The following is a 72089-nucleotide window of genomic DNA, read 5'->3' on the forward strand; positions in this document are numbered from 1 at the left end:
AACAACACATGGACATCGTATGCTACCAGTCTTCCCACTATCTAAGATTGTCTGTAAACTGAAGCAAAGAGAAACAGGAGAAAATTCATTCTACTGGTTTGGTGTTTTACCATCTGTGGTCTATTAAATTATCAAAATATTTTTGGCTGTTTTTTTCTGATTTTTTGTTTGTTTTCTTTATTGCATTGTAAATTGCTATATAAAGATATTTAGAAGCTGTTTCAAATCACTATCTAAATTTCACAATCCCTCACACTTCCTCTCTAGACTTAACATGTTACAAGTTGAATATAGTCTGCTCATTGTGTCCTCCTATTAAATGCATTCAAATTCTACTCTCTTGCTCCTAGAAAGCTAACTCCAAATGGCGCTAAAAAATGTTATTGCTTTTTAAAAATATCTTTCAAGTCAGCTGCAAGTATTTTTCAATGTGCCTGATATCTTAAGTCTGTTTCCCCTAATTTCCCTGTCATTAGGAGTCATTTCATCATCAAACCTCACAGTTTTACTGCTAGACTTTCTGCGCGCGTAAAATATTTTACTTTTGAAATTGATACTATGCTTCATTCAGTACTCATTACATAAGGAGAAATTTAATTCTTATCACATGCCTGTAGTTTTTTAGAATTTGTGTAGTCCCTTCTATGGATAAGACAGAAAATAAAAATATAAATTTCAAACACAGAACCAAAGGTTTAGGATACAAGATCATTTTGGCTAGTTCTGCTGTGTTATCTAACCTCAGCTAAAAATATTGTTAAAATGCTTTTGAAAATTGCTGCTATGTTCCAAGAAAACCACATGCAGAATTTTTTCTGACTGGTTTCCTCTCCCAAGAGGGTAAGTGCATTGGCTGCATCCATCCTTCAGAAAATCAACTCACTTGGAAATATTTGGGTGCCCCTTGTTCTGTTCTGCCTGAAGAAAACGAGCAATGAAGAAGACAGAGAGAGCTGGGCTTTTCTGAGGGAAGGGGTATCTTTTTAGGGTACACAGTATACAGGAAATGGAGACAACCGTGTAAGTTAGAAAGCAATCACACCCCACCCCTCATCCTCATACAGTCATACAGGAGGACTCTTACCAATGCTCAGGCAAATCAACACAGTGATCCTACTGCATGTAAAATCTCTTTCCTCTTTGTTAGACCCAGACAGCAATCCTAACACTGCCAGGCCGGGTGTTCAGAGCTCTGTCTGCTGACACTACACTTTCTGTTTCATATTGCTCTAAGGGTAAGTAGGACATTATATTAATTCCACACATATAATAATAACAATGGTATGATTCTGAAGACAATAAAAAATTTGAAACAGTTTAGTCACAATTGTCAGCAGAAGCCTGGATCTGCAAACCTGTTGTAGTATACATTTGTGACAACATTGTTGAACCATAAATGAGAAATGTTAATTCAAATATCACTAGAAACAAGTCCTGTTCTTCTACTGTTGACTCATACAAATACATTGCCTCCTTGAACCACAGTATGCCTGTGTCTAGCCTTCTGCTTTTTGACAAGATCACACTGCTAAGTTGACTGTAATCAGAAGCTAACAGTGAGGCTTTCAAAGTCCCTTCATATAAGTAGAAAGCTCCTTCAACAGTCTGCAATAAAAATTCACATTCTTTGTTCCTATGTGTGTGTCTGTGCACATCTTTATAGATGTTCCTACATGTAATCTTCATGATAAGCAATGGTTTTAAACAGATTTGTTCAAGAGGTTGATCAACATCATCTTTCCAGTAGATCTTTCTGGAGAGGCATGCTGTAGACACACTACGTAAAGTACAGGCAGACAGCAGAATGAGGAAATACTCACAGAGTCATGCCATGTGCAAATCTTACTGCCACTAAAGTACATAATAAGAACCATTACTGAACTAGAGGAAGTAGTATGGCTCTCAACATTCTCAACACAACAATATTTTTTTTTCTTATATATAGTCTAGTTTCCTCATACTTAGACTTCACATGAACTCTGAAAACGGAGTATACAGAACGTTTCAGCAAAAGAACAGTTTATCATATAACAGTCATGAAAGAGCACTGAGATTTCAATACAGAATAATTCAGAAAAATCTTGAATTATTTTTTTTAAACAGAGTGAAAACACACTTTGCCATCAAAAAAGAGTTGACAATGCTCAGGTCAAAATGAATTTCCAAGATAGACTTGGAGGGAAATTAAGGAGAAAGTGTTAGAGAGAAATTAGAGGGAAAAATGTTCTCTTCAGAGATTTACAGGTTGAGAATTTCAAAAAATAATTTGTTCAATATGTAAATGAAAATAAAATGTAGTTGACGTCCTCAATAAAAGTGGTACTTGGCCTGGCTTCAGTTGAGGGTATGTTTGGTATTTCAAGTTCATTCAACACGTGAATATATACACACAACATTCACTTATGGTGCTCTTTATTTCCAATAGACAAAAAACTTGACTCTTTGAATAACCTTGAAATGATCAGTGGAAAGAAAATCTGACTCTGTACTAAATATTTTTTTGAACTGAATTTGAAATTCCCTGATGCATTTTCCTTCACCAAACAGAAACAAAGATACATTTTTACAGATAATTCCAAGCAGTCCATTTGGCTCAGGTGTAAGTACTGAGTTGCAAAAAGCACTACACAGTACTTGTGAAATTTGATATAAAATGTCTAGTAGCAACACATAAAATGTTCTAGTAGTTGGATAAAATACAGCTAAGAGCATGAATATACTCTTCTTCTGCATCGCAGTGCAGCTTAGAGTAGTAAAATACATCAGATATATATCTCATCCAAACTATGTTGTAGAAAAAATGGGATACAATTAAAACATATTTATAATTTCCAAATGAGTTTATGAGATAAAAAAATGGTCCTTCCAGCTTTTAAATATATGTGTTCTTTTTAATATAAACCTTTATGCTTGACAGTATGTGGGCTTTCCTACTCTAAGGTTCCTGTTTCACAGCATCTCTTTATAGTGAAGACAAAATACATTTTTCTGTACTTAAACAACATGCACAATAGGCATGTCAACAAAACTTATAAGACAATGAAAGAATGCTTTCTTTTAGCTATCCGTCTCTTCAGATCACTTTATTTATTGTTATAATCTGGTTTCAGTGATTCATAAGAAATAGTATTAGGGAACATTAATAACAACTTTTAATTACACAGTTTAAGATCCAGTTCAAAGTTGGATTACAATTAGCTTAAAACAAGTGAAGGTATGCATATGTAAGAGAAGAGTGGGAGCAAATGCAGAAAAGGTTATTTATTTTGCTTTGCTTGACTGGCTACTAAGGGAGAGGATGATGTGCTCCCCAGCTCTGTTATTTACAGCCTCTACTCTTTCTTCTGACTTCCTCATTTCTCCACCCCCCTCCCGAGCCCGAATGCTACAGCCAATTGAAATTTAGATAACATCTAAAGCCTTGCCTGATAAGGTAAATTCAAATTATGAAGCAATCCCTTCACACAGAAAGACCTTGTTTGTTAGATTAGTTGTGGATTGGCTCTGTATGACAGCTTGTTTGCTAAAGGTGAGCTATCTGCATTTCCAATGCAGGCAACCATCATTTAAAGGAAAAATAAAGATGTCATTTCTTTTATTTGTCACAGAGTTAATGTAATGTTCCTTCTTAGTTTTCTTTATTGTTGACTTCTTAGGGAAATAGTAGCAACTGCATACCTTCGAACAAGACACCTAATTTTGTTATGGATGAACATAGTGTTGTGACAAAACAGTGGCACAGCTGTCATAACAGCTGTCACACATTAATCATGACAGTGACAAATAGCATAATTACTTTATCTAGAATGTCTAGCATGCAACTCAGTATGCACCACTGTAGCATAAACATATCAAACATGGTTTAATTAAAAGACATCAATATAGGTTAGTCAGACATGGTCTTGGAGACACTGATACAAAATGAAAATGAAATTATTTATTCACCCCTTTTTAGGAACACTCAAACACCAACTGCTTAGTCAACAAGGCAATTTGAAAATCTTTTTCTAATCAGTCCCTTTGATGCAAGTTCTGCATGGTGAATTGAGCTACTGGCATGCATTTCTAAACCTCAGCTATGCACTGTGGTCAATGGTTATCGTTTCTTCCAAGATGGCTTAAATGTTCACATCTGTTTCACATCCTTTGATTCAACAAAATCTAGCAAAAAAACAAGCTTCATTGTATGCTGCTGTGTAAAACTCTTCTTTCCCACAGACTTCCCAATGGAGACAGAATAGTGAAGTTTGTGTCACAATGTGTGCGTTGGGTTCTGCAATTACACCTGCCAAGGCTTAAGTATTATGTAGCAAGAGTCCATTATAAAGATAACTACCATTGAAAAACACAATTCCAGCTCAGGCTCGAATTTCAAACAACCCAAAGCAGTAAGAAGAAATTTTTTCCTTTCAGGACCCAATCCAGTTCAGAGATTCTTTACTTTAATATCACTTTCATGGGTCCACATCTGTATGTACATTTGCAGCTGTTTTGTTTAGGTTTTTCTGAAGATAAAATATACCCATAAGATACTGTTGCCAGGGTGCACTTCATACAGTAAATTCCACTGGTAATTATCAACTCATAGTATTTTTACTTTTTGCTCCAGATTTGTTAAGCTCTGCAAGTCATTGAATTCACTTATTGAATTTCTAGGGGCAGTTCATGAATTGTACTGAAGCTGACTCAATGAAATATTAATGAACCAATTTCCATAGACATGGATTCATTATCTCACTGAATGGCATCAGAAAACACAGTACTGCAGACAGTATCCTTCCACCTGCCTGCCAGAGGATTTAATTTTATTATGCAGTTTTTAAAGCCCACAATCAGACTTTTGGTACATTTACATCAGGAGCTTTCCAGTCCCTTACTCCAAGACAAAATTAAGAGGGAAACATTGTAATATTATTTAGTTGAACCTCAGTAATCCATTAAATGTGATCTCCTATTAACCAGTAAAGCAAGATTTTCAGTGATTTGTTCTGGATCACAGGAAGCAAAGATTTTTCAAACACAATAAATTCTTTCAAAATATGAAAGCTTTTATTTCCCTTCTTCAATAAGAGCTATAAGGAGGATAATGGCAAAATATTTTAGTAATTGGTTTCTGGGATTAGAAAATTTTCATTAATGAATCCAGGATTTAATGCTTGGATTTAAGATTTCTACATTTCTGCACTTCAGCAGTACAGAAATGCATCTTGTAATTATTTTAGCCATATATATTTTTAAGACATCCCATGGTTAGCCTGGGGTGGCTTCCATAATTACTCATCTGTTCTTTAATAATCACACATCTACCAAATGAACTGCTTGCACCTGATTCTTCTCTCACATACTTCAAGTTTTAATTAATTCATTGCACTGACTTTCTCTAGGTTAAGCATGGAGGAAAGACAAATGGCTCATCTCCTTTGGTATCCTGGATTTTGTGGACTAGTGCATGAGATTCTACCAGCCTCATAAAGCAGAAATCATGATGTCAGGATAAGCAGTTTTCTTTAAGTTTGTGTTAAAGAAACTGTGTTAAACTGTGAACTTCTATCTAAATTCCCTGTACAATCATGTTTTAGGGTATTCTTTGGCATAACCAATTGCAAGACAGAAGATGAAATTCCAGAATCTTTCCTCACTTACCTAAGTTAAGACAGTTAATAAGAGAGGTCTTCCTTGTTCCTCTATTTGTGTTCATCAGATACCTAAAAGAAGTATTCTCTTTCCCTAACAATGGGAAATAGCAGGCTTTTGGTGCGAAAATTAGCAGCTGCCAATTGTATTTATCTCTTAGACTAAGAGGTTTGTTATTTATCTTCCCTGTTGCAGTGCCCATGTGGCAGCACTGATATTGAGCAGCTGGACAGATTGCACCCTGGAGCCACATCTGCAGCTATATAGATCAACACCACTTTCATTGCCTCAGCACTAGAGAAGTTTATCTTCTGCCAGCTAGATTTACTACCTACTTCATGAATTTTTAAGGGTTTTCCCCTCCCCTCCTCCAACCTGATTTTTAAAGCCTGTTACTATGATCTGGCACTGATTGCTAACAGCTGATTAGTTAAGTATTTGCTTACTTTTTTTTTTTTCCTAATTAAGAGGGATTTCCAGTTGGGTTTGCAAAGATAAATCTTGAATGGTCAAGAGAATAAACAGTGACTGCTCAGTGAAACTGGGAAATGTCTGTAAAGGACTACAAAATACAAAACAGTATGAATTATCTAAACACATGAGTGCAACATGGAACATAGCTGGTTTTGTCATTTCTAAGTATTTGAACTGACTACTTGGTAATTACTTACATTAGGCTTTTTTCCCTGAGAAAGTCGAGTCCTAAATTATCTGCTTTCCATAAAGAATAACAAAAAATAATTTCTGATGCCAATAGCAATCATATCCTAGTGATAATCTATATGTTTTTCTAATAATTTATTAAAGGAAATACAGCTTTATGTACACCCAGGCACCTACACAGTATTATCAAATTTTTATCCAGATAACTGTCATAGTAGCAAGGCAGAATCCAACAAACTATTTGAATTAGTTCATGGGGCTAGTAATGGCTGAAAGATCCTAAGTTTTCTTCTCCTCCAAGTATTTTAGAACCTTTTAACTCAGACCCAGCTATATTCAGTAGGCAGAACATTGAACCAAATTAGCATAGTACGTACACGCTCAACTTGTCTTTGGAACATGGCTTTCTCTGTTTTTCTCATTAGCATCAATGTCTACAACTGTATCACAGCAGAAGTATTCTGCAATTATATCACAGCAGAAATACTCTCTCTGGTTTTTTTTCATTTCACTTCTTATAAGATGACAAAAACATTATATGGCTTTCCTGCCTAGGAAGACTATAAAATAATGTATTAGAATTTCAAGAATTCTCAAATAATTTGAGTTCAACTCAAGAGGTAAAAGCAGTCCTTTTGCATATGCCAGTTGAGATCAGTTTTCACGTCTGTTTAGACAAGAAGTGTTTTGTGTAATTCCTGTGGTTTTTATGTAAATCTCCAACATCATCTGCTGTCAAGTGGTATCTCATCCATTGTTGATTACATTTGTATCAAGTTAAAATCACGTGTATTGGATTCCTCCAGCCTGCTTCTCCAGCTATTAGCTTTATGAACTTAAAACTAGAAGTCATGGGTTCCATGTCCCACCATTTAAGCCAGCTACATAATGTCAGAGTTCATCAATAGCACGATCTCTGGATTTCTATGAGATCAGAACTCCACTGCAACATGACATGTTAGTCCAAAGGAGAACTCACAGCAAAACTTGACTATCTGTACATAGTACAGAAGAGTGCTGCAGTGGAGTCAAAAATCAGAAGCAGTTTTAAAAGGAATGGAAAGAACCAGAGTATAATTTGATGTGTAGTGAACGTATCCAAAACTTTTTTGCACTTGGTATAGGCTTATATGAAAAGTTCTGGGCAGAATTCCTTTAGTAATAGTGTTTCCAAAACAGAGCTCAGAAGGAAGACGGATAGAAGAAAGAAGTCAAGCAATCTTCATGCTTAAATGATGAACTAACCAATAATGTGGAATGTTCTTTCTTTCCTTCTAAGTAATTTCTAAATATTCAAATAACTAAGTTTTGTCAGTTCTTTGAAAAAGATACTCATATTCCAAATGATCATTTGCAGCAGGTTAAGACTTGATGGTTTGTTCTTCATGTTTGTAACTGCAGTTTTCACTGCATTTCTTTATCAAAGCTCACAAATGAGTCACTAAAGCAAAATTCAAAAAAATATTTTATGACAACAAAATAGACATAGTCCTTGTTTAAACTTTTTTGTTTTCAATGATGTCTTATTTTTCCTCATGGCTTGTTAAGATTTCATTCTAGCTATCTGGAATATATATTTCCAATGTTTAAATTAAGCCCTGTAAAATCCCAAATTAAAGTAGTGTTGTGTTTTCATACTATAATATCCAGTTAAGCCTAGCCTTATGCATAAACATATAGCATGAATTAAGCAACTTTATATTTATTCATCTATATAAATACAGTGCAGGGAATATTTATAATGAAGTGGATATCAGGGTACTTAAACACCTTAGGAAGAGGTTAACACTTTAAGTATCCCATCAATCTTTATGAATTACAGTTGTGTTCTGTGTAAAATGACAGATTTTAATTCACATGATATTCATGAATATGTCAAAGGTATACCCAAAGAGATATCTATGTAAGGAGAAAACCTTAACTCTGACCTATTCTCACTTCTGTGAAGGATGCCGGTTTTAAGGCCATGGGTGTACAGGTATGTTTTTGTTACATTTCACACTGCACAAAAGGACTGGGCAACAAAGGCTGTTGAGACAGTCACCTTTTAACAATCTTCAGTTAGACTCATCAAACCTTATGTTTGGTAGATTGCGACCATATGGATCTGTAGACATGATTTCCTGTTCAGCCTTATATATCATGTACCTTGTAGGCTGACATGAGAGATCTAAGCCCTGTGCAGGACTCCATATTACTTACTGAGATTTCTACCACCTGGTCTGGTCTGCAAGAGCTACAGCGAAAAAAATCTACAACTTTTTCGGGCAACAGTACACTAAGATTGTCTTTGCACAATAAATGTTGCTATTCTGAGAAGCATAGAAGCTACCTTTGATCAGATATTCTCCAGCATCTTGTACTCATGTCTAGGTATGTTTTTCTTCTCTGATTATGCGAAGTGGTATATGTGAACTTGCAATCTTCTCTAAATATGCCAGAGACGATGAACATGCAAATACTATTTTGTTGTGTGTGCACATCTACAGTAGTACATTAACAGTGTCTATCTGCAGTGGCATATATTTTTGTTAGAATTAGGAATTATATTTTGAATTGAGGGCAGAAGTAAAGAAAAGGAAAGCAACAACACCGATGTTATTGTGATGTGGTAGCAAAGTTCCTCTAAAAAAATATTCACATGGGTAGGCCCAAACAACCACTATAGTACTTGTAGGTCATTATTACAGCACAAACAAACAGAGGAGTATTAAAAAAGTGGGCCTGTTTAGTTTGCCTCATAGAGTATGAATCATAATTTGAATGTTTCTGGGAAAAGAAAGATAAATTCTTGAGGCATTATTCTCATACATCTTTTCATTAGCGTTATCAAATACAAACCTGACCAAATTAATGAGTTTTAAAAAAATTCTTCATAACTCTTCATATAAATGCATAAAGATGCATTTATATTTTTTAGATTAATTCTGTAAATGCTCTCCTGGAAGCACAAACTCAGTTCTGGAAATGTTTACAAATGTTTAATGATTAACTCAGAGGCTAGTAAGTATGTACCAGCTAGAGACTTCTGACATGATGGCTTTCTGGGTAGGTTTCGTTGTGTTTTCAGGAGGAGTTGTTTGGTTGGTTTTTTGTTTGTTTGGGTGTTTTTGTTTTGGGTTTGTGGGGGGTTTTTTGTGGTTGGTTTGTTTGCATGGAGGGTTTTTGTTTCTTTTCTTTGTTTTTTTAATTATTGCTTAGTCATAAGGCAATGTAAATACACCATGTTGGTTCCAGACCTGAGTAAGTGTGTATTCTTCACCAACCTGGATCACTCAGAGTTTTATTAGCTCAGAGATTTCTGCTGTGGTATTGTTTGAGTGCTGCAATCATGCTCTTAGAGTGAGCAGCAAGCACTCTGATTATGAAGTTGCATTCAAAATCTACAGGCCAGAGAGTTTTAGGTGCTTTGAAAAATTAGACTATTATATTCTATTTTGTGAGTTAAGCTTGATGCAGATATCACTAATGCACCATGAACAAAAAGCAAAGCATATGTTATGATTAGTCATTATCATGGAGAGGAACTATTTGGATACAAGTTTTAAACTTTGGGCAGTTTGGAAACCACCATGCCCTATATATATATTTCCATACTATACAAAATTAGTCACAACTCTAATCTCATTATGGAATTAGCTATCCAGGTGTCCACAATCACATCCTGAATGTTCTGTTTTTTCTATGAGGAGTGACATAAGAATACTTAATATTTGAGATAACAATCAAACATTCTCTAGCTTAATGCCTAGGTACATGGTTTAAATGGATACATTCCTATGACACTATAACAGATGTCCTTTCTCATATTGCTATATAATTGCTATATTATTGTAAACCATATTTAATAATGATGTAATAATAATAATAATAATAATAATCCAATGGTTCACTGACAATAGCATCCTTAGCACAGTAAACGTTTTACTGTCTACTAGCAGAAGAACATAAACCTCCAGAAACATAGAATAAGAAATTTTCAGCAGAGCAGATCACTGACCTCCTTATTATCTATCTCCCAACAGCAAAAAGAAATATTAAGTAAAATTTACTTTGGTTTAGGAAAGCAAACTGTTTGACTTTGTAGGATAAGATTATGCCAAGAAGTTAATCTGTGAGTCACTATACTGGGACGTACTTTTGTTGAGCTTACTCCTTGTAAAATCTATCCCACAGTAAAACCTTCTTTTTTTCTAGAGAATTATCTGTCCTCCAAACATGTTAACTAGTCAAAAAAATATATCAGAAGAGATCAGATCCAATCTGCACATAGAATGTTAGGTCAACACACACCTGTAGTATTGTGTTGGTTTACAATTTATGCCGATATTTTTCCTTTTTTTTTTTTTATTTCCTTTTAAAATTACAAGCATCCACAGTACCTAAAACACTTACTACAGTGAAAAAAGTTCCCTTCAACTCTAATTAAAACTGTCTCAATGTTTACCTGACACTTACACTATGCTGAGAAGGGAATATGTTACAGAAGTGATAATTCATTCAACAGAAGCAGAAGATTTAAATTGGAGAAACTGGGTTAAAATTTTCAAGCACCACATACCCCTGAAACAAATCCCTAAATTGTGGATGTAGTGTCAAAAGCTAGTTAGATACCTGTACCACAGCAGAGAGAGAAGGATAGAGTAAATGATGCACAATGGAGAACACCTCTGGAAGACCTGCTAAATTAGGATCATGTGGCTTGGCATTCTTGGTATGCAAAGTAGAAAGTCAGCTGCTATGGTTTTCAAACCACCACATCAGCCAAGGTCCAGAACCAACTGAGAAGCAAACACGCATTCTGAAGAGTGTTACAAGTGAGTTTTGGAAAGCCAAACACATAGAGAGGGAAGTTTATTTATAGCTAAAATAACCATAACAGATGCCTATAAAAGAGCTGCCATCACTACTAGAATACAGCCTGCCTAGCAGGGAAAAACATTTAAGTGACATTCCCCACGGGGTTAAGTAATTTAATAACTTATCTGAAGATGGAACATAATAAGATCTATGTCTGAGAAAGCTCTAGCTATTACCAACCATACTGACACTGTGCCATGGATAAATCTCTCTCCTCAATGCACAGGTCTAAAAAGACAGTTCTCACCCAGTCCATGTCTAACTGGCTTGGGAGGTTAACCATTGCCCCAGATAAAAGCATGGCTAGAACAGCACACTTCATGAACCTTCACGTAACTGCCACAACTTCTTTTCCTTCATTTCTCTGCACAAAGCTGAGGCCATTAAACAACAGCTTATAAAAATACCAAGCTATTTATAGACGTCAATACTCACTCATTATGAATCTGGTAAATTATACTGAAAAATGAAGGGGTTTAGCTTGTATGAAAATTAAATGAAAGCTCAAAAAAACCCCAAGAGTTTGGCTGGACCAACTTCTTTAGACTTGAACTCAAGGAGTTTCAAAGTATCTAGGAAAGAAAATAACCATTACAACAGTAAGAACTATGGAGTTTTCAGAGGACTACCATGTACTCACATTAGTCTTACAAAAAGACACTAAATGATGAAACAAGTCCATTTCATTGGGGATCTGCTATAATTCACGTGTTAATAAAAAATGTGCAACTTCTACCTGTAGTACCTGAAAAGGATGAGGAATCCATGCAACTCTTTTTTGTATGCACTGCATAAGACAACTGAAGAGAAGAAACAGCCAGAACATGTATTATGAATATCTTTAAATGTATGAATGAAAAGTTTGTGCTGGGCAGCACTTAATATCCATTATTGATTATGCATAATTGTTCAGGAGTAATATGTAGTACATTAAAGGAAGAAATTGAAAATTATATTTTGAAACCATGAATTCAAATAAGACCTACCAACCCATTACAAACATATTGAACAAAAAAAAAAAAACAAAAAAAAAGGAAAAAAGGAAAGAAAAAAGAATCGGAAAGAAAAAAGACCTGGGAAATAAATTGAAAGGGAAGGAAATTACTACATGTTACTATAACTGGTACAGATTATATCAAAGGATTATTAGAATTTGAAGGAAAACATTATTATTTTCTAAATTGAATTGGATTATTTATTACAGTTCTAAAAAATATTGAACATAAGGAAGATTCCAAGCAAATATTAGATTAGACTGGGAAATAATATAAATGAAAGTAGTGGCTCTGAGATAAATCTCTATACAAACATTACAAATATTAAATTCTCCTTCACATAGCTCTGATCTGATAAGAAAAGCTTTATGTTTTCTAAATGCCTAGTCCTCTAGTTTGAGTCACTATCTATGTAGAAAAACTATTAGCCACATTTGGATTGTAGGAAATACCAACTTCAGCAGAGGGACTATAGTAGAGGAATAATTTTCAGTCCTAATCAGGTCCCATATCACACTTCATTCATACTTCACAGGCCTTCTGTGCGACCAGATCCTTTATATTCCATAGATGAGAAAATGGCATACAATGGTACCTTCTTCCTTACATTATTCATTTTCCCAGTGTAGACATTACCTTTCCAAAGCTGGAAAACTGAAAACATTGAAATGCTGACTTTCATTGTCTGCTGCCAAGGTCAAATAGAATCTCTTTAGGCCTTTTCTTCTATTAATGCTTTTTAAAAAAGCTTGGAAGAAATTTATAATGAATGTTAGAACTGCACATTCACATTGATCAGTAAACATATGTCTGCAGAATGAAAGATCATAGTCATCTGTGAATGTAATTTTCAAAGACAGAAAATGTAGTTTACATCCAGCTTCCAGCTTTTGTTGCTCAAGAGCACTCCAAGCTGACCCTTCTTATGCTTGCTGGACACTTTTACCATAAATACAAGGAATCAGGGAATTTGAAATCTGAATAAATACTATGGATTGTTTGTAATAATTAGAAGGTGAATCTTTTCCTTTTCCATATTTTGTGTCACATTTCAACTCTTTATCCAAGTAACATATAATCATTTGGATTTTGTAAATATTTCCATACTCATCTGATGAGTATGTAGATGTGATTTTTGCTATCATTCTTACACCATGGAAGTGTTTTGCTATTCTTCCGAGGCCTTTAAATTAACACTTTGGCTAAAATTATCATAACCAGAGGCAGCATCTTCGCGGGATGACACCATATGCCAGTTTAAAGCAAAGAGTCCGTGCTACATCTGGCTACAGTTTCAGACACCAGGCCAAGAGTATGAACTGATGCCACAAGCAAAGAAGCAAAGACAGAATTATACACAATAAAACCAGAGAAGGCTGTGTTCACTATTTTCTCTTGTTTACAAATTCTACCCCGTCCCTCTTTATCATGAAGATAAGAGAGAACTGATCACTTGGAAGCAAGAAAGGGAATTTAATTTCGGTCACAGCCAAATTACTTTATGCAACTCTTGATATTATAGCAAGTCAAGAGCTTCAGGATTTGAGGGTTGTAGTATTGTGGAGGGGAGTTGTGGGATTTTTTTTTAGTTCTTGTTGTTTTACAGTGAGTCTTTAAATCTCCGATTGGAATTATTCCCAGGTTTTTCGACAGAGAAGAAACCCAAAACAATGTTGGGCATGCATTGATTTTGGTTATTTTTTTAAATGCATTCTTCTCCAGGTAAAATACTTCCTAATAAGGCAATTATGAAACCAAATCTATTTAACTCATAATATTTGTATTAAACTTCAATTCTATGCAGATCAAGCCAAGTCCTTTCTCCCCAGGAAGGACCACTGAACTGTAGGGACAGAGCAGGCTAGTTTCCTCAGCCACAATCTTCAAGACCTGTGGTCAAGAAGGGCAGCTCTAGGTAATCCATGATCCCTGAGACTTTAGGGTGAAGAAGTAGGCACGGTATCACTGCACAAGCCCTTCAGACATTGCTGCTAATTACGAAGAGGCCCCCGCAGGTGTGCACACTGACAGCCCACTCTGCATCGCAACCTGTCTCTGTCCTCAGCAGCACTGTCAGAATTGAGCACTTCATTAACATCTGTGAATTAATCTCCTTTCTGAGCTAAAAAAAACAACCTTCCCCACTGCGCAGACAAGACTGCCACTACTCAGAGCATAAACAAGCATTAATTTCATACATACAACCAGTCTTCTAGTTAATGCAGACTCTAAATTTCTGAAGAAAAATATGCTTTCTAGACAAGGACTTGTGTCCTTACTGACCTTCCTTGGAGGACATCTCTTTATAGGCTGGAACAAAGCCTATGGAATTGTCCATGTGATACAGCTGGACTGTACATTTTGGTTCTGCCCTGATAACAATTTTAACTGTCATCACCTCTCAGAGAGCATAGAAGTTGATTAACTAACATGCATAAAGCATGTGGATTCCTTAGAAGGACCTAGGGAATAGTATCCTGACAGAAGATCAAATCGTGTAGTTTTCTTCTTCTGAGGGACCATCATTAGATAAACATCTACATATAATTGTTTGGTTGAAGATATACTGATGATCCAATGCTTTTACTATGCAAGTTTCTTATGTACTGACACAGTACTGACTTATTCATTTATGACCTACATTACTGGTATTTTATCTGAAGCACTCTGTGGCAATTGACATGTGAATAAAGGTTAGAAAAATGGATTAAAGGGTGGAGAGTTATGACAGAGGAAATATTTATAAATTGCATTTTTAATACTATTTACAAATATGTAATGCTTATTTGCATTTTCATTGAGAAAGTCTTATTTCACTTTTCTGAGATACCTACCAACACATTTAATGAATATTTAATTGCTTAATGCTTCATCCTCACAGCTGCACCTTTTCCCTGTATGTACCACATTGATCTTTATTGTCCCATCTGAAACACAGATGCACAGTGAAATTTCCAAGAACCTAAATGACATAAATCACACAGAAATCCCAGAAGCTTTTAGCTACTAAGTGCTTCTGAAAATTGTATTGAAGCTCTGCAGTACAAATATAAATCTTACACCATTTTACATGATTTTGATGCTGTAATTGCAAATTGTAACTATTTTTGAAAATGTAGCTATTGCAAGCATATACAAAATACCATCTTCTTAGCAATCTATTGTTGTTCAGCACCAACCAGGATCTTGTCTATTGAGAAAATAATGGTTCATCATATTGTCACATTTTTACTGTGATCAATACCAGACAAGAATATCCTCACAGATCACGAGTCTCAACTTTCAAAGTTGATTTTTAATTTATTGAGAAACAAGGAAAACTGTGTCCTATTTTGCCAAATTACTTCTGTATGAAGTTGTATCAATCAACCAAGTATCACTTGCCACCTAGGAGTGTTATTTCCAGTGTTAAATCCAGGTGCTTCTGATTTGCAGAAACTGACATAAAAGCATTTGCGGAAGATGGGGAAAAATGATGGAGAAGATGCTAATCAGTATTTATTTTATCTAGGTAAGTACATCTTGTTGCAGAGTGCATGTGGGGCTGAACTGTAGCATAGAAAGTTCTCAAAGAGGCTACAAGTATACAGAGTGAGTCTAGTGATGGTGAAAGGAAGCCTTGCTATTCTTTAAAGGCATGAAACATACAGGATTAGAGGGATGAAACACCTTTCCTATGAGGAAAGGCTAAAAAAGTTGGGGTTGTTCAGCCTGGAGAAGAGAAGGTTTTGGGAAGATGTCACTGTGGTCATTCAGTACTGAAATGGGGTCTATAGCTTTTATCAGGGTCTGTTGTGATAGAACAGGTGGTGATGGCTTTACACTGAAAGAGGGTAGTTTCTGACTAGATATAAGGAAGAAATATTTTATGTAGAGAGTGGTGAAACACTGGCACAGGTTGCCCTGAGACGTGGTAGATATCCCATCACTGGGATCATTCCCAGTGGGAACGAGTCCCATCACTGGGAGTCTGAACAACCTTTTCTAGTTGCAGGTGTCCCCTCCCATGAGGGAGGACTACATGACCTCAAAAAGTCACTTCCAAACCAAACTATTCTATAAGTCTCTGAAATTTTTCCTGGATCATACTGGAAGTGACTCTTCCTCTGTAATCTCTTACCTCTGCAGAGGGACTTCTGGACTGTGTTTCACTACTTAGTTACACTTCAGTTTGTTCTTATGTGGTCAAACAGAGGGAGGGTGCTTTCCGTACCTTTTCTAAAACATGCCAAAAGACTAGAGAAAATGCACTTTGCAGATGGTTAAACCTGGAAAACTGCTACTCATTTGGAAACGATTACCAAGAACATATTTCTCAAACAAAAGACGTTTCATACAGAGCTTAGTATTAAGAACGTTACCAGGGCGCTACAGTTTAGCTACAGTTTATAGTAGTGTATTGGGTCTGGCTGAGGCGGAGTTCATTTCCCATAGTAAACCACTTAGTGCTGTGCTTTGCATTGGTAGCTGGATTGGGTGTTGATAACACACTGGTGTTTTGGCTACTGCTGAGCAGGGCAGGTACAATATCAGCACTCTAACATTCTCTCCTCAATCAAGGGCAAGATTCTAGGAGGGGACCCAAGTGGGCCATCTAACCCAAATTAACAAAAAGGGATATTCCATACCATGTGATGTTAGCTCAGACATAAAAGCAAAGGCAAGGAGCAGGAAGACAGGCATTCTTTGTGTCCAGTGGCTGCCCGCTGAGCAACTGTTGCACATGCTGAAGCCCTGCTGCTAAGAAGTGGCTGACCATCGCTGCTCACAGGAGGCAGAGAATGAACTGTGTTATCTTTTGCTTTGCTTTGCTTTTGTGCGCGCAAGCTTCCACTTTGCTTCTGCTTTAATAAACTGCCTTATCCGTATTCACAAGTTGTTTTCCATCTTACTCTCTCCCTGGTCTGGCTGTGAAGGGGAGTGACAGAGTGGCTGGGTTTGGCACATGGTGTCCAGTCAAGGTCAACCCACTACAAGTAATTAAGAAAATCAAGAGAAAACTCAAGCCACAGGAATAACCTACCAGAGTGAATGATCGTTCTCTGTCAGCAGAGAGGAGCTGGCTAGTTAGGTCCTTTTCTGTTAACTCACACTTTGCTCAGATGAACACAAATGCTTCTACTTCAGTCTAAAGTTGACAATTTCTGGAAAGGTTAAACAACAGACCTCTCTACAGGACCAGAAAAAGGGATATGGTCACTATTATACTACCAGTAACCTAAGCCTTATGGGAAACTGCACCTTTCCAGTTTACTGTCTGCTTCTGCAAAACTCTTGTGCTAGACTTTAGAGGTTACTAAACACCAATTTATTTAGATCAATGACCTCATCAAGAGTCATTAAGAATAATGGTAATAATGTCAACGTACACTGATTTATTTAAGCTGAGAATACAGCATGTCAAAAGAATTTGCAAACCATAAACATAAAATATTGTATCGTCATATAGATTTCCATAATGTTTGAATCAGATAATATTTGAAGTTTCAGTTCCATGAAGCACAGAATCTAGAGAGTTTATATCACACCTTGCATGCATGAAGAATCATGTATCTGACAATAGTGTAAGAAACAAAAATATTATATTGCTTGAGAAAGGCCAGAGAAGAGGATTAAAGAGGTTACGAATCAGCAGGGTTGTCCATTTCAGGTTCTCTGTTCTGAAGCAGTCTTCAGATTTGATGTAGAAAGGCAGTTTCAACTTACTTTGAGGACTTGTACAATGATAAAAGCTACAAATATATTTACAGCTATAAATTATAGAATTTGAGGTTCTGTTCTCAAGGAATCCAGAGTTCTTTGGCATTACTTATGGACCACTAATGCATATCTTAATCCTTAAAAAGGAGGGAATAATATGTTGCCTTTGTAACTGAATCCGTAATAAGAATCTCAGGGCACTTTACAAACATTAATCCTCCCCATTGTTCAGAAAGTCGTTACTGTTAATGTAATCATCAGCAAACTGAGACACAGCAAGATAAAGGCCTAAATTTTGCAATGGGCTAAGAGAAATGTGGGAAATCTTCACTGGTCTCTTTAAAAGACGTCTCAAAGGTCTTGCGGGAACTCTTCTAACCATGTGACATGGAGCATTCTCATATTACAAGAGGAAATGGTGGGATAAGATATTCTCGAAGCTAGTTTTCCCTGATGGGAGAAGAAATATAAAAATTGAAATGAATTATTTACTATCCTCACAATTTCAGACAATTTTGTGAGCATTTTGAGAGACTTTCCTAAACAGTAATCTCTTGGCTGAAAAATAATGTACCCTACAAAATAGAATTTTCTCACTTCTGTAAGTAAAATGCACTTGTTTCATTGTAGGTTTAGTTGCATTGAATATATTCCCCCACAATATAATAAGTAAATTCAGTTACTAAGCAAAATGCGTATAATATTTTTTATTGCATTAAGAGGCAAAAGTGTAGAATTGAGCTGTGCAAATTAAAGGATCTAAACCCTTTTGAACAATAAGTGATTTATTTTATCTGTTTATTTTTATAATATATCCATTTTGCAGAATTTTAGCCACTTAATGCTACTATTCTAGTAATTTTGACTAGAAAAACTCATACAGCCAATGTTCAAAAAGCTTAGAAAGCTCACTGCCATTACTCTGCTGTTCTCCAGATGAAACCCAAGACATAATGCTGCTGTGAAACATACCAACCTCTGCAGATCCATCTATTATCAGCATAGAAACTAGCATACTGAATCTCATCACTGAAATGAGGTAACATAGCATTTGCAGTGAGACCAAAATTCATGTCAGAATTTCATTCTGCCTATGATTTCCTTGGTATGTTCACATATGATCAGAAGGCAGCTACAACAACAGTTCTCATTCAAGTTGCTTTCTAATCATGAAAACATTAGAAGATATTATACTTCTTTTAGTTTTTACTATACAAGACAAATAATAAAAAAATTAATCCTAAGATCCAAATTTAAGAAGTAAAGGACAAAGTGAACAAAGAAAAGGATATTAGCATTTTCTTCCATCTCTCTCTCTCTCAATATCCAAATTTCACAGCAGAATTACAGTTGTGGAACTGAGGGAGAAGGCAGGGTTAAGGGTTGGGTGCAGAAGAAACAACAGAGCACAAATCTTTTGCTTTTAACTCAAACCATTTAGAAGGAAGAAAAGTGCCAGTTTTTTATCTTAATACAGATAAGTCAGCTTGAAGAAGTATCTCTGTGATCTCACAAGAAAAACAAATCAACATGTTTGAGCACTTAATTTTCTCCTGAACCAGACCTATTTTCCCTCATATGCCAATGATTATGTCTCTCGCAACATACAACAGTTTTTTCTTTCTTGGGAACATTGCCAGAATTCATCCTTGCCTTCATCCTACCTATGCTGACACTTCATTAATCACTTAATGGTTTTAACATTTTACTTCTTCCTACTGGATCTATATTCTGTGAAATGAACCATTGGCAAAAAATTCTTTTTTTTTTTACCTTGTGGAAAAACAAAGAAAGAAAGAAAGAAAAAGCTAAATAAGGGGAGTGGGTCGGTGAGGGTGGTGTGTTTGTTCAACTACCCCTCAAAAGAGCTGCAGAGTGTCTATGTAATGCACAAATGTACCCATAGCTTCCCCTTAATTCATTCTTCTTTTCTTCTTGTCTGTTCAATTTTCCAACCTGGGCTCTGCAGAATTATCAACCTTCCATTTTTCTACATGATAATGAAGAATGTTAAGGGTCTTCTCCATTTCTTGTCAAGTTAAGTGCAAACATCTACATTGTTCTGCTTTTAACGGCTTCCATGACTGATGATGAACAGATGGCAAGATTTGGTTAAGTCTTAGAGAACCAGAATGTTGATTAATAATAGAACAAATCTGGCACAAACCTAACATCCAATTTCTCTTCGCTTTTTTCTTACAATGCCTTATCTTATTTTAGATCTACCTTCTGAACTTCTTTTTAGCTTGCCCCTTTTTAATTCTGAGTGATCAATTCTGTCCTGAACACTTCCCTGTCCTGGATTTTTCTTGCCATGATGTGTTACAACATCAGGGTCCAGGTCTTGGACTAGATGATCCTGATGGAACACAAGTAGTTAAGTAAAATGTAAAAGCATGCAGTGTGACTATTAAGTGCTTTTCTGATTTTTTTTTCATTGCTGTTGGCCTGTTTTTGAAGAGAGGTACAATTAAAAGTCATTTTATTATAGATGCGTAACAAAAAATTCTTCCCAACTGCAAGCAATGGTTCTCTCTGGTGAAATACACCTGGCTAATAAGATATAATCTAGTAGCATGGAGGAGAAAATACAGCCAGTTCTCTTTCTTCTCCCTTTCCCAGGAGTACTTGTTCGTTAGAATTATGTGCAAAACATTTGTTTGACCTGAGGTTCCACGTCTCAATGCAATCTCTAAACATGTAGTGTTCCCGCCTGGATAAAAATGAGAGCAGTTTAATTGCCCTTGATGTTCTTCTCTTGTCAGCCCAAATTCAATTACATCTTTCTAATCTGAGACTTATGCAAAGTAAACTAATGTTTACTCAGAACTGAGCAGATAAACCCATAACTCAATGTTTCCTAGAAGGCGTAAAGAAAATGTTTTCACTCCTCTTCACACTGTCTTAAAAGCTCGTAGATGATTCTGTGTATGAACCACAGAATGTATAATGTGAAGAATTCTCTTCCAAATTTTAGCCATGCTCTACATTACAAACCCTGGGCCATGCTTTTAGCAGAAACTCTTGAAGGCATTCCAGAAATGTTTCTGCCAGTGTGAGTATCAACTTCGCCACTCTTTGACACGGAGAGAATGTACTTTTCCAAGAAGACAGATATTTTGACCAATGCAGAGCTATGAATTGAAGACCTTGGATTTTATTTCATCAGTCCCTCTGCAGAAGCTTTTCACAGCCTGATACTGTCAGTTGGGCTAGCCAAGAGTGCTCTCCATACACTCAGGTGGACTGTTGCCAGGCTCCCAAAGTGGAAAACAAGGTAGGATTTCTTTTCAATTTTCATGTACCTCCATGAAATAAGAAATTTCAGTCTCTGCTTAGGCTTGATACAATTCCAGTTGGATATAAGGAAAAGGCATGGTTTAGCTGAACTATCCATCCACCTTTAACAAAGTCTTTTAAATTATCATCACTATAATTAAATATATGGAATGAACTTTAAATAAATTTAAAACAAAGGCAGAGATGCAAAAGAACAACATTATTTTCTGTGGGTGTTGACTGTAACAGAGCACCTTCGAGTTTCATACCTGCATGTACTGGATATATAGGGTTGTCCTACACGTGTATCCCAGGATTAAACTCTGAAAACATTTCCATTTTGCATAAAGCAGTGTTTATGAGAATACTTAGGGAATCCTTGGGTAATTCAGTTATTGCACGAGAGCCCACTCTGCAACAAAACTTTGACATTACAACAGTGAGCCTTATACTACCTTCAAGTTTCTCCTGTCATCTAACAGAAGTCCGAACTACATTTTCAGGTTCCTCTTGAAGGACACAGCAATTTATTGATATGTACCAACAACGTTCACAGCAGCCAGTAACCTGGCATGCAGCTGCCTAAGGTAACCAGTTCTGTGTCAACGCTGGAGTCCTTATTTCTTACAGACAGACCTAGATACCAACTCCATTAGCCCTCAGCTATAGGGAACTAGTCGTCTTTCCTTTCACCCACAGGTGATGAATCTTCTCTGTAATTCCCAACTTCGGAAAAAAATAAGGTGGAGATGGTAGCAGTGGTTCTGTGTCCTCTAAAGCACTTTACTGTATAAGTAAAAAAACACAACCCTGCTTCAAATCCCACACTTGCTGATTTCAGGATATGAACCAACACTGAAGACATACCAGAAAATATTTTGCATCTTTTGCACAGTAGGATATGCTCTGTAATAACTCCTTAAACCAGACCTCAGCAGCCTGTAGCTGAGAATTACCTTGAAATACTGACAAGTACACAGATCACCTGAAACAAAACTGAATGAAGTTTTCGATGGCTTTGAGTTTTCAGGTTCTTTAATGGCCAAATATCTGAAAATGAGACAGATGACTGTGGATGAGGACTCTGAAGAACCAGAGGGAAAAGACTACCCTCAACTTTTTACTCCTGGCACGTGGACACGGGTGTCAGGAGTTCGAGGGGATGTGCTGCATGAATTTTTCAGACCACTCTCAGTCCATACATCAAAGTATCAATAAACTTAAAGATTGGTTCATGATATCCATGTTTCTCAAGATAAAGGTTTAAATGGATTATTTGATTGGCTTCATTTTCTCTCTCTCCCTAATTGGATAAATAAGTTGATAATTATAGGTGTGATTTCATTATTTACTTTCGGGGCCATTTTAACTTTCATTCCATTCATGATTGTTTGTGTGCGTAATCTCTTGTTAAAAAGTCTTTCAGCAAATCTTGTTTTAGAAAACAAAAAAGGGGGAGAGGTAGATAGGACTCTGAAGAACCAAAAGGAAAAGACTACCATCGCTGGGCTGTGGCATTGAAAGAATTCACGGAAGAAGAGGAATGGATTTGAAATAATGGACTTGTTTAACTGAGACTGTTGAATGGAGAGAAATTACAAATTTATGGCTGTTTTAATGTTTTTTAATAATGGTTTGTTCCTATCCCCACGTTGTAATGGTTCGTCCCACAAGAGTTCCACTCCCTTCTCATGCATAGTCTATTGTTATCCCTCCCCTTTATGCTCTGTACCCAATTGTTGTTTCTCCTGTCTGAAACTCCTCCCTTTGTTCACCATACTCTGGAAAGTTCTCCTCGCTCCCCTATAAAAGGGGGAGCCATTTTAATGAACTGGTTCACTCCTTTTCAGCCTACAACCTGTGTCAAAACCTGAGTGAACTTCCCCGTGTCCCTAGCTGGGCTGCATTAGATGAGTATCTGTGTTTTTCCTCAAAAGGTGGATTCAATGCTAAAGTAATCCTCCTTCAGTTAAGAAGTGAATTTTTATCTGTATGAAATACAAAATATTATTACAGAACTCATAGATGAGATGCATAATAACATGTAGAAAATTGGGGCAGAGAGCAGTCTCAATTTTTTAAAACAATCATATGAAGTTAAACCAATATTTTAATCGGTATGATGCAGTTTTTACTTCCATCAAGTTCTGGCGCAGACACTCTTACACAGGTGATTTGGATTTCTCTGTCACACCCTTCAGATTTATTTTAGATATATAAATCATCATCATGTCTAGGCTTCGTGAACAAAGATTTGAGGAGGACTCTACCCACACTTGCTACAAGCACGCTGGTGGCTAAAGAGGCCAATGCGAGATAGACAAGTCCGGTTGCAAAAGGCACAGTGGAAAGACTACTTAGGTGGTATCGACAAGACACGGTTCTTTCTGCATTGTCTTTTCTCCTCAAGGGTGATCCTGCATGCGTTCTCAAAAGAAGCAGTAGCGTTATAGATGGTCTGTCTCCAAACCTCCTGACTGGAGGCCAGAGTAGACCAGTGATGATGATCAATATGACCAAGGCTGAGATGTCATTTCATGGAGTCCTTGTATCTTCTCTTCAGGGCTCCTCTAATGTGGCAGCCAGTGGCAAGTTCACCATAAAGCAAGATCTCTGGGAGGCAGTGGTCTTTCATCCTGGAGACATGCCCTGCCCAATGCAACTATCTTCTCAGCAACATGGCATCAATACTTATGATTGCTGCCTGTTCTAGAACAGATGTATTGGTCACATAATCTGACCAGTGGATGTTTAGGATTGTATGGAGACAGCACTGATGGAAGCGTTCTAGGAGTTGCAGATGGTGACGGTAAATGACCCATGATTCAGATCCATATAAAAGAGTAGACAGCACTATGGCTCTGTAAACACTGATCTTTGTACTTTTCTTCAGGTGTTTATTCCGCCAAACTCTCTCATGGAGTTTTCTGAAAGCTCTCTATGCCTTTGCTAACCTGTTGTCTATCTCTCCGTCAATCTTACCATCCGAGGAGATGAGGTTACCTAGGTAATTAAACTGCTGGACTGATTTGAGCTCTGATTGGCCAATGGTGCTATGGGGATGATGGAAGACTTCCTGAGGTGCAGGTTGATAGAAAACTTCTGTCTTCTTCAGGCTGACTTCCAGCCCAAAAAGCTCAGCAGCCTTTGCAAAGCAGGATGTTAAATGCTGCAGAGCTGCTTCTGTGTGGGCAAACAAGGGCGGCAGCGGCAGCATAAAGCAGCTCCCGGATAAGAAGGTTTAAGGTCTTAGTGTGGGCCTTCAGTTACCTTAGGTTGAATAGGCTTCCGTCGATACAATATCAAATGTAGGTTCCATTTTCTTCGTCAAAGTCTGCTGTGGCCCTTTGGAGCATCATGCTGAAAAAGACTGTGAATAGAGTTGGTGCAAGAACGCAACCTTGTTTCATAAGATGTATAAATATGTCTGTAGATAAGCAATGTTTTGACAAAAAATTGACTCAGATGTTTTCCAGAATTGTAATCTTCCAAGTCATCATTTCCGAAATGCATATTTTGAGAACAGAAAACTTGTCCGAAATATGTCAGAAAGCAGTCTTGGCTCCCTTATGCCTATATACTTTTTCATAAAGTTTTATGATTTTTTATTTAAAATATTGATGATTATATTCAATTTCTCTTTTAAAATTTGATTTTATGTTTTATTGAAGCAATAACTGCACTCTGGAGTTGAACAAGGAGACTAGATGAGTTCTGATAAAATAAGATTGAACATCCCTCTCTGCCAAAAAAAAGGAGTTTCTAACCTTTTCTAACCAGAGCTGCAGTGAGAGAAGGACATCCATTTCTTCTAAAATAATCCTTATTGAGATGTCTATGCCCAATTAGAGATTGGATGTTTTTTATTTTATTTGCTCAACACCAGGTATTGAGGAAATTGGGTTAACATAGCTCTCCCTCCTGAAGCTATTGACTTTAAAAAAAAATGAAAAAAAAAATGATAACAAAACCACTTCTTGGCCACTTTTGCCCTATGAGCTGTGGAGTGCACAACTAGCAGTCACGGAACAGTATTGTTTTCTACCCATCACAGTGCAAAAAACTCTGATAAATTGGAACAATAAAGGCTTCAAGCATTACAATCAATACTTAATAGAATAGTGTAAATCCAGTTTGTGTATGACTTGGGGATTGTGTTCTCTCGCAAAGAGCAAAAGATTAATGCACAGCAGTAGAAGTGCATCTTTTTTTCCCTGCAGTCTGAACTGTAAGAGAAACACAATAATGTGCTAAAGTTGCTTTGCTTGTATTGCGGAGTTATTGCTACTTTTTTCAGCCTACCTTAGAAGGAGCCAGAGAGATGTTGTGTCTCCCAGAGCTCTGTAAAAACCACGTTAATGGTATTCTCAGTTTTTAGACACATTCACACATCTTCCATCTGGTTGGGAAGAAAAAACGCCCAGATTTCAATAACAAAAATTGTACAGATCTGCCTTTAGGCAACAGAAAATGCATGTGATAAGGGAATAACCATGAAGTGTAAAGGAGTGTTTAGACCTTAGGGCTTATTGACTGGAGACTGTAAAGGAGATGTGAAGGATGTGTGAAAAATCCTAAATAAAAGAGCTCGAATAGCATATAATGTGGGTAAGAAAATGTGCTAGAAAGGAAGGCAATTGTCACTAAAGAACATGGTAAGGTGGGGTGGGATGGAAGAAATTAATAACAAGAATGAAGATAAGCAGCATTCTGCATCCAGGCTTGGTTCAGGCAGTATGCTGTATTCTGCAATTCAGTCAAAGAACAACACTCAAAATGTACAAATTAATCTTTCCTCTCTCCTCTTTGTCTCTATCAGGTTGTACTTTGACTTCAGATGCGGAAAAATCAAACTCAAGAGGCGGTGGAAACATCAGAAACAGCAAAGAGAAATCATATTTTTAATGCTTACTCCACCCATTCGAGAGACATTACTAACTAGAAAATCCATTTGACAAAAATGGCAACTGCAAAGCATATAGTATTGTTTTTTGAAGTCAGACAATAGAACAGGATGAACAAAGATTGAGTTATAACCTGTATTTTTTGGATGCACATAGGAAATATCATGCTTGGTCACGCACATTCCAATATCGGGTCCAAAGCCTCTTGGAAGGTTTGGGCAAAGTTTCTTCTTTTTTTTTTTTCCCTCCTCCCTTTGCTGTTCAAATGACGCAAAATGTCATTTTTCCAGTTACATGAACAGAAGACAAGCATAGAGGTATGCTTGGGCCTGGTTTCCTGCTTCTGCAGGAAACACAACAAGGTAATATCTTTGTTCAGCTTCTAAAGCCCATAATGAAAACGTTCTGTACAAGTCATCTTTCTGGAAGAAAAAAAGCTAAACTGTCACTTCTGTATTCCAGACAATATGATCAGAAATTCTGCACTGGGATATTAAAGAAGAAAAAAAAATGGTCAGAATAGTCTGAAAATTTCTGTTCATTGCTTATTCATAAATCCAAGTGTTAGCTGTGTATTAAATAATAAATTAAAATTTTTAACTTAAACCCAACAAGCCCAAAAGTCTAGGTTTGATTTGAGCTGGCTGCTAGTATCCAGTAATAAGGTCTAGGAGAAAAATCAATACTTCCACAAAAATTTTAGTTCAATCCTTGATAGCACAAAAAAAAAAAAAAAAAAAAAAAAAGTAGAAAATATTTAAAAAGCTGTAAATAACAAAACAAAACAAAAAAACCCAGAGAAAATAATTAAGCCACTGTACAAATCCATGGCATGTCTGCCTCTTGAATACTATGGGGTACTAAACTTTCCATCTCGAAGAGTGAATAGAAGACCTGGAAAATGTTCAAAGGCAGCAAGAAAGCTAATCAAATCCTGCATCACCAAAGAACAATTAAATAGGCTTATACTCATCAGCCTGAAAAAGATGCAAGAGTGGCTGTGGTAAAGTTTTATAAAGTCATGGATGGCAGAAAGGCAGTGGAAATGGAACTACTAGTAAAGTAACAGGAGTAACATTTCCTTCTGTCTGGAAAACTGAAGCAAGATCACATCCTGCAGAGGATATACCATACATACACCACTTTGTGCTGTGCTAGTATTTCTCCCCTTCACCTGTTTGTGTAGCTACGAGCAAAGTGAGATGGGATACAGCAATCCAGAGTCTGTAGAGACAAAATAATGCAAAAGCGTTGTTTTACTACAAACACCTTACTACCAAGGCATTACCTGCAAGGTCAACCATTCTTCCTGTCTTTACCTACACAGCACTATGGAGCTTCACAGAGATGAAGTTTATTCTCCCCACAGACATCTGACTAGTATGCTTCAAATGTCTGAAAACAACACTGTAGTTAATAAAGCAATACAATATATAAATTAAAATATCTCATAAATATCTGATGAGAATTAACTCAGAGACTTCTGTGGTCAGACTGAGATCTCTATAGGTATCCAACCAAAAAAGTTTGAAGAAAAGATAATTTTCAAGTGTTGACACTGCCATATTATTCAGCAAAGAAGTTGGCACAAGGCCTACTTCAGTTGCTGACCTAATTTAACAAAAAGTCATCTCATGGGACAGACTTTTAGTAACTCTGAGGACAGAGCTTAAGAAAGAGATGAGAGATGAAATCCTGCCATATGCTATAACATATGTACAATAACATTTAATGCTTGCACTTCAATGAATTAATGTCAACATCAAGCTCTCCAATTTAAGCATACCATGATAAATCCCAAAATGAGTTTTACACAGAGAACAGCCATATTTATATAAAAAAAGCCTGGAGAGTTGTCCACTACTATTGCTCTTCTGAAAAGCTAATAACACACCCAAGTACAATATTTTAATTTTAAAATCTGACATTTACAAATGACACTAAAGTTAGAACATCAGATGGTAGAAACTGCACCAGGTAAAATGCCCCATATCTCTTTGTACGACTTTTCGACAGGGCCTAAATGAATTATTATTATTATTTACCACTTGTACCCAATGGCCCCTTCTAGCCCGGAGACACACTGCTTTCGTTATGTTATAAATAGTAGGCAAATTCTGGTCCTACTCAAAAGAATTTACAATCAATGACTCCTCAAAGACTTTATACTGTGCTTAAAATACAGTTCAAGAGGTTTAACTAACTTCAGAAAAACTGAAGATTTCTCAATATTAAGTTTGTAGAAAGATTTTTGTGGGACATGAGCTTAAGACCTCATCCAGCACAGATCATCTGAGTTTGTCTACAAAATCATGCTACAAACATGAACAGCATGAAATGGGAATCATTTAAACCTATTTGGAAATGAAAAGAAATGACATCTTATATATATTTTATGGAAATACTGCAAAAGGACATTTCTGAAACTGCTCCTTGTGGATGAGGTTTGTCAGGATTTTGAGAACTCTTAGAAGTCAACTTCCTTGCTTTGTAACAAAACAAAGCAAAATTGAACAAAAATCTGGTATGCTATTTTTAGAAAAAAATTTGTCAATGTTATATGTTCAATCACTGGGTTAAAGGAAAGGCAAACAAAACAGCCAAGAATTCATTGGAAAACTGTTTGAGAAAGCTGGGTTCTGTTTCTATAGCCATGACTATAAGTAACATGTGAAATCGACTACGAATACCACATGAAGTCATACTGAACCCATAGTAGGCTAGAATTTAGAAGAGATTATATCTCTGTAAATAGATGTTCCTCAGAAATGTTTTAAAATATTGTCACTTTCAAGAATAGGGAATGTGTACCAGGCCTGTGTACAACCACAGTTTTGGAGAGCAATGTTTGGGCTGGGATGAGTGATTAAAGGAAGAAGAAGCTGATTGCTTCTTTATCCCACTGATAATTGCTGATAATTTTCCTGGTATATCTCTTCATTACATTTCTCAAATACAAAAGCAGCTAAGTTTTACCAATATAAATGTGATTTCACCAATGTTACTTCAGGTAGCAAGCTGCAGAAAGAGGAGAAAAACTGTCCTTCAACAACTAACTTACAATAACTCACACTGAATTTGTACTACTATCAAAACTCAAAATATGTATTATGTATTTATCATTCAGTGCATTTGAGAAACAAGAGGCAGTTCTATTTCTTTGCCACTTCCAATGTGCAATGAGGATAACTTTGCCCATATTGTACAAAGGTACATATTTGAAAGCCCACTACATATGTAGCACATTGACAAGTAGTCGCGCAAAAACAGAAAAACAAAGAAAAACACAGAAAAAATCCAGGGCTCCAATGTCTTAATTATCAAGACCAGCTTAGTTCTATGTTCATTTTGTGCCTCATTGTCCCCAGTTGTAGGCTACATTTTCTAAATTAAAATTTACAAAACCTCTGTTTTGGTGATGGTCAGTTAATCCTTTTGCAATGTTATGGAAGTGCTAAGTACTCTAAGTGTTCAAGATAGGATAATGCAGTACATTTGTCCCTTCTTCCCGTAGATTTAACACACCGAAAACTATCCATACGTTACACCATATGGCAGAATTCCAGTATCTCTTCATATACCTGATTCCTCATTCTTAGTGTAAACAAATGGCTCTTTCACAGGGGGATGCTGAACTAAATTGGGCCACAGACTGAATTATTTTTGTGTTTTGTTAGAGCAGGTTGATGAGAGAAAACTGAAAAACCAAAACAGACAAAAAATGCTTTTTCACCTTAAAAGAAAAAATAATTACCATTCAAAGTACATCCATGGCATACAAAGCACGTGCATTTTTTTGCTTTTTCAGTAGACTTTTAGAATTTTTTTTTCATCCCCCTTCTAAAAAACCAATAGCATTAAGTGACCAGTAGATGGTAATTTTTTTCTTATTCTAGCTTTTTTTCTCAAATCCTTTCAGAAACTGAACTTTATGGTACATACTAGAACTCTCAGTTTCAAAATTCCCTTCAAAATTACCTTAAATTTACCAACTAAACCTCTGCACTCAGCATTTGAAATGCAGTCAAATTTTCCAGCTCTATTTCTTTCCATTTTAAAGGTGAAGCAGAAATGCTTCATTCTCAGTAGGTTGTGAGTCTCTATACCTCTACACTATCATATCACAGAAATATACCAAAACCTTTATTACTATTTTACAAAGAGAAATACTGGAGACTGGAATAACTATGAGAGCAACTGAAAATAAATGTGGTAGGGAATCTAATATTTTCATAATCATCATAAAGAATGGACAGTAAAATCTTGACTGAGTTTTCATATGAAGAAAGAATGGCACTCAGGTCAGATGGAGAACTGATTTAAATAATTATAAAACTTGATTTATGCACAGTACATAGTTTTGAATACCCAAAAATATAATCCTATGGAGACAACAATTTCAGTAGATTACTGTCCTTTCCAGTATCAACTATAAATGTTTTGTGGCCATTGGTAGAGTTCAAGGAAAAATAGGAAGACAAGTGCTCCAACAGGAGCAAAATCTGGAGGAAGAGAATCAAGATCCCTGAAAAATCAGCTGTGAAAAAGATTGAAATTCTACATCCTTTCTCATTTTGCTGACCTACTGAAGTCAGCTCTCGGTGCTGAAGTTAGTGCAGTTAAAGAACAGTTACCACATTTACATCAGGTTGTAGGGACTTAAAATTGAAACAAAAATTGAAAATGGCATCACAGAAAAAGGCTTTTTTTTTAATAGTTTTTAGTTTATTTTTGCTTCAGCTCTACACCAACAAATTCAGTGACACAACTCCAGCTGATCAAGTCACATTTCTAGATGTGATGGTATGGAGCAGACCAAAAGCACTCAGGATAACCAATAAAGATACTAGAAATTTCAAAATATTAAATAGTTGAATTAACTCAAGAAAGCTTAAGTTTATATGTATATGTAAAATAACTTTTAAGCTATGTGAGACCATTTTACAACACACATTTAGCAAGTAATGCCTCCAAGTCAAATAATTTATGATTGAATTGTAGAATTTCTTTCAGAATGTTATCTTCTCTTAATTTCAGACCAGAAAGATTCCACTGGAAGAATGTTGGGAGTTTTGCTTCAAAGACCATTGTACTACTGAAAATTCACTCCTCAGATCCATGTGATTCTGTTTAATTTTTTCCTTTGCTTTATTAGACTCATTATGGTCACTTTCTGGAAGAAAGGAGAGGAATTACATTACCTTACACCTTTCCCCATGTAAGCAATTAGAAACTAGTATTAAATTGTCATTTCTCATTCTGATTAATTAGAATATAGAATTTTTATATATATATTTTATTACTGTAAAGTATTTTTGCTGTTCCTTGAATCTCTCTTGTGACTCTGTGATGAATCACTTCCAAAGTTCCTTAGTGTTTTCTGGATTAGGAAAAAAAATCAAATTCCTTTGGGTTTTGTTTCTAAAAAATAGAATGTCAGCCAACAGAGCATATCACAGTAGTTGTATATACATAGAAAAATACAGAAACTCATATAATTTTCTTAGAAAGTTATAGAAAATAGGATAATGATAACCTAGTCATGTGCCTCAATATAAAGTAGATTTTATTGTATGCATATAGCAGAAGTGTAACCAATATATTGCGATGGAATGAAGTCATTAATAAGTGTTTGATATCAAGACGTACCAAGGTGTCTGTTGCTTCACGCTACTTTGGACTGAAAACTAGAGGTATTTTTACTATTTTTAAAAAAGAGCTGTGCTGCAACAGTCTTCTTAAGCTGTCACTGGAGAATTTTCCACAGCCAAAAGTAAGTTAATCAGAGTTCATCTTCAGATGTGAAAAAGTGTCCCAGAAATTATTTAGTGAGTTTGAAGACATAAAACAATGTAAAACTAATCCATATATAAATATTTTCTACAGTGACTTGCTGTCTAAAACAGCAGCATAATCATAGGCTAAATCTTCAGGAGTCAGATTTGGAAAGCACATAAGAATGACAAACAAAGTTCTTTTGTAATAGGTTTTTGTATAGGTAAATATGTCTGCACTTTACTCAGCATATGTTTGACTGCAGTTTGGCAGATGAACTGGAATGAAACAACTAGAGGTTTTTCCCCATACTTCAGTCAGATTGAAGCAAAGTTGAGTCTTCCTCAAATGGAAAAATAGTTCATTAACTCTTTTGTTAGGTTTGTGTTACAACTTCCCAATAAACTATTACTTAAATATTATGAGGACAGGCAACAGCAGGCTAATTCTCATTAGCATCAGAGTTTTACCCAAACATTTTTTATTTCCATAATTAAGCTAGAAATCTTTACAAAAACTTTTCTTGTAGATTTTCATATCTGTACAGCCTAGCAGGAAAGAAAAGAAAAGCAGGCGAAACTGAAAGAAACTAGCACCTCAGCAGTATCTTTCAAAGTTGAATGTTTTGAGATTCACGGTATGAAGACCTGATTTCCTCTAATGGACATTATATCTGACACCAGTAGTTTTCTGTATAAAATCCAACTCAAAATGGTGTATTTCATGTACACATATATGCAAGTCATTCTTTGCAGCTTGCACAAGTGTGGTTTTGCTGCACAGGCAACATACAGCCCAGGTTCGTGCTCAAGCCACATGAGTTCTATTAGCATGTCCACCTAGCCTGAGCATTTTGATCAAGCAGCTTATGTTTTGCACCATGCAGAACAAAAGATGTATCTACAGAATAAACTCTTCTTGATGGATTTGAGGCCTGTGCATCCTAGTATACTGAGATGACCATGTCTTTTGGATAAAACAGGACCAGTTTCTGAACCAAGAAGCAAAGAAGATCATAAACATTCCCTCTTAAAGGACCACTTTTTATTATCACATCTACATTTCTGCCTATGAATAATATAAAAGCTATATCTGGGGAAGCTGCAAAGACTGCAGAGAAATTCAAAAGCTGTCATGGCATCATGAAAAATACATCTCAGGAAGAGTAGCAGGGACAAAAAAAAATCATAACAAAAATATAATTACATGGCAAATGTAACATGATGAGCATAAAAATCTAATTACACAAAATGACTGCTCACAATAGCAGAAGATTTATGTTTTCAGGAGCTCCCTTTAGTCTCCATATAAATGAATTTTGCCTTAATTTAGTCAGGTAAGAGGAAAAAGTGCAAGTACTTCATCTGTTGGGTGGCCTCTTTCTGAGTTTTAAGAGCACCAGTTTTTCTGCATGAGATGCATGCAGGCTAGTAGCTAGATAACTGTACATTTTTTGTGTTCCACTTTGCAGAAAGATATCTGGAAGCAGAGCCACTACTTTAGACTTTGACAACAACCCACTGCATCGCTACAGGCTGGGGACAGAGTGGCTGGAGAGCAGCCAGGCAGAAAGGGACCTGGGAGTGCTGACTGACAGGAGGTTGAACATGAGCCAGCAGTGTGCCCAGGTGGCCAAGAACGCCAATGGCATCCTGGCCTGGATCAGGAACAGTGTGGTCAGCAGGTCCAGGGAAGTGATTCTGCCCCTGTACTCAGCGCTGGTGAGGCCTCACCTGGAGTGCTGTGTCCAGTTCTGGGCCCCTCAGTTCAGGAAAGACGTTGAGGTGCTGGAGCAGGTGCAGAGAAGGGCAACGAGGCTGGTGAAGGGACTTGAGCACAAGTCCTATGAGGAGAGGCTGAGGGAGTTGGGGTTGTTTAGCCTTGAGAAGAGAAGGCTCGGGGAGACCTCATCACTCTCTACAACTACCTGAGAGGATGTTGTAGGCAGGTGGGGGTTGGTCTCTTCTCCCAGGCAATCAGCAGTAGGACAAGAGGGCATGGCCTTAAGCTGTGCCAAGGGAGGTTTAGGTTAAAGAAATTCTTTACAGAGAGGATAATCAGCCATTGGAATGGGTTGCCCAGGGAAGTGGTGGATTCTCTGTCCCTGGAGGTTTTTAAGATGAGGCTGGACATGGCACTTAGTGCCATAGTCTAGCAACTGTGGTGGTAGTGGATCAAGGGTTGGACTTGATGATCTCAGAGGTCCTTTCCAACTCGTCTGATTCTATGACTCTATGAAATGTCCTAAAACAAGCTTATCTTTCTCCCTGTTTGGAACATGGTGAGAGATACTCTGGGTTTGTTGGGAAGGGTGGGAGGCATCTTTTACCATTGGTGGGGTTTTTTTCCATTAGAAAGGAATAGACTTCAATGACATTATTATATATTTCAATATGTATTCTATCACAAATAGTTCCTTTGAGTAAGAGAGCTGGTTTCAGCTGGGACAGAGTTAATTGTCTTTTTACTAAAAAGAAGATTTTACAAAAACCTTTTGTTTTGGATTTAGTATGAGAATAATGTTGATAACATACTGATGTTTTAGTTATTGACAAATAGTTCTTACCCTAAGGCAAGGACTTTTCATTTTCCCATGCTCTGCCAGCCAGCAGGTGCACAAGAAGCCGGGAGGGAGCACAGCCAGGACAGCTGACCCAAACTGACCAAATGTCATGCCTAGTGTATTGGGACCCACTGATCACCTGCTGGAGGGTGGGCTGGACATCATTCAGTGGGTGCTGAGCAACTGTTTCTCTTGTTTCTCTTGGTAACTTTCCCTCTCTCTTTTTGTTATCTCCCTTATTATTAGCATTAGTAGTAGTAGTAGTTGTTGTTGTTGTAATTATTATAATATTTTACTTTATTTCAATTCTTAAACTGTTCTTATCCCAACCCATGAGTTTCACTGTTTTTTTGTCCTGATTCTCTTCCTCATCCCACTGGAGGGGGGGCACAGGGTAGTGAGTGAGCAGCAGCATGGTATGTAGTTGCTGACTGGGATTAAAACATGACAGGCAGGCAAACACTGAGTCTTAAAACCACCATAGGGAGTCTCTCTGTATGTCTTTCTGATCAGACGGAGGCAGCAGGATATATCATCTAAGATTTAGTGTTTGACAGACTAGTGTCTCTGTAAGCAGTCTGAAGGTAGTAAGCCTGTTTGGAAAAATGCTTGATGACTTAAAGGTTCTATTTACTAATGAGTTAAAAGCTACTTCTAAGAAATCCAGCAGTTCCCAAAATAAAGCAGGAGTGGCACAACAGTCAGTAGTCTAATTCAACAATTTCAGAAAATAACACAGCAACAACCACGAAGATTCATTTTGATAATATAATAATAAACAACTCTTTCTTGTGTGCCAACAAAATCAACTAAGTCCCTAACTAAATGACATGAACAAAGACTTCTTCTGTACAATCTGAAGAATAAGGAAACTTTCTAGCTTTGACATGAAATTATGTGGAAGCATCCTTTGCTCAGATTCAGTAGGCAGTATTGCCAAGTGAGGAATCAACTGAAATTTTTAATGTGCTTCTTTTGCATGTTAATTTATGAAAAGGTCAGGTTTACCTCACAAAACAAAACTACATGTTTGGGCCAGGTTTGACTATGGATTGAGTTCTGGGCTGTGTAACACACATGCAACATCACAAAAATCGTTTAAGCATAGGGTCAAAGTTAGCTCAGGTTTCAGCAGTTACACATCTCAGTTTCAAGCTTCTAAATTGTCTATTGCCCACTAAATATTTTCGAGACTGATCCATGTGTGCTCTGGAAATTATTATTAATAATTGCTTCAGTGATGTAATGACAGTAGGGTCTGCTTCTGCTCCTACTTCATCCCTGTGGTGAAGAATCAGACCTTTCAATTATACTTTTTAACAGTAGCTTTTGTATGTTTTGCTATACTTTTTTAATTTTTTATTACACTTGAAGGGTGTGGCTGAATACGCCTAATACAGACTACTGCTAGCCATTTGGGCTGTATTTCACTGCCTACAAACCCAACCCACCCTCTGTAACTTAATAGCTTAAATATCTTTTTCTTAAATACCTCTGTCTCATCTACACTGCACGCTGTCTTGCTGATTAAAATGTTAAGACTGAAAAATCCATTAATCGTTTCTAAAATGGGCTGCAAAATACAAATTGCAATTTGTTACATTCAGTCTATAATTAGGAGTTTATACTTTATTTTCTGCCTTTTTATCCCTGCAAATATTTGATTTTTCCTGACTCTATACCGAGCAGATCTTTTTCCTGTTTCATTCACACTGCCACACTGCATCTCTGTTTTGGCCAACAAACTTTTGCTGATCTACCATTAGACAAAAATTTGGAAATTGGTATCAATTTTGAAGGGAATAGTTAAGATCATTATGCATACATATACAAATTTAATTCAAGAAGTCTATATCCCTTTTACAATGAATAACTTTTAATTTTTCAGTTTAAAACTAGCAATCAGCTTCTATGGCTGAGGGCTAGCTTATTCCTTTGATGTTGGCTAGTAAGGATCCTTGGAACAAAAATATATGCAATTAGCCAATAATTCTGCCTGCCTTTCTGCTGCTCTTGAGGGTATCTCCGTTCTGGCAAACAGGCGGGTAATGGGAATTGGAAGGAGGGAAAAAAAACAGCAATAAAAAGATAAATCACAAAAGGAAGGAAATCCATTTGGGCCTTGGCAGCAAAGACACTGCTCAGCTAATCCATGCTGAGTGCAATCCAATACTCCTTTATATAATCCTGTTCTTGTGGAAGAAAATTAAAGTTTAATGCAATAAAGGCTGACACAAATCACTTTTGTTGCTCAGGAGTAGATTAAAGAATAGTTAAAATCATACAAATCTGATTTATTTTCTGTTGTTGTTTCTTTATTTTATACAGTGGCATATTTATTTTTTAATTCACAGCATCAGTTTTTGATTGTTAAACATATATTCCCAATTTAAGAGAGATTTTGTGATGGAAAGAAAATAGTGACAGCCAAGAAATGACTAGTTCTTAAATGGTACGTGTTAAATACCTTTCAAAATTCCATAAATTTTTCATGTTTCATATGGGTCCTTGCCTTTAATCAATCTGTGTCAAGGAGACTTTAAAATAAGCATAAAGGAAGAAGAGTTCTATCATTCACAATTGGATCTGTACAGGTCACTCCCATTAACTATCACTCTTGTATACATACGCATTTGTTGTTCTGCAACACATCAGAGATCTGTCAACAATGGAACAAAGTGAGAATTTCTGCAAGAGAGACAACAATGTAAGAGTGTGGTGACCCTAATCTTCCATTTTATTACTCCAACCATCAGCCTTAGCATGCTCTTCATCGGCAAGTTGAACTGGAAAAAACAAAACAAGACAAAACAAGATGAAAACAGACCCTGGACATATTATGCTTCACACGATACACTCTTTCATGACAGAAAAGGTTAGAATTTATCTGAAATGTTGATCAGACTTATGACTGTGTCGGAATAGGATCAGGTTTTTAATTTTCTTTGCCTTTGTCCCCAGCTCCAATATATCTTCTCGCACAAATTCCTTTGGGTAATTTCCCTACTACTCTTCACATTGGTGGCACAACATAACTGTGGAGTATGTGGAGAGAACATAGGAGTCATTGTACAGTTATCATTTTTCCCAATAGAGCTGTCAAAATATTACACAAGGCACTTGAGAAGTTTGTGAAATACAATATGGAAGTGGAAAGGTTGCGTAATTTCTCCAGTATTTCACTTCCTCACATATATTTTTGCAGCAATATCTCTGCAGGTGTATGATGCATTCTTACAGAGGGAATGGGCTTCTGCTGAATAGAACTGGTGTTAAAAATATACCTTAAAAACATGCAAAGACTTATTTCATTTTCCTTGTATTATACTTTCCTCTTTCAGACTGTAGGTAAGGAAAAGCTAATGTCTTGTGGCAGTTCAACCCCTCATTACAGTTAGATTTAAGGGATTCTCCGGAACAGGTTTTTGAGCAAGCTATTTGCCTGGAAATGCCGCTTTGTCAGGAAGAACAGAAAGGAAATAAATCACAAAATAAATACAAAATCTAATATCCTAGGAGAATTCTATAGGAAGAAAATAACATTTGTACAGTTTTATTGTGTCTCGGTGACACCCAGACAACTTTTTGACAGAAACTATTCCATATCATCTTGACACCTTTTCTTACCTTACACTTGTTCTTACCTGCAGTACAAAGATTAGGCCATGGGAAATTACACCATCCAGACCAAAGTAATGTCTATTTAAAACTGAGAGTTTCTCAAACTGGTTTTTTTCATCCTTTTTTGTTTTATTCCCGGTTTTGGGGTTTTTTTACTCGAGCTTTAAATTGGACATATTTCTGGTTTGTTTTCTTTTTTTCTTTGAAACACTGATTCCAATTTATTTGGCATGTAGAAACAAGTCAAGAGAGAGTATACGGCAAGATTTTGTATAAAGTTATGAGGACATGGTCCCAACAACCAAGTTTTAGTTAGAGACAGTGTACTTTAAAAGACTAGAATATTTTCAGTAGAGAAAATGCAAGGGTCTCATTTTCCCTCTTTACGTCTTTTGTATCTATGTGAAGAACACCACAACAGCATAATTTATTACCCTATTATATTGTGATCTACTCTAATTGTATGGGATGAGTCAGCAGTGGCAAAACTCAGTCACTGGTGTCCAGAATGACATTGGATTCGTATGGCAAGCCCTGCTTTGCCAGACCACTTGAATTGGTTTCCTGTGCATTGTGGAAAAGTATTAAATGCAGTGCAGAAATGAGGAATGGGGAATGGGGGAGGGGGTGGTATATGTGTTTTCTAATCCCTTTGCAGCTTGCCAGGCTGAAACTGCAAATGTCATCATCATGAAGGCAGCAGTTGAATCCAACAGGTGGGGTAATAAACCATGACATTTCTAGTAGGTTTAATTGTAGGGGGTGTACTTGGATACTTTTCAGTACAAACATGGTTTCATTTGATGTCAGCACCAAGACTACAGACATAGATTTTACTCCTTGTCCACATGAACTAGGGTGTAAAGTTCCCACCTCCAGTACACTTTATGACCTTTCAGGTGTGTAAACCTCTAACCTGTATCATTCTCATCTTTGCTGGTTCAGCTGCCAGATGGTGACCACCTGCTAGACTCTGTGTCTGGTCTAATGGTGATTTACTGCATAGTAGAATTAAAGCATTAGCATGGTATTCCTGTCTACCCAACCCTAAAGAGCTTTTTGGTGGTTGTGGGAGAGGCTTCCTTGAGGAAATTGCAATATACAGGGATTTGCTGTGAGCCTATTGCCACCTACTGCCAAGACAGTTCATAAATTTACATCTATGACATCTATGCTCCAGTTTTTTTTATTATAACTCTTCCTTATGACAATTTAGTAGCTGCGTTCCTCAATAAAAGGCTAGGTTGCTACTGAAGAGTTGTTCAAAGCCTTTATTTCACTTACAATTTTTTCCTTATTCTAAAGTATAAATACATGTTAGGAAAACAGATCTCATTAAAAGGCAAAGTATATTTTTAAAGTTCCAAATTAGTATGCCATTTACATCCGATTACTTTACTGGTGTCTGAAGAAACCTTAGGGTTCTCCCTCAAGAAGAACAAGGACTGGTTTGATGAAAACAATCAAGAGATTCAGGAATTGTTGAGGAAGAAGAGAACCACCCACCAAGCACACCTTGTACAGCCATCCTGTCACATAAGAAAAACAGCCTTTCACCTTACATGCAGCAAACTCTAACACAACCTTTGTAACCTCCAGAACAAGTCGTGGATCAGTCTAGCTGAAAAAACTCAATTATGCGCAGACACAGGTGATCACAGAGGATTCTATGAAGCCCTGAAAGCAGTATATGGGCCTACATACCAAGTCCAAAGCCCTCTACTCAGCGCCGATGGTCAAACACTTCTGACAGATAAAACCTCCATTCTGAATCGTTGCTCTGAACACTTTCAGACCCTTTTCAGTACCAACCATGTAGTCCAAGACACAGTCATTCAGTCCATCACACAACAACTGGTGAAGAATGAATTGGATATTACCCCCACTTCAGGAGAAACCCTCAAGGCCATTCAGTAGGCGAAAATCTGCAAGGCAGCTGGGGTTGATGGAATTCCACCTGAAGTCTGGAAACATGGGGGCCTTGCACTCCATGCTAAATTTCACGAGTTCATACTACACTGTTGGGAACTAGGTGAACTACCATCAGACCTTCGAGATGTAGTCATCATCACCCTATATAAGAAGAAAGGAATTAAATCAGACTGTTCTAATTACCGTGGTGTTACTCTGCTCTCCATTGCTGGTAAAATCCTGGAAAGAATACTTTTGAACAGACTAATACCCATGAAGGAATTCTACCTGAAAGCCAATGTGGTTTCAAAGCCAACAGGAGTACCACAGGCATGGGATTTCTCCTCAGACAACTGCAAGAGAAGTGTAGGGAACAGAACAAAGGTCTCTATGTAACCTTTGTTGACCTCCCCAAGGCTTTTGATACTGTGAGCAGAAAAGGTCTGTGGCAGATTTTGGAATATTTAGGATGTCCCCCCAGGTTCCTTAAAATGATCATCTCACTCCACGAGAATCAGCACGGCCAAGTCAGATATGGCAATGCACTTTCTGAGCCCTTTCTAATAACTAATGCTGTGAAACAAGGCTGCGTTCTCGCATCAACCCTATTCACAGCCTTTTTCAGCATGATGCTCCAAAGGGCCATGGCAGACCTCGAGGATCAGGACAGTATCTATATTTGATATCATACTGATGGAAGCCTTTTCAACCTAAGGCGACTGAAGGCCCACACCAAGACCTTAAACCATCTTGTCCAGGAGTTGCTTTATGCTGATGACGCTGCCCTTGTTGCCCACACAGAAGTAGCTCCGCAGCGTTTAACATCCTGCTTTGCAAAGGCTGCTGAGCTTTTTGGGCTGGAAGACAGAAGTTTTCTATCAACCTGCACCTCAGGAAGTCTTCCATCATCCCCATAGCACCATTGGCCAATCAGAGCTCAAATCAGTCCAGCAGTTTAATTACCTAGGTAACCTCATCTCCTCGGATGGTAAGATTGACGGAGAGATAGACAACAGGTTAGCAAAGGCATATAGTGCCTTCGGAAAGCTTCATAAAAGAGTTTGGTGAAATAAACACTTGAAGAAAAGTACAAAGATCAGTGTTTACAGAGCCATAGTGCTGTCTACTCTCTTATATGGATCTGAATCATGGGTCATCTACTGCTACCACCTGCAACTTCTAGAACGCTTCCATCAGTGCTGTCTCCGTACAATCCTAAACATCCACTGGTCAGATTATGTGACCAGTACATCTGTTCTAGAACAAGCAGCAGTCACAAGTATTGATGCCATGTTGCTGAGAACACAGCTGCGCTGGGCAGGGCACGTCTCAAGGATGAAGGACCACCGCCTCCCTAAGATCTTGCTCTATGGTAAACTTGCCACTGGCTGCTGCATGAGAGGAGCCCCAAAGAGAAGATACAAGGACTCCCTGAAACAACATCTCAGCCTTGGCCATATTGATCATCATCACTGGTCTACTCTGGCCTCAGATCAGGAGGTCTGGAGACACACCATCTATAATGCTGCCATTTCCTTCCAGAGAGCACGCAGGATCACTCTTGAGGAGAAAAGACAACGCAGAAAGAATTGTGCCCTGCAGAATTTACCACCTAAGGAGTCTTTCTGCTGTGCCTTTTGCAACTGGACATGCCTGTCTCGTATTGGCCTTTTTAGCCACCAGCGTGCTTGTAACAAACGTGGGTAGAGACCTTTCCCAAATCTTTGTTCGCGAAGCCTAGCCATGAGTGAGTGACTTTACTGGTGTCAATAAACCTATTTTGCATCCACACCATTAAGAAAAAAAAAGACCAAAATGCGTCTGACTTTCTCTTCAAATTAGTAATAATAGTAATAAATCTTTGGTTTATAAAATAGAAAGTTCATAAAAGCTTATTCTATTAAACAATCAAGTACTGAGGGTTAGCTTCTTTGAAAATAATCTTCTTCCATTCTAAAATATGGTCATTAATATTACTTTAATGTAAGATGACTTAAAATGACATTATTATTTGCATGCAAGATAGCAAAAGGCAAAGCTAATATGCTCTGCTTCAAGAAAGCTTTTTTTTCAACACTGCAAATATAAATATGGCAAGTTTGGAGAAACAAGGGAGTAAATATGAGGTTAAATCACAGATTCAGAAGAAGAGTAAAATTAACATGCAAATCTTCCAGAAAAAAATTCTAATAACTTACATTTGTTGAAATATTTTTCTCTTCAAATTAGATATGACCTGCAGTAATTTCAGCATATGCTGAGGATTATACTCATTTTTTTTCTGCCACAAACTTTTGGTTTTGATTGTGGTTTTTTTGTTGATTTTTTTTTTTGTTGGTTGGTTGGTTTTTTCTGGAATCTTACTTGGAATACCTCTTTCAACAACTGTGCTATTTTAAAATAAAATTTTATGTATGTGTTTGCTACTGAAGCTAGAAGGAAGTTCTTAATTACAAAATTAGTTAAATTCCTAATTCTTTACTAAATTTTGTAAGACTATGTATACAAAAGCATCCTTTTAAGGTAATCAGGTATACTCAGCTTTGTTCCAGTTACTTCTGTCTTCAAATTTTCTGTCCCGCCAAGGTATTACAGTGTATTTCTCTGGAACAGATTAAAGATTTCCTTGCCAAAAATCACGTTAAATTAAAAAGACAAGTTTAACCATCATTTCCACTGATGGCAACAACAGGGGTTTTGCTGAATTTGCTGAATACTTTGAAAAAAAAGTAAATTAAAAAATCATATCCATAAAGTGAAACTGCTCTCAATACTGTCAATCTTTTCCTTTGGTAAGGGTAAATTCTTACAAAATCAGTATCAGCAAAAAAATAGCAGAAAATTCTCCACGAAACAATAAATCAACTCAAGCACTTAATATACGGCAGGTTATCTGCAATCCAATCATTCACTTCCAGTTCATCAGCTATAAAATAGGCATAAGTATCTGTCTGTGTGGTATTTGACTGCAAAGTCACGTTGACTTCAGTGCTATGAGTTGTCTAACAGGGCTTGGTGAAGAAAAACTCTGGAAATTCTATATCAAATATGAACTGCGGGCAGTATCTTCTCCAATCTGTAGGCAGCCTGGCACATGGTTATAAATGACATGAAATGTTTCAGGTGTGAGAGCTGAAAGTATCTGCTACTCCAGACAGCATCCTCCTGGAACTCACTTCCTCCGTCTTTTCCACTACTCAGGTACAAGGCCTAACCAAGTCCCTAGCTTCCCACTGACAAATATAAAATGAGGTTGCCTTTCACTATCTGAGACTTCTGCAGGACAATGAAAAGCTGAAAATGTAAGGATTTCACAAATATAACAAATATTTTTTAAAACAATAATGACTGATACAGTAACAAAATCAATTGATTTCAACCTGAGTATTTAATAAATAAGAGAGCACATAGTGGAAAAAGGTCATTAAGAATACGTGGACCAAGTACTTGTACCAAGTACCAGTCTTATATCTGACTTCCTCACCTCTCTGTGTCCCTGGTCTCCTCCTACAGCAGAAGCCCTGAGCAGCTCATCCCAGGTCAGAGCCACCTCAAATTCAGTGTTCCCTTGACAGCGAATGTACAAAGTCATTCATTCATCAATGTGAAGAGCCCACCAGAAAAGAGCTCATGGAATTGTGACTTCCCATCTCCTGAGAATTTTAGTGGAAACATCTCTTACACCCACAGATGTACAATAAATACCAGTAGAAACCCTGTCTAATAAAGGTAAATTTTAAGATTTAACGGCAATGACAGCTTCAAATGCCATCCATGTTCTCACAGGACCTTACAGTGCTCCAAAAAAAGCTCCAAACAGCCCGTCCAATCTCAGACGCATGGTGGAGAATGGCTTGTTGCTGGAGACCATGAGAGCATGGCAGCACCTGCTGTTTAGGCCTACTCAAGCATATTAGAAAACTGGCTGTTTCTCAAAGGCAGTTCTATTGACTAATTCCATGCCAAAAATGCATCTTAACTAAGAGGTAAAATATTAACTGGTAAGGGACTTGAGAGAGAGTGTAAAGAAAAAACATTGGTTTATATCTGTTGTACTATATGATTTCTTCTCCACTTGTGCTATGTTCTTGTTTTACAGCACAAATATATATTATATGCTCAACCAATTCTGTTCAGTCATTTTTTAGGGGTTATCCTGAAACCTGTATTGCTTTTAGTAGTTCTGCCACTGCTGAGTAGAATGAAGTTTGTACATTTGTAGTATAAATCTGAAACAATAATTATGATTTTTTTTTTTAATTAAGACATCACACAGTACTTTTGGTTGTTTTAACTACGCCATTAGCACCACTCAGGTACATTGTTACAAACAGGTAGTAATGGTATTTTGCTGTAGTACAGAGGTAAAAATGGAGCAAGATACTCTTTGAGTGTATTCTTTGAAATGACAGAGATATGATCAACCATAATATAACGCATAAACCCCCTCAGTACCATTAGATGAACAAGAGGTGTTTTTAAGATAAACATTACCTCTTGTTGCTTTCTCTTCAAGTCCTAGTTTTCCCCCAAACTCAGTAGGTTTTCTGGTCTGCCTTTCTGTAAACCTATCTGTGTTCAGGTACAACACAAATATACAAATGTGAAACTGACAGTCTCCATCAGTCACTCTGTATTCCTTAATCATAGCCATAATCTAAAGAAGTCTCTGAAAGTTTAAGCATTAATAGAAACAATCTTTGTTCAGGTGCTTAACTACCGTGATACCAGTAAGTTTTTAGATGAATGAAGCTAACATGAGCAACATTATACACTTCGTTGGTGTAAACTATTCCAGTTGTAAATTCTCTTCTCCAAAGGGCCAAAAATGGTGACTGACACTACTAATATAACTATATCTTCTGGTGTTTTGTTGATAGCATCTCTAGTCATAAATTGCACTTTATTACATCCCTAATCAGCACAGTTGTATTGACAGTATTTATTGTATAGATATAGTCCTTAGTTTCTGTAGGCGAACACCAGGACTATGAGGCTTGGAAAGAGCAACTTTAGACACGGGTCTGCTGTAGCAGCGACTTCCAGGATCAAGCGAAGCAGAAAAACAACAGCTACATGCGTTATTTATTGTATGGGTTGTCCTCCTGAGCTGTGTATTTTTCCCGACCCACGCAGATCCCCCACTCGGAGCCATGTTGTCCCCCCTCCCCGACCACGGACTCCTCCCCTGCACAAGCAGGACAGACTGTCTCGCCCGCCTCTCCCCAAGTCCCTGTTTCTGTTACTGGAATGCGGTCCTCCTGTATCTCCCATTGGTCAGTGGAGCTCTCAAGCCACTCCCTTTCCCCCGTACCTTGACCTAACCACGGCCCTTCTTCTTACCCTCCCCTCGAGCCCATATAAACCGCAGGAGTTTTGGAATAAAGGTCTTTTCGCCACGGAACACCGAGTGGAACTGGTTCACTCTCTCCTCCTGCCTAAGGGGGACTGCGTGACTAACTCCTCTCCCGTAAACCCAGCGGAGAGTCCACACTCAAATCTGTTAAGTTTCTGATCCAAATTGGCATCTCTTTACTCTGTTGAGACCTTCAACTTGACTCCAAAACTAGATAAAGCTGATTAGCCAGTTTCCTTCAAGATTAACCCAAGAGAAAACTATCAGATGATTAATCCAAAATGTGGTTGGTATAATCCCACTGGTATTGGAGACCTGAACACTACTTTTAAAATGTGTTTGCAAACACTGCAACATTTGTTAGTTTTCTTTACTGTATGTTTATCTTGACTCAATGTTGATAAATAGACTCTTGTGCTGTAAAAGAAGTGAAAATAAAACCAAACATTTTTAAAAAGCTGAATTCCTTTAATACATATTTCAGAGAGACACAGCATGTAATGCACTGAGTTATGAATGTCTGGCCAGATTCCAACTGCTTATTAACCAAATAGATTACCAAGGAAGAAAAGAGGGGGGAAAAAAACCCAACCGTCAAAAAAAAAAAAAGTTCAGGAATTGAAAAATAGATGTTATATGAACTCTCAGGTATAAGAGTTCTGTGAGGAATTTAATCAAGGAGCTTGATTTAAGCTCCCAGTTGAACTCCTCAGGAATTTTTTGTTGGGCTCAAAGTTGCTGTAATAATAAACATTCTTGCCTATTGGTTTCTGTGTGTGCAATGCACAGTGTTTTGAATAGCTCTTTTAAAATGAGATTGATAGGTCAGGACACTTCTCCCTTTTATTACAGAAATGGATCATGAGGTCATTTCAAACAATCTGTTATTTAAAGTCTACATAGCAGGGTGCTACTTTTTAGCACAATTCAGCTTAGTGAACCCCACTTCATAGAAGGAAGGACAAGGCAATTGAGATTACAAATCCGTATATTTTAAGCAAAATCTGTGATCAGGCAAACTTGTAGGTAGGATATGACCAGAAAATAATTGAACATAGGTAAGCAGTGTTTTAGAAAGAATGTTATGCATGAATTTAATGTGCTCAGATTACTTAAAATGCGTTATTTTCCAGTGTCATGTGCATTGCTCTGCCTCTGAACTGCAAACTTCAGAAAATTACTTTTCTACTCCATGGACACAAATATAAGCGTATTCTTTGTGCTGAATGTATTCGGACTATATTTGTGGAAAGACATAGACCTTGTAAGGTGTGGAACATCTTTCTAATGGCAGAATTTCAGCCAAGAACCTAACTCATAACCTGATGTGAAAAGGCAGAGAAGCAATAAAATTACAGACAACAACTAAGACAATTTTTTAAAGTACTGCCATAACTCTATAGAAACCAAATGAATACATTACAACAAATGGGGACAATAATGATATGCTGGTGATTCATTATAGCAAGTTTTGCTACATTTCTAAGAATATGTCACCTGTGACATGCTGTTGTTAAATTTCAATTTGCAGTAATAATCTAAACTGTAATAATAATCTCTGTTCATTTTAGACCACAAATTGTTCCACAAAACAGTTCTATCCTAAAGAACTTCATAAATACCATGAATCCTTAACTTATAAACCGTTATATGTAAATAGAATGAAGAAATTTGATGAAGACCACAGAAAAGTCTGCTGCCAGGGTAGTAGAATGTAACCACTTGGCATGGATTTAATACTATGGCTGCTGCTGAAGTCAGAGGAAAAAACTAATTTTTAAAAATTCCACCCCAGAGTTCACGTCTTGCAAGGCATTAAACTTCTACAAATCACTTCAAAAATTTAAAAAATATCCAAAGGTGAGTTTTATTTTGTTTTGCTTTGGGTTTTTTTTTTTTTGTCTTTTTTGGTGATTTTTTTTTAAGAAGGAGGAAAGAGTAAAAGAATAGTATTCCAGAGAACACTAAAACATTATAGACTATATAACACTTCCAACCTGGTGGTGTGTAATTGAACTACAAGATATTAATGACTGCTAGCTTATCTGCTTGATTGTCTTGACAGCATGGGAGAAGGAATATATATGAATAACCACTATGTACACACAGGTATCCAGGGCTTCTTTCTAAGTTACTGAATTGATAGAGCTTTTACACTCCAAATTCAGATTCTCATAAAATCTGTCATAGAAAAATATGCTCAAAGTAATTTACAATGAGGAGGCAAGCAAAATTTCAGTGAGCAAATACACTTCAGGCCCAAGGAATCTCCACTTTCCTTCTAAACTTTGTTAAAACTTTAAAGTCATAAAACCAAGAAAAATGGCTGTTCTCTTTTTCTAGGCTATGAAATATCCACATATTGGTTCTTTCAAAGGGAAATGATTTCTCATCATGATATAAGTTTCATCTGCCATCTATTGTGCAAGAGTGTATGAAGCATGAACTTGGATTTCAGATTCTGTAAATGTTAACAAATGTTATACCAACAAATGCATACTAACTGTGGGCCAAACTCTGTAGTTCTCACCTAGCAAAACACAACAAAATCTGAAGTGAACAACACCTAAGTAAAGACTACAGGATTTGGCAACTTTAGCCTTACTTTCTTTTTCCCTTGAAAAGACAAGGCAAACAGATGTTGTTTGGTTTTCTGCATGCCATGGGAAGGTGTGGGAGTGGAACAAAGAAAGGACTGGGAAAATAAGGGATTGAGTTTAAGGAAATAATTGTTCATACCCTTCCTCCCCCTACATAAAATCCACACATCCAGAGAATCAGTGTTGAGGGTGTGGGTGCAGTTCCTGGGAGACTTCAGGAGATTCAAGGTCAGAAGGTTTCTTTTGAAATTCATTTTTTACCCACTACAGTAATGACACTGGAGTCTCACAGGTCCTTGTTCAAAACCACAGTAAGATACAAACTGATCAGTGTGTGCTTCCCAAGGAACAGTAATGGGCTTCCTGTGCCTGTTAGGGCAGAAGTATGAGCCTGAGACTACACTTCATTGCTAAACAAAGCAAAAGTTATAGTGTTAGTCTGTCACTGCCACTCTATTGATCTTCAGTGTCAAAATAAAACTGAGATCTTTCTTTCAAATTAGTTTCAAGGAAGAGGTTTTCTGTTTATAAAATAGCTAATCAAGCAGAAAATGTCTTTAGTAATTTTTCTAGTTAGAACAGCTGGGACCAGTTCATCACTGTGTGGATGTAACCCAAATTGTATATTCTACACCCTCCATGCCATTTCCCAGAAACTGTTATCAATAGACCATTTACAGCAGCTGCCCAGAGCACACCTGACCCCTCAGGCTATAAGCTGGGTGTTAAGAGGCCTGTGAGATAGAAGGATGCTCCTGTCCTCAAACCCATTGTGGAACTCCCCGCCCTGAGGGAGGTGCTGGGCACTCCTGCCTGAACCTGAGGGTATATAATCTTGGGGTCTTGGGACTTCTGTACCACTCATGGGATCCAGAGAAGGACCAGAACCTCGACTGGACTGCGACCACCACTCTCGACCAGACTGAGACCACCACTCACACCAACAGGTTTTTCTCCTTTCCTTTTACTTTTGGACTCAGGGGACCATATGGGGCTCAGCACAGGAACCAATGAACAACAGGGTTATATGTCTGGGTTTTTGCGGGCTAGAACCAGTTGTTCATCTGTATAATTGTATTTATTGTATTATTTTTATTAAATTGTTATTCTGATTTATAATCCCTTTTGAGTCGGGTTCATTTCCCCTGCCAGTTTACCTTTAAACCAGCACAGTAATTTTTAAAGTGGTAAGTTTCACTGTAAGACGTATAAAAGACATATAAGACATATAATAATATAAATATTATTAAGTAATATTATTCTCATGATTGTGGTGGTGTATTATTCTTACATTGTCAGACAATCTGCAGAAATTTGTTCTGCCTCAGGCAATCCTTACCTATGGTTATACATCTGTTGTTACATATATTTTTCTCATTATGATAAGTACTTTGATCTCTCAGAAAATCTTCAGCGTCTTATAGACTGTAACATAAAACCTACATAGAACCATGTGAGGACTGAAAGGATCATAACAATCACAACTGTAGTTCTCAGATAACCCAAAAATACATAATGAAAAAATAAAGAGGGGGGAGGGCACAAGACATATTCTGATTGTCAGTAGAGATTTAAATTCTTTTAAGCATCAGATTATTTTCTTTTTCAGAGATGTCCCTTGGAGATCTGATTTTTACAGTCATCATAATCCAGGTTCAAGTAAAATAGTTCCCCCATGATAAGAAAGAAACCTTTACAATTCAGAACTCCTCTTCCAAAAAGCCCATGTTATTGAGAATATACTTAGCCAAGCACAGGCATGAATTCATAATGCCTTTATTTCAGTGCCTTTAATATTACATTCTGCAGAAAGTTATCAATTTGAAACACACAGTTTAGTATGATTTATTGTTAGCTGTAGGTCAACCTTTTCTATTAATACAATAGATTCTTATAGAGAAGAGGCTCACAGTGTAGCCAAGATGTGGATGTGTGAGGTCCCTAGGAAGCAACCCACTAACTCAATCATTCTTCTATTATTTCATTCAATCATTTTCTTTGAGAAAAGAAAAAAGCATTATTCCCCACTGCAATGTATGAAAATTAGATGGCCCAGTTTGAGCAGGAATCTTAGAATTAAAGTAGTTTTGAAAGCAGTAAAACTTGTTTTAAGGTGGCAATCACCTCCACTGTCATGCAAAAAAAGCTTTTGACTATGGAGAAGAGAGGATTTCTCCAGGCTTGTAGTTTAACAGAGTCTGGGCTTGCTAGATTTGATTTCTCCCTTGGAGGGATATTTCTTTCCTTTCCCTCCTCCAGTTTTCTGACTTCCCTCCCTTTCACATCTCTAATTATTTCACCATCAGTAGTTGCATCAGAACCCTGTGCTTCAATGAGGTTTTTTATGTAAAAGGGCTCAAGAAAGACCTATAAGCATGTGAAAAGAAACTTAACAAACTTGGACCAGAAGTAAATGCAGATGATAAAGAGAAAGATACCAAAAATTTGTACCTTAAAAGGGAAGGATAAATAACCTTTCAAAAGAGGGGAGTGCATGAGTTTTACCATTTCACCTATAATACTTTTACAACTGGAGACATACTGCTCACAGAGTACAACAAATGCAGAAAATAATCTAACAGGCATAAAAATAAGGAAAAAAATGATTTTAATTGGAATCACAGTGTTAAAGGGCAAACGCTCTATCCTTACAAACTGCTCTTGCAGAGGTACTACAGTGAATTGAATCACCTCGGTGGTTGCACTGCCTCAGCCTTCCTCAAAGGCAGTGATGAGAACAAACTGCAAATCCAATACATACTGCAAAGGGGCTTAGGTTGAACAGCTGAAACCTGAACTGTCACTTCCGAGGTGTTTGAAAATGCCATTTTGGCTGGGCACCATGTCTCTGACTTTGTTTGGAAAATCATCTTCTTAAAGTATTTGTTTATGTTTTTGCTACCATACTTATCACCAGATTGACTACTAAATATGAGACACCCAAACTAAGATCAACATGTTACTTAGGTTAATTCAGGAAATTGTGAGGGTAACAAATACAGTTGTCTGCCTATTATTCTACACTTATTTCAGCACAATATTTAGCATCTATATCTGAAAGCAAACTTATGCTATTTAAATCTGTTCGGGAAAAATAAATTTTGACTTGTGAAAGTGCTTATTTGTACTAGTTCTGCTATTCTTAAATGTGATGATTTCCTTACAGAAAGGCTAAGTGTTTGTTAGACTCACTATTTTTATTTTTATCTTTATATTAGAGAATTTGGACCATACCAGGAACCTGGCTAATAATGGGGAACTTATGCAATTAAATAAGGATAAACAGATTAGCTTCAAGGGCAAACAACATTTTCAAAATATTATCCAGGAACCTATTACCCAATGAGACTGGAAAATGCTAAATATTTAATAGCATTATAACATATTCACTTAAAATCTCTTGTTTTTCAAATCAGAATCACTGTAAATCATTCCATAAATGCAATGTAAATCTATTATTCCATAAACTGGAAGACAAAATACAGAGAGAGGCATGAAAATAATTTTTAGCAGAGCATCAAAATGGTTTTGTATACAATGCTGCATATACTCACTGTAAGGTTTTCCCTCCATCCAGAATCTTGCCTTCACTATCATAATCCTCTTACCGTACATGGTGCTGGTGTTATCTTCATTCTCTAATCTCTCAAAAAAGACCTCCAGTGACCTTCTGTGATCTCTGATTTGGGGCTGGTTTGTTTGCTAGTGTGTGCTAAAAGTACTCATGGTTACTACCATTAAAATCAACTTTGCCAGCATGATATGACAACATTGACCTTTCAAGGAACAGACAATAAAATTTCAAGTAACTAATATTTGGCTGTAAACTAATGAGTTCATATTGATAACCAGTCCCAGATACCTCACAGGACAAAAGAGAGAAATTTTCTTTAATGTTTAGAGGTCTTAATAATAATAAGGCCTTTGGAGGCCTTAATAATGGGCGTTACACACACAGAGATTGTGTGCTATGAAGGATTTTAGTCTGTTCTAACTATCTGTCACATGGATCTGTATTTGGTGATATTTAATTTCTAGTCACCTTCCCTATTAAAAAAGTAATTATAGGAATAGGCAAACCCAGTTCCAGAAGCTTTGGTTTTTTTCTGTGACATGGAATTATAGGCTTCCTGAAAGCAGAGTGAGTGGGTATAAAAATCATTTAATGGAATTAAATCTAATGTAAAAAGGAGAATACAAACATGCTCCATGGAGCAAAAGGAAGAAAACTTTCCATTTATTCAGTGGACCAAGGCAACAAACTATTGACAGTGCAAGTTTCTCACCCAGACTATACATCTCCATTAAGGACGCATCTATGCAGCAGACAGACATGAAGTTGCCTTGCCTGTGACACATTGCCAAATCCAAACTAGAATATCAGCTTCATCAGAGCACTTACTAGGTCTGGACTGTACTAACAAGGTTTCTAGTTGGTTTGGAGCACAGACACAATGAGTTCATGTCTGCCTAAGAATGAGCAGGCTGAATGTAACTCCTGGTATAGAAAAGGTACCTCTCATCCTGGAGAACTGCATATGTCTTTTTGGCATGGCACAGGCAATTAGGGTGGTGAATTAGCAATGAACTGACCATCTGATTTGCAAAAGGTGATAAAGAAACTGAAACAACCTCTCAGCTCTTGGGAGGGGTACTAAAGAACATGAAGATGGTATTAGTCAAGGTTCTTGTCAATAAACACTAGATTTGAGGATACATACGTGACGTGCTTGAAAAATAAGGACAAAAGGAACCTCAGGAATGTTTTTCATTAAAAGCAAAAAATCATATGAAATATAAACAATACACTCTAATATTAGTAAACAAGGTTGCTGCAACCTAAACACAAACATACATGCGATACTTAGTATCCTCTAACTTAATCAGACAGATGCCCAGATCCCCTGCCCACCTGTGCTGCCCAGCTGGCAGAAAGGCAGTACAGTCAGTCCTGTGTCACCCCTTCCCAGTTCACCTGGCACACACAGGGGATGTTCTGCGGAGAGCGTGCCTTGTGCAACCCCTGATCAACAGGTCCACCAACAGTATTTTGCAGTGGGGGCTGACTATTGAGTAGGGTGGCGAGTGGCCTAGAGCCTCCTGCTTCTACAGCCTACTAAGATGTTTAAAGCAGTTTGATGTGGCCAGTTGATTCCAGCCATGATTTTTAAGCCACTGCATGCCACTCTGGAATGACCTCTGGACCAGGAAGAGTTAACCTGTAAAATAACACTTTGTGAATTAAACCTGGCATATCTCCGTGCTTTCCTTCTCGGGGATTAGATCTTTACTATGTAAATTCTGACTGTAGACAGGTAGATACATATATTGGAATAAATCACACTTCAGCACTTACATTGCTGACAGTAAGAGAATATAATACACCAAGCAGATTTATATCCTGTTGGGTAATCCTCCGGGATTGCTCTTGCTGAAAATTCAGACCCAGTTTGTGTCAGAAGCAGTCAATAATACAAAAAACTGAAACATGGAATTGAGTGAGTGTCAGCTTCTTACTTCATGCAGGGGAAAGGCATCTTTTCTATAGTAACCTTGCTTCCCTGAGAAGGCAGTACTTTTTTTTTGCATCAGGGGAGTAACAGAAATTAGGCATTCTAGAGATACATGCTATTTAGGTAAGCAAGAATTATCAAAGCAAACAGAAAATATTGGCAACAAATTTCTGAGAAGACTGATTTGCATGTGAAACAAGGTTCCCTCTCTGAACTTTGAACAGAAAAATTATTTTTTCCTCCACAAGAAGCCATTATCACTCTTTCACCAAAAGGAAGGTCGCATCATCTTTCACAAAAGATTTGCCTGCTCATGATTGCCGTCTGCAGTATATAGACAAATACAGTCTTTAAAAATGCTAACTGTGTTATACTTGCACCCGAGGGATCCAGTGGTACAAATGTATTGTGGCCTAACCAGTTTGCCTTAGCAAGACCTTACAGCGCTGATTTGAAACAGCTGAACTAAGTCAACAGTTACCTTGAGCCAAAGGCCTTTGGAGAGCAATTAGAGTCAAAGCTTGGGTTTTGAACCCAATATGCCCTGTCAGTCTCAATGATTTGTGTTTGTTGTACTCAGCCTCATTTCCTGCTTGAAATACAAGGCTGTATAAAGAGGAAAAATTCCCAAGATTAAAAAATATTTGACCTCAGTGCATTTACAGGCATGAAAGTACACGTCTAAATGACCATTTTGGTTTGTAGTACAAAGTTCTATTGATGTTGGCAGGCTGAGCTTCCCTGTCTCAAAGCCACATGAATGGTTTCAAGTTTCAGCCAAAAAATGTTTTCCACATGCTTTAGTGTGGGCCAATTTACACAGCAAATTTTGCAGAGACTTTGGCCAAGTGCTTCATAAAGGGCTGCCTTCTTTGGGATCAGGGAAACCACAACAGACACATTGCTAATGTAATCTAATTATCTGCTTGAATATTTTTCCAGATGTATCCAATGTCTAAAAATACTGCAATAAAAAGGGTATTATTTGGCTCCTTGGACTGAAACAGTGGCATAAAGAACCTGCTTGTCTACAGGGGAATTTATAATGAAGTAACTCTGCAACTGCCTTTAAATCAGTCAGACAAAACTGAACACCCCAAAGATAGGCTATTTGTTGCTTTATGTTTGGAATTAGCCTCTCAAAGAAAAATAGGAATAGAGAGGTGAGGGTGTTTTCTTGTCAAAAAGTGCATCTCATTATTACAAGGTAATGTCCTTCATTTGCAGATTACAATTTGGTACTGGTAGGTTGACCTAATACAAAATATCTTTTCACTGAAATGAGAATTAATAAAAAAGCTCTGGGCAGTGGTATGTGGATAGCTGTGTCATGAGTTATTTCTTCTTTTTTTTTATTTTACTGCTAGAAATCATTACAGGTGAACTATTAAATGTATTACAGGTAGATCACTCAGTACCGCAGTTCCGGACAAATGTAAAGAAGCAAAGTTGCTTTTTCCCCCAGCAAGTCTTCCTAGAGTCCCTACTTACTGTCAGTGGGGACTGCTTCCTTTCTTCCTACTAGTGTGCCTAAAACTCATTTTTCTGTAGTTCTATGTCTTGATCAAGGACTATAAATAAAAATACAGATGTCAGAGTTTCCATCAGAAATAATATGCAGTTCACATAATCTGCAATTCCAGAAACACAAACCTATTTCTAACACTTTCACCTCTATATTTTTCAAAGGATTTACATTGGTGACTTTCATAAAGGAGGTCTACCAATAACAAGACTACTTAATCCCTACAAGAATATTTTATTTTTGGACATAGGCAGTAATTTGTCTTTTATTGTTCTCAATAACAACCACAAAAAAAAAATACCCCAACAGTAACACAACTCTGATTTTCACCACAAATCTCTATAATGAATGAGTACTGGTGCCAAGGTAATGTGCCTTAAACAGGCTGGAAAAGAGGCTGTGGCTGCTAAATCTGAACACAATATGAGAAGAATACTGGAAACCACATGGGAGATAACGACCAAAAGGAATCTGCTTTGGTATTTTTGGCATTTCAGTATGGTTCTTGAATTATTTGAGCTATTTCCATGCAACGGTGTTTGTCAGATGTGATTTACTAGACACTGCACTTCTATGCATATTCTGAACCACTTGCATTAGAAGCAGCATTTGCCAGTCTTATGACTTAGCTTATTGGATAAGGAGTGGCAATGGTAGGATAGAGAGATCAGTCCAAAAACATAGATATCTAGAGAGCTTCCTAGTGATTTAAATCACTGTTTGCATGTTTAAAAAGGAAAATAAACTTCATCACATTGCCTGCCTTCTCTCACCCTATGACTTGCCACAGCTCAACAAGCTTACTTTTATTTTCATAAAGAAAACCATTCCAAGAAACTGAAAAATAGCAGAAGATGGAATATTTATGTTGCCCAAATATTTTCAGTAAAGTGGAATATTAAATAATGAGAAAATGTTGATAGACATATATAAGTACATTTGAATCCATCACCCCAATCCAAAGCAATAGTGTTATCAAGTTGTCAGCCAGTATTCAAAATACTAATGTTTTAAACAGGTTATATAGGTTGCAAATATCTTCAGTCAGCAGTGCAAATCAACAGTAACTGATTAGCACAAAAAGTAAAATTTGTAACTCCCTCTAATTAACATGAGGTTTTAAGAGTTCTGCTATGGACACACTCCTTTGACAGCATATTTTTTAGTTAAGTCAGACATATTGTACATCACATTTTGTTCCGTTTTTTCCCACACTAAGATTAACCGACTACAACAAACAGACAGTTCTGCAACTAATATATACAAGCCTATAGCCAAGTTATATATGAGGCTTGAATCAGAGAGATTCATCTGTCATGTGCATAAAATAATGAGAAAGATTAATATATTTCTCGTTCTTTCTTATGTAAAATACCATACTTACTTAATGTGTTAACATCTAAATAAGAACTGTTATAAGGAACAGCTCACCGTAATTTGTTTCTGTAGTAAGAAAAGACTTATCAGCATTTAGCTGATAAGTATTCCTTGGTCAAAAACAAAACAGGAGCAATTATGTGATTTTGTGAAAATGCTTAACTATCAACAAAGTGGTAACGAAGCTAAAAGATGCCCCAGGGTTAGATAAAAACCTGTATGTACCACATTGATCTAAAGTACTAGCTCTAAAAATCCAGTATTTTCCAAAATATACAGGACTACATTTTGGAATTATTCTACATTAGGCTTGCAACTTTCCAAGAAAATGCCAAGTGTGCTAAAAGCTAAACTACATTAAAAATACTGTTTAAAAGCCAGCTAAACTTGGTTAGAGGTCACTGCTCATAACTGCATGTGAAGGATGCTGCTTCCTGAGACCTGTTGGAAAACCACGCATAAAAATTTCACTTTAGACCATCTCTGTCAAAATGATCCAGATTTTAAAAACACAATTATTTTATATAAGGTCCAGTAGTGAATGTTACAGGCAGTAACCTCTCAACCTTTCAGTCTGCATCTTCTTCTTCCTTGTGACTTTTATCCTTTTTATTTCCTTTCTTCACTTGTTCTGTTCCCAAAAACCACACTTTTTCTAAGACAAGTACATCTTTGCTGCAGCAAACTGTGGGTGAAATTAGGAATTCTTTATGACTGTTTCATGAGAGAAGAAAAGGATGGAAAGAGTAAAGGACAACTGGGAAGTCTGGTGAAGGAACAAAAGCAAGTGGGAGATCAGCCTACAGAAACAATGGGGCAGTATCTCTAAGGAAAGTGCACAGCAGAAATTGGGCCTGTGAGCATTACCATAATGTAAACATTACTCTATTGCTATTAATGTTGATCATGATGAAATATCAGCTCTTTTTTAGTATTCTCTGTTTTTCTTTAATACTTTTATTGATATACCTTTCTTGTTTATTTGTGGTTTTGTTTTGTTTGGTATTCTTTCCAGTGGAGGAAATTGTCTCTCAGCTTCTTGTTATCTTTCCGTGTTTTGGCCTTCCCCTTTACCAGATCCTTTCTCTCAGACTGTTCTTGTTTTTTCTCCCACTTTCAGAAGTTATGCTCTTACTAAAGGCCATTCTATGCAACAGTAAGGAGCAAACAAGCAAAAACACAGTAGCAAAGGCCATGATAGAGTGTGCAAAAATGCACATTTCTGCCTTTATGTGCCATTACCAGACAAGGAAATATATTTTCCATACACTTGATGAAAAATTCCCATTGCTTTCTTTGGGGAAATGAAGACAGGTTGTTAAATATTTTTTAGGCATTAGTTCTTATTTTCCTTACTAGACAAATAATATTTCCATAAATCCAGATGCAAGCTCTGGGATCTTGGTTAATTGCAAATTTTAATAACACTGAAGAGTTGCCATGTAGCACAATACCAGGAAGAGTTATGTCAGTAATGCTGGGTATTAAACATTCCTGTGGGAAACCATTTACCTTTATTCCTTTCCCCAAAGATCAACCCATAAACAACATCTGTCATACTCAAGTATGGGTTTGTTTTTTAACATGAAAGAAGTAAAAAAGTTGCTTTGGGAAGTCAAGAAAAATAGAGAACAATTTCAAACAAAGTTACAAAACAATTAAATAGGACATAAACTCAGTGAGATGGTTTACTTTTCACACTAATTTTCCTGAAGTTGCAAATGTTTCATCTTGTGCTGCTATTATTGTGGGTGCCACTGAACATAACATTCCAGCATACAAAAGTGCTTGCAAACAAATGGAGAAAACCATCATGTTAAATACCCATATATCTTGTAGAATTTCCTTTTGGAAAACAGGCTGCCAGCCTCAAAGTAGAAGACTATTTGTTATGATTCACACAGTTCTGGAAAACCTGTCAAAGAGGAAATGAACATTTTAAAGCACAACAGAGAAAGGCAGAAAGATCTTCAGACTCTTCAAGCTCTTACTGAAATAGCACTTGCTGACACAGGCACTCCATATCTATTTACACATACTTGCAACAAGCACTATGGAAGGTTTTAACTTTTGTCAGACTATGGCTTCTTCCTCCCTTCCCTATTCAGAGAAAGTGATATAATGTTTTGTGTTACAGGTAATTCATAGTAATAGTACACAATGATATTTTGAACTTGCTCATGCTGTAGAAATTTACAAAGTTTACAGCATTTACTTGTATCTTAGTACATATGCCATTTCATTCAAGAGCGGGCCTACAAATAATCATTTAATCAAAACCACTACTGTGATTACTACTTGTAAAGAAAATTACAAAGCAGCAGCAGCTTCAAAGCCAGGATTACAAAGATAAAATAGGAGCTGCTTCTCGCTAAGTGTTGGGTAAGAATAAATTACAGTGTCCTTAAATTTGAAGGAAGTTAGAAAGGAGAATTATTCATTTTGCCTTATCCATATTTCCTAATTTTCATTTCCTCTCTTCTTACTTACAGTAAATTATAAAATTGAGAATTCTTGAAAAACTGCTTAGTGATAGAGAGAAAGCCCAAGACACTTTGTCCTAACTCTACAACTTTGAGTGATGTTTTATTTTAATGCTGATTTTTTGAAAAAAAAATTAAAAAGACACTCTCCCCATTATTCTTACAGTGCATGACACAGACTAAAGTCTGAAAAAGTCAAAGTTTATTTACTTTCTTCTTAAAAGATACGCCACTGTACACGGTATATAGACTGTCAGCTCCAGGTGTAAGGAGACAAGAGGGTCTTCCAGGGAAACTGGGCAGACTGAAAATAAAATCTGAAAAGAAGCAATTAATTTTATTTCAAAAGACTAAGAACTAGATCTAATGTCACATTTATTTTGAAACAGCACTCTTTGATAGAATTAATACATTTATTTATCAAAATAACAGACCTCATACTGATAACGACTCTTTTATTTATATTATCTGTTGTCATCATGTGTATTGCCAAGTGATCATAATCACTATACAGTTATGTCATCCACTGATGTCCCAAATACAGTGCCCCAAAATTAGGAATGCCAAGACAGAGACAGGATTGGACACTCAGGCAATATAAATCAACATTTCTGAGGTGTAGGAGCACATGAATAGAAGAGGACAATATTGTTGCACTACAGACACATTCAATCAACCAACTACTGTCAATATTTAGGTTCCTTCTCACAAAAATCTATTATATCTGGCTACATGTTGCTTCTATTTTAGGGCTGGCTGAAACAGCTATGATTGCAAAATAAATCTCACTGATTTTAGTTTTTTATGTTAAAACTTACACTGATATGTACCAGAGTATCTAGAATGGGTTTAAATATAAGTTCAAATTTTACTTTTTATGATCATTCCTTCCTTGTCATAGACCTCATTTTTATCATTTTACTGAAATTATTTAAAGAGACCAATTTAAGAAAAGGAAAAGGCCATGAAGAAACAGTGTTAGTGACAAAATGTGCAACAGAGAATGTTGCTAAGGCTTGCTTTACACAAGAGATATACCCAGGTATCCTTTGATACTAAATCCACATGGACAATCATTAATGAGCCTATGGTAGTTTTTGGGGGAAAAGTAAACTAGCAACACTTTCATACCCCATTTCTATGCCTGAACTTCTCTTGATAGGAAAATATTGAGAAAAAAAACAGTTGTGTAATCTTAATTCTTCCTATTCTGTCAGCTAGAATTCCTTAAGGGTGAAACAATTCCTGTGGCCTAAAATAATCTTGAACCTTAATTCCTACAGAGACTGTACGGTCAGACTGCTCTATGCATTTCTATCCTGATTTCCTTACAATTCCTCCTAAGTACCCAATTCTCAGAAACTAATTTGTCACTAAATGGAATGTGACTTGCATCACAACGAAATATTCATTCAGCTTACTGTACTTCAATACCTGCTAATTTCAGAGTAAGACTCTTGTTTTAAATTTGTGATTACATTTTCTTGTAACACACACATTCAAGTATGACTAGCTCAGGATTACACTAAAGTAGGAAACCAGTGAATTTGCCTTTATCCTAAAACTCCATAAGGAGGCTTCAACATCAAAAGAAATTCGTAAGTTGATTTGATGCTTGTCATCAACATTTCTCCACAGGATCAAAATAATTTTAAGTGTGTTGAATAATACTGACCTCTAGTACTTCTTAATCTTTTTGATTTTCCTCCTACACATTAAGAACTTTACATATAAAGTAACATAAAATATACCTGTATGTAAGTGCATTTGTATTCTTATTTTATAAGAGAGAAGGGCGGGGGGGAAATGCCATGCTACTTTATTACTCCCTTAACCCAGCATAAAAGCATCAATTTAGGTGATGTTATATTGACATGGTGACCATGGTGCAACACACTTATCAATATTAAGCAATCAGTCAAGCACAGTAGCAGGTGTTCTTTCTTTATACATTACTTATTTTCTGTATTTAACATATTTTGTAATATGTTAAGTCTACAAAGATATGCCAATATATTATTTACATATCAACTTGATTAACCTTTAATAGACACAGCAGTCTACATTTCACTTCTTTGTAAGAGTATTTCTGGGCTAGATGGCAAGGGAAGACTTTAAGGCTTCAGGCATATTATATATTAGTCTGACAAGTAAATATCTGGACATAGGTCCACTAACAACAGTGCTTGAAGAGCTGTAAATGGGTTTTCTTGCACTCTTTGTCATTGCAGTAGCAAACTCCTCAACCCAGCACTGGACACAAATAGCCTCTTAGTTTCCAACGTCCCTCAATGGACAACCACTTATGCACCTTAAAAGCCTCAATCCCCCTTCAATCAAATGGGTTTCTACCATTACATGAGCCACCAAAATCATGCCACAGTTTGAGTAGCCACTCTGTGCTTGTCCCTCTTCCTAACAGCAGCAGTTTTGTCTGGGGCTAAGGCCACTGCTGGGAAAAGGTGAGAGGAAGAGGTGCCACCATGCACTCTCAGCACTGACTAAACTGTCATTTTGTGTTGCATCTGGGAGGCAGTAGAAAGTTAGCTCACACCCCACAGATCCTCTCTGTTCAGGCAACATGTCCCTAAGAGTTTTATCTTCTCTAACATCTGACTTGTAAGGATACTATGCTTCCAGAAGGCCAAAGATACATAAAAATAAGCACTGTTGGATACAGCTTAGGTAACACTCATAACATGTGATTTCTTCACAGAATTTGGATACATGAAAGGGAGAAAACCTGTTTGTTTCTGCAAAGAACTATTTAGCCTGTAACAGTGCATAAAAACCCTAGAGAAGTATAGTCCTGATCCAAAGTTCAGGTGTTCAATTTTCACTGCACAAATTAAGTTACCAACACATTATGAATAAATCAGATGGACACCGAACTGATGCAAGTTCACCAACAAGTTCAGCTGTACCTGTACCACTGTTTTACCTTTCCTTAGCAGATACCATGACTTCACTGTTGAGATGAATTACTTGTTAACATAGAGTTAGCAATACGACTTCTTATGCATTTTTTGTGGCCAGGCTCTACAGGTGGTCCACTTCTTTGCCCTGTCCTACTATTCACACTGCCAGAAAGACAGGGAAAATATTAGCAAGTTTGAAGAAGGAAGACGTGTTATGATGTGAGGTTTAGAAGATCTCTATTGAGCTCTCAGAATACAGACTGAGAAGTGTCATGATTACTGAATGCAGGAACTCAAAAAAGGAAATGATAATTGATGCCAGGAAGATTTTTAATCTTGCTGGCTATGGTGTAACAAGAATCAACCACTGGATAGTGAAGTTAAATAAATCCAAATTAGAAATAAGGAGTAATCTTCTAACAGAGGGAAATGGAACAGAAAAGCAGCTACCTGTGAAAAGTCAACATGTCTTGGAACGTTTTGAGATAAAATTAAATAGCTGGTAAAAAATGCCTTAATTGAGAGCTGGAAGAATTTTAACATTTAGAAAATATAGGTCAGATAACACACCATTTTTGGATTTTATGGCTGTCCACCTGCTTTCCTAGCCCAGGAATAAGTCAGTCAAATAGTATATTATTCATGTTCTTGTGAAAAAAAGTTTTTCTTACACTTTCTTATCATATCATGATCATTTTCCATTGTTTAAAGCCCTGGATCTAAGAGTTTCCCAGTGAAGGAGCAAACTCACTGGTAAGTTGCTGAACAACTTATATGACCTAGAAGAATTTTCCTCACCAGAATATTCATAGTTTTTAGAAATAATCCACAGTGAGAGCCACTGCTACAACGCTCACGGATCAATACTAAACTATCACTATTATCAAACAAGGGGGTCAGGTGTAGCACCACAGGTTTAAAATATTTTAGTCTGGGCTTTTTTTTCCTCTTCATTTGCCTCAGTCATGTTTCAGTCAAGTGAGTGAGCAGCATCTGTAAAAAGGTACAAAAGATTTTCTGAGTTACTGGAATATCAGTGCTGCTTGTACCACAGAGCTAGCTTTGGGGTCAAAGGGGAATGTTTTCTACATTACAAGAAATTGGGATGTCTCTCCTTTCCTTTGCAACTCTGAGGGTGGTCAGTCTCCCGGTGTTGTTCCCACCTACTTTGCTTCCCTTTGTAGGGATCTCAGGCACTGATAACCCAAAGGTGTATCCTGCTCACTGTCAGCAGCATCCTGGAAAAGTGAAACATAACACGTAAAGTAGCCCTTCCACTATTGTGTGATCTGACACACATGTGGTGCCCAAAGCTGGACATTGCCATTTGGGAGGGGTGTTTTTGATATACGCACGACTGACGCACTCCTTGTGACAAAAGCAGTATTATGCTCTTTCTTAGTCTTTGTGACCCTACAAGCTGCTTCAGAAAGTCATATATCAAACCAAAAAGATGCAACTATTATAAAACAGAACCTGCCATAGAGATGCCACCACACATGTTTTATGAAGGGGATCAGCCACAGTGTAAAGCTGAAAAAAGCAAAGGCTAATCCACAAAGAAATACAAAACCATTGAGAACTCCTACACCTGATAAGCTCAGTATCATAACTACATTTGTTTTGGCAAACACTACAGTTATTACCAGCATAATTAATTTTCAAAGTAGTTAGACAAAAGTTTATGTATCTTTTATTTGATTACACTTATTATCAGTTAAATTAACAAGTATCATGACTGAAATCTAGGCTCCATAGAAACAAAAGTTCAAATCCCAAAGCCAGTTGATGTTTTTGACAAAAAAGGACCTATTCTTATTGAGTTTCCACTGTGCTTATGGTCTTTTGAAAAGGAAATTACATCATGATGTCTCTCTACAGAGAAATTAAATACCCAAAGCAGCTTTCCCAAAAGCAAGTGCTTATGCCCACGTTCTCATTAAACTACTACTAAATTAATTAAACATCAGCTGAGATTCTCTGTCCTTAAACTTTTTATCCCATTCTGTCAGATGTTCGATTACTTTCAGACAAACAGATTACATTTCTGCTTGTTCTTGCAATGTGAATTGCTGGCTGGACTTGGAGAAAAAAAAAAAAGAAAAAAAGGTGGATACAGGGCATATTTTAATTTCTTCCAAGTTCAGCAGTGTCAAAGACTACACACAAACCCATAACAGGCTTTCCCTTGATAGTAACTGTCATGAGATGTAGGATAGGACCAGGAGTATTAGCAGTATTATCAATAAAAACAAAAAAAAGTACACAAAAACGTCCTTGGGATCAAAGCAGAGATCTGAAACAGAATTATTCAACCTGCTTCACAATGAGCAAACTCATTCACGTGAATAATTACATTAAGAAGGTTTCCAGTACCTGAGCTAGGTCAAATATCACATAGCACAGTACTGGACAACCAGATAGACTCTCCTGTCCATAGCTTGCAGACAAGTGTTCATTGTTACACCCTGAGTTCTCAGAGCTGCATAACACTTCCTAACTTCACAGCAAACGTGTGTCTAAAGACTTTTAACAATTTTTTGAAACCGTAACAGTTAACCAAACAAATAAGAAAAAAATTCAGAAGCTTTAGGTCTCAGTGTAAGGAGCTGTAAAAGTGAAGTTTCTTTCAAAAGCACCTCTAATCAATGCTATTCAGTGTAAAGGATTTCCGGAGTAATCTGCCAGGGTATTTTTCATGCCATGTTGTTGCCAGATACCAATCATTACTGAACATAGGCTTTCCTGCATCATCAGCAAACACATAAGCAAAAAAAAAAAAAAAAAGTGAACAAGTGAACCACTTGTTTCTATGAAAATAACATATTTGCATTTGCTTTTCTGGAGAAGAAAAAGCATATGCCATATTCAGGTATTTTACAAACTCCCACATCTAACTGTTTAAAGGGGCCCATAAAAATATTCTAAAAGATAAGTTTCCAGTTCGAGATATGCAACTGAAGGAGAAAGAAGAAAAGTATTATAGAATATCAGACATTTCTTCAAAATTCTTCTGCCATATTCCCTTCCCCCTCATCTCTGGGAGACCTAGTGCTGAATCCAGCACTGCAGATATGGCCAAACCAGTACTGAGTGGAGGGGAACAATAACTTTCTTCAACCTTCTCGCAGTGCTCTGTGTAGTGCAGCTCAGGATGCTGTTGGCCCTTTTTGATGAGCAGGTGCATTGCCAGCTCGTGGTCAGCTTGTTATTCACTAGAACCCTCATGTCTTTCTCAGGAGACCTACTCTCCAACAGGTCACCTGGGGGGTGTATGCAGGTGCCTAAGGCTGTTCCTCTTCAGAGGCAGAACTTCATATTTTCCCTTGTTGGCCTGCATGAGATTTCTTATTGCTCAGTTCTCCAGCATGTCAAGGTCTCTCTGCAAGGCAGCAAAACCTTCCACCCACTCCTTACAGCATTGTATTGTGTGCAAACTCACTGAGGATGCACTCTGTCTCAGTGCAGAGTTTATTAATGAGGATCTTAAACACTTAGAGGCTTTGATACAGTCCCTTGAGGTAAACTGCTGATGACAGGCTTCCAGCTGGACTTTGTGCCTCTGACCACAGTGCTCTTGGACCAGTCACTGAGCCAGTTTTCAACCTACCTGCCTGTCTATTTATCTAACCTGAACCTTGTTAGCTTGTCTATGAGGGTGTTAAAGACCTCAGCACAGTCAAAGCAAAGATCATCTTTCTTCTTCTCATGAAGGCTACCAGATTTGTTAAGCATGTCTCCACTTCAAGAATATATGCTGATTACTACTAATTACCTTTTTGTCCTTTGTGTTTCTGGAAGTGTTTTCTGTGAGTATATTCTCTATCACCACATCAGGTTCTGAGATGATGCCAAGTGACTAGTAGCTTAAGACTGGAATGACATTTATTCTTTTTTAAGTTCCAGAAACCTCTCCCAACTGCCATAACCTTTCAAGGATAACAAGATTGTCCCTACAATGCAAGCCATCAGGCTCCACAGTTACATACGCCTAGCTTGTTCAAGTCCTTCCTCTAGGTTTACTGTGTAGGTCAATAAAGCTAAGTCGATCCCAGGTGGAGGCAAGAAACTAGAATGATTTGATCATACAAAACCTGGTATTTTATGGGTCTGGGGTACCGCATATTCATGAGGGGGTTTACATATTCATTGGGGGGTCAGCCTATTACAATTGGGGGTTTTACAGAGATGAGGTAAAGGGAAAAATCCAGGTTTAGAAATTTTGGGGTCTTAACGCTTACACCATAGGGGAAAAACTACTTTATCTTGGGGGAATTACGTGAGGGGAACTGGTAACACAAAAGGAGAGATAAAACACAACAGGTCTTCTGCTGTGCTTGATAACATCAGGGTGTGGTCTCTCTGGCTTGGGCAGGGCACTCCACACCGATGATGTCCCATTTGCTTCTTCCCCAGCTCTCACCTGTAGCCCACGGCCTTTTGCTGAAAACACTCAAATTCCTTTCTGCAGATATGTGAATTTGGGATCCAACAGTTTGCACTAAGTCTTCTTTGCTTCAGAATTTCCCTTTGGCCTCAGAACCCTGGACTTCCCTAAGGCCTCTCTCAGCAGTGATGAATGAGATAAAAGAGGCATTGAGTACCTTGGCTTTCTCTGTGTCTTCATAAGGTTCCTTAACCCATTTACCGGTTGGCTCATATTTTCCCTAGCCTTCCTTCCAGAAGTTTGCCTTGAAAGCTACAGGCACATCAACAGCAACTGTAAACAATTAAAATTCTTATTAAGCTCCTAGTTCTGCATACATAATTGAGAAAGTTGAAACCATCCAAAAGTTAAAGACAAGATTACACAAATGTTGGCACAAACACTTACTGTGTTAATTGAAGACTGTAAAAATACAACAATTGACTATTCAGAAACTTTGGAAAGAAATAGTATATTTATCAAATTAAGTCATATTCTTAAAAAAAATCTGTTCATTCATGTAATGCCAGTACTGCTATTGTATTCTCCAGCATTCTTAAAAGAGAGTTAAATTCTCTCCCAGTTAGCACCAAACTCTTATGGAATTCAATGACGTTGCAGCTACTAGTTGAGGTAGCTGAAATTTTCACAGTCTCTCTTAACAATACCCAACATTTGGCCTAAAAATTCCATGAAACGAAAATTATGGGTTTTATGTAACCTCAATCACCTGGTTCACAACGTCCTTGAGGACATGCAGCCCGGATGGTTTAGGATTCCATAGTATTCAACAGTTTGTAGCCCTTAAGACCTCTGCTTTGGAAAGACATCAGAAAGAAGCATGTTTCATACGAAAATTCCTGCATTAAGTTATACAAAAAAGACAAGACCATAAGCAGTAGCTTAAGTACTATCCCTGAAATGATGCTTCTGCCAACTGCATAACCCTTAATTATTATTTCAAGAGATTTTTTTCTCTGCATTAGATTTGTGCCTATTCAACCATAACCATCATCAACAGTGTGTACCAGCCAACCCCAAAATGTCACAAGACTTCAAGGTTAAACTTCTCCTCCAAACAGGTTTCCTTTCCTGCACTTCCAGGAGAGTATGTTCAATGGCTGAAGTGCTTTTTTGTTGACAAGCCTGTCCTGAACATCTTTTTCAGTTTTTACTGCTTCTGCTGGCTTTGAAATATAAGATGTTCCATATAACAGCCTGCAGTTATGTGAATGCTTCTTATTCTCTGATTTGCCATATGATTAGTACTCATTAGCAATGCTTAACTGTTCCAAAGGTGATGCTGTTCCCAGCTTCATCTCAGAGGTTTACTGCCATCCAGAATCTGTCTGCTACATCCTGCACACATGTTAGAGCTGATATAAAAACACCCCGCTAGTGTGAACATTAACTTTTAGTTCCAATGTTCCTAAATGTTCAGAAAACCGGGACAGGGTATTTTCCTTATTTGCATCCTGCGAATTTGTAGAATCATAGAATTCAGGGGGATGGGAGTATGTTTTCCACAAAGACTCTTGTTTGTAACCTAAACAAAGCAAAGTACTAAACAATTCTGGAGTGATGAGCTCTGAATATATATCCTCAATAAATTAAAAGTAGAGGACTAATATGAAAAATTTAAAGCTATGCAAAAACATTGCGTATCTATTTAAAAGGATTAAAACACCAACAAATCTGTTCTTAATATTTTAGTGTTTTTACTGTGTCATGAACATGTTACTGATACAGTACTTTACTAAAGGACACAGGGCAAAGGACTATTTCCTTTTAAGCTGCAGAATGACTTTCAAGCAAGCTACAGATAAAATTGCTGATTTACAAAAGGTTTTATCAGACTTCTGATGGATTTTACAGAAGTGGAACTCTATATGACCCATGTGATTTGTTTTGATTTACAAAGGTGGAGAGGCTTTGAATTTAAAAATGGAACTTTATCTTCTTGTGTCAAATGTAAACAATTTAACATCCATTTCCCATCCAGAGATTTTAACAGTTCAAAAGACTTTATATGAATCTTATCTGTATTATATTTCCTGCTGATTGGCAGTGCTTCGTGCTTCAAACTGAAAGCCAAAAATGTGTTGGCTCTGAACAGAGACAGGAAACAAATAACAAAGAAAACCGAGAAAAAAACATGAGTACTTATGAAGTGCTGAAAACTATACTCAGTGTTTGAGTTCTGGTTAGTTCTTGAGATTCAAATGATGCCATATTGATTTATTTTTGGGAAGCCTTATTTAGAATAAAAGTATAAACAAAAGCCTTTGAGTATTTTGTCAACAAGAAAACATAGTTTATATTATCTTCAAAGCCCATGTCTATTCCTGACTTGACTGATTCCATGCTCTTTACTGTGGAGCACTTTTTTTATTTCTGGGAGAGGTGCATGTTTCACACAGTAATTACTTTTCCCTGGGGAAGTGCATGAATCTGTTGCTTACAGTCAGCCAAATGATTCAACAAGACCAATGTTCAGCTCAATTGAAGAAACTTGTCCTGTGTCTCATCATGATTGGAAACAGAACTGATGTATTCTTGCACAGCAGAAAATGCAGATTTTGGGAAAAAAAATCAAATTCATTGCCCCTAAAGAACTTCCTTTTTGTTCTTCCTTGTAAGTCAGGTAATCCCAAGTACTTTAAAAAAGGTGATTTCTTTAAAAAAGAAAAAAATTGCCTACTTTATAAAAAAGAATCTAGCAATTACTTCATACATTTCAATTGTTTTGCATCATTTTATAACCTAGTAATGCCTTTCTTCCTTTCTTTCTTTTTCTTTCTTTCTTTCTCCTTTCTTTCTTTTCTTTTTCTTTCTTTCTTTTTTTCTTTCTCTCTCTTTCTCTCTTTCTTTCTCTCTCTCTCCCTCCCTCTCTCCCTTCCTTCCTTCTTTGCTTCCCAATTATTATAAAGATGTATAATGCAGAATCCATATGTATCCATCTTCCCGTTCCTAATATGCAAGTTAAGTGAAATGGACCATATATATAATAAATTACTGCCATTATGTCTTCTGTCACACAACAGAGATTCCAAATTTCCAAATAGTCATTTTTAAGTACATAGTAAAGGAGTAAGAAAAGATGACTATGAAAAATCACATTCTCCTACTCTGAATGGTCACTATGCAAGTACAGTCCGGACCTCACCCACCATTACTACAGCATAAACTAACACTGTTTATGCACTCAAAAATTTATCTCAGTACTCAAGAGAACTAGTGCTTCCTGCAACACCGAGGAAATAGACTTTTCTGTCTCCCTGCAAGCCTAAATTCCCTTCAAATACAGACAACTTATCTTCAGTACCAGTTTATAGTCTTTGGCACTAACTCAGCAACATCATCACAAGATGAATACTGGACAAAATTCCTAATGCAGAATGAGTCCTCTTTTATCTTCTCATAGTTAGCTTCACAACACCCAAAAATGGTGTGTTTACAAACTAGGAGCTGTTACACAGGTTACATTAACTCTTTTTCTTCTTTTTCATTACTCTTTTTAAACTAATCTTATCTACTACTTATTTAACTATCAGTTAAAGCTTCACTTCACTTTCACAACACCCGTGTGATTGGGCCCAGTGATCTTAGAGGTCTTTTCCCACCTAAATGATTCTAAGATTCTGTCTTTTCTTCCTCAGTCTTGTCGATCTAATCTGATACTTTATTCTCAAATTATCAGCCATCTTGATTTAGCATCCTGCTAAGCAGAAGTCCAACTATCCCTTTTTAAATAAATCTATCACGATTTGTGAGCAGAGTGTTTTTTCAAATGTAAGTGTCCCATAGCATGAATCATTACATTTGTTTCTCCAAATGCTGTTGTTTCCTGGACTTGGCCTTTCAGACGGAGTAAGGCAGAGGCTGATGCTGTTGAGGCAACAGTATAAACTTCTTCAAGGACTGTCATTGCACCAACACAAAACCTGCAGAACCTAGTGCAAAGAGAGCAACAACACTCTACATTCAGAGGAAGAAAATAGGCTTCCATGGATGGGAAGGCATGTAGCAGAGGAGGGGTCTCCCTCTGCAAATGAGCTCTTTTCTGCTAAGTGCTTTCATCCAGGAGATTAGGAATGAATCAGGTATTTTCTGGTGGAGAATTATGACAGTCCTTACTCCTTGTTGTTATCATAGTCACACAGTTAGAATACCACTAAGGATTGGGAAAAATTAGAGTACCACTAAGGATTCAGCCATCCTTCCAAACACAAGGTTTCTCTTTGCAATGTCCTTCAGCTTTCATCAAGAAAAGGAAATATACAGCCCAAATGCTTACTGGCTGTTAAGTACTGCTACCATGTAAAGCTCTTCTCATAGCATTTATATTTGATACTTCAATGAACAGGTCTCAAACAGCTTTCATACATAAATTATATTTAAATTTTACAATTCCAGTTAAGAACCCTTTGAAATTTAGCAAAGGTAAAGGCAGGGTTCTGCACCTCGGGAAGAATAACCCCAGGTACCAATACAGGCTGTACTTGCTGGAAAGCAGCTCTGTGGAGAAGGACCTGGAGGTCCTACTGGACAACAAGTTGTCCACAGTGTGTCCTTGTGGCCAAGAAGGCCAATGGTATCCTGAGGTGCATTAGGAAAAACATTATCAGCAGATAGAGGGATGTGATCCTTCCCCTCTACTCAGCCCTGGTGAGGCCACATCTGGAGTGCTGTGTCCAGTTCTGTGCTCCTCAGGAAAAGAGTGACGTGGATCTCCTAGAGCGGGTCCAGCACGGAGTGATGAGGATGATTAAGGAACTGCAGCATCTCTCTTATGAGGAAAAGCTGAGGGAGCTTGACCTATTCAGCCTCGAGAAGAGATGACTGAGAGGGGATGTCATCAATGCATGTAGATATCTGAAGGGAGGGTGTCAAGGAGATAGAGCCAGGCTCCTCTTGGTGGTATCAGGCAACGAGACAAGAGGCAATGGGCAGAAACTGATGCTCAGGAAGTTCCATTTGAACATGAGGAAGAATTTCTTTACAGTGTAACTGAGCACTGGAACAGATTGCCCAGAGATGTTGTAGAGTCTTCCTCAATGGAAATATTCAAAAACCATCTGGACACAATCCAGTGTGCTCTAAGATGATCCTGCTTGAACAGGGAGATTGGACCAGATGAACCACTGTGATCCCTTCCAACCCCACCTATTCTATGACTGTGATTCTGTAATACCTCATGGCATAATAGAAAAGGATATGATTGCCAAGAATAGGGAAGGGAGTTTAAACCTGTTAGGTTTCTTTCCTTTTTTTTATCAGCCATACCTTCTCCTCAAATAACCTGAATTTAGAAACTGAGTGGTTTGCATGCTTAAATATTTGTACAAGTTATGTCACTGTACTCATAACGGGAAATCTAAAATGATGCACCACCCACCACACTCTTCAGCAGAGACAATATTTTTATACTAGGAGTTCTATAAAGGCACAACTACAGAACTGTCATGCACGTTCATGACAGAATTGCTTCAACTTTAAAAATCTTTCACTTTTAAATATATATATGTTTATACATTCATATATTCATACTGTTGATACAAAGCAGTTATACTCAGCTTTAGGCATATAGGAAAAGAGCAGTTATTGAAAAGACAGAGTGTTTAATTGCAATAGGGGATACATAAGTTCAGAAATACACATTAAAATATATGCAGATTGTCAGTAAGTAGTCAACAGAATGTGCTGCAAACCAAACAGTGGTTTGCAATCCCCAATTATATCCCAGATTCTGTTGGAGAATTGTAAATTACTGTTCAAAACTGACATCGTAGCAGAACAGTTCATCCCTTAGCTCTCTAAGAGAAGAAAAAACTATGGGTTTGCAACACATTACTGGAGATCTACACATCTCTTACGTTTTCTGCTAGGATCTCAGGACTGTGTGGACTTTTTCCAAACAACATCAATTTTTGCTTAAATTTATGAGAGCTTGAACCTACTTTAAAGATACATAAATATCAAATAA

The 72089-nt window shown here is 37.1% G+C and overlaps 1 long non-coding RNA gene across 1 annotated transcript; it reads left to right on the forward strand.

The window, feature by feature from the left end:
- The first annotated feature begins 9295 nt into the window (after positions 1-9295).
- LOC113943053 lies at positions 9296-33323 on the forward strand. The gene is made up of 3 exons (XR_003526179.1): positions 9296-9345; positions 31191-31253; positions 33282-33323. It is a non-coding gene; the product is annotated as an uncharacterized LOC113943053 (long non-coding RNA).
- Positions 33324-72089: the final 38766 nt, after the last annotated feature.

The sequence above is a fragment of the Corapipo altera genome, unplaced genomic scaffold (genome assembly GCF_003945725.1).
Source record: "Corapipo altera isolate COAL_440 unplaced genomic scaffold, ASM394572v1 61411, whole genome shotgun sequence".
NCBI lineage: Eukaryota > Metazoa > Chordata > Aves > Passeriformes > Pipridae > Corapipo > Corapipo altera.